A 72,089-nucleotide genomic window follows, 5' to 3' on the forward strand; every position below is an offset into this window, starting at 1 on the left:
CTTACAATTTTCAATGTTTTTAAACAAAATTTAGTTTATCAATTTTTTTAATATTAATTTTTTTTACTATCACAGTTACCCCTTACCCTCAGTACGTAACTTTTTTTTTTATATTTAAAAAAGAGGTTTTCTTATTTAGTTCTATGCTTTCTGCTTTAAAATAAAGAAATTTCATTTACTTGTGAATAATGAACTTTGAAAGTTGTCAATGAAAAATATGTGAATTGAAATCATTCAAAAAAGTTGCAAAAATTTGCATATTTTAGGATGGATTTTTAACGCTGGAAAGACTTTAGTTGTACTTTTTTAAGAAAACCTTAAGATATAATTGTTAATGGGTCATTAAAAACTTAGTTCCTACCTTAAGTGACTATTTTACCTTATCAATGTATTTTTTTTGTTAAAAGCTCATTCTTAAAATATGGTTTAGACCAGGGGTCGGCAGCCTTTTGTTGCTTGCGGGCCAATTTTCCTAAGAAAAATTACTTGCGGGCCGCACTTTTTAAGAAAATATCTTTGAGGGCTGCATTTATTTAGATATGTTTCTCGTAATCAGTAGAAAAATATTATTTTAAAACAAAAATATGATTAATTAAGAATAGTATAAAGTATTTATTAAATTAAAAGCCTAACTGTGAGTTTTTATAACAAAATATTTAATTTTTATTGTTTTAAAAATGTAAATTTTTGGCTTAAAAGGAGCTTGCGGGCCGCAGATTTTGACTTTGAATGCCGCATTTAGCCGCTGGCAGCAGTTTGCTGACCCCTGGTTTAGACTTTAGAGCCTAAATTAAATGAATATGTGTATAATTTCTGTTCGATATTGGTATAGATTCATACTAGTTTATTACCCTCTTATTTTTGGAGGTCAGTTAGAGTATAGATCTGAATAAGAACCTGAATTTTTGCAAATATTCTGCAAATACAAATATATTTGTATATCTATTACTGAAGGCTTTTAAAACCCCTTCTTAATTTGATCTCCATCCATACTATACCTATGTTTATTTTTAAGTAAGAACATTATGTTTGGTAATGTTACTGCACGTGTAGATATGAAATTTTGTATACCTACTTTTTACAGGAATGCCACTCACTCTAGCTACTCAAGATAATTCAGCCTAGTTTCAAGGTTTTAAAAACTTAAGCTAGTATTTATATTTTTTTAAACTCAGGCTAGTTTAGAATTAGTTTTCAAATCTCAAGCTAGTTTTTTTGGCAAGGACTTTTTGTCTTCTAAAAAATTGTGTTTTTTATATGGTCCTTTTGTTGTTATTTTTGTACTTGTAGATGTTAAGCTTTAATTACAATAGAAGTTTTTTTTTTAAGTTATTGGCTCATGTTAATTTTTTTTTTGTAATCATCTTAAGGCTTCTTTGCTGTAACTCAGGCTGTTTTTTTTGTCTCAAAGAGTGGCAACCATGTAATCTCATAATAACTATATTGATTGAAATGTTTTTTTGTTTAATTTATCAGGTCATCAGTAGCACACACACCAATTTTCTTAAGCAAATATCCAATGACTTTAATGGATTTACGGATTTGAAAAATATTTTTGTTTTTCAGTGTGACATTGTAATTGCTTAATGAATTGACTTCAATGTAGTTTCTTATTTACTCAGGTCATCTGTACATATGTAAACACAAATTTTTCATAAACAAAATTGCAGTAACTTTCAAAATGTTTGCAGACTTTTTTGTGTTTTCGCCCTTGAATCAGCAGTGAATACTTAAAATTCTTATAAAATAGATTAACTATAAAAATTATGTAGATTAGTGAACTAACTATTTATTTCTCAGTTCTTTATATATAACTTACATTTTATCTAATTAAATCCCAAAATAGACTTACTATGTTAAAATTAAAAACTTGTGTTAGCACTTAAAAATCATAGTCTTGATAAAACAATTTAATTACAGTCACCTCTCACGTACTTGTTTGGTTGCAGCACTCTTGTTTAGTTATGCACCTTTTGTTGTAGACACAATGTGCTTAGATTTCAGAGTAGCTGTATTAGCAACTTTTTTCCAAGTGTTTAGTTCTAGGTTATATAGGAATTCAAATAACAACAATTAAAATTCTTTGGCCAAAACTCAAAATGTTATATACATTTGAAGTAGTAAAAAAAGTGTATTTAGGTCTAACTAATATCTACAAACACTTTTTTTGTTTTTATAAAAAATATTAATTAAAAAATAATATAAAAAATTACTTGATTAAAAAATTTTTTTTAGACATATCCCCTAAAATATTTAAAAGTGTTAAAATAAAAAAAAATGTTTGTTGGTAATAATTAGATTTATATTTGCTTTTTTTTCAAATATAAAACTTTTTGAGTTGTGGCCCTTAATTTAAAAATGATAAGATTTTGAATTGTTGGAATTTGAATTTTCATATTTAAATAGTCTTTAATCCAAGTTCTTTTATTTATCTCCTAATTTTTACTTTAAAATCATAGAAATGCTAAGTTTTTTTACAAAATTTAAATAAATATATTTTTTTTTCAATTTTCAACCATAACCCTACCGTGGGAGATATAATTAAACTTTAACTAAAATTTAAAAAAGAAACGCTTTTACAAGTTGACAAGAATAAACAATTTTCATTTATTACGAATTGGGGCACACATTGTTCAACAATTTTTAATATTTTATTTGATATTCTATATATATTTATTACTGGTTTCAAATTCTACATTGAGCTATAGACATCAAGAAGGTATTCACTACACATTTTAAGAGGTAGTTCGTTTTAATTGTCTTAATTTTTCTATTCTTAAACTACTTCGTTTTTTATTTTGGATTTGTAAGTTATCTTTAAATGAATTTATTTTAATGTTAATATTTAAAAAATTTAACAAGTAAATTTTTAAAGAAGTTAATATATACATTGTTGTAATAATAATTGATTTAACTCATTTTGTAATTTAATGTGTAGTTTAGGCGGGAGGCATCTCTTAAAGTGAATTACGTTACTAATAAAAAGTGCTTTTACTAATTAAAAGCATGTTGTAGAATTTCGAACCTGGTAGTAAAAATATGTTGAATGAAAGTAGAAAAACTTCCTCTGAGTAATGTTGAATAATGTGTGCCCCAAATTGTGAGTGTAACCCAGTAAACTTCCTGTTGAATACACATCCCTGTTAAAAATACACCATGAACGCACTTCGCAAGCACTTTTATTAGCTTTTAAAGTTTTTTCCTTAAAAGAGAACTACTGGAAGTAAAAAAAAATATATATAGTTTTTCTTAGTTCCAATATTAAACAGTAAAGTTCATTTTATTTTTTGAAATTTAAAAATTTAGGTTAAAAAAATCAAGAAAACTTAAAGTTTGTTTGATGTTTTATGAAAAACTTTAAAATAAACATCACTGGAAAACCTATAGTTTTTTAACATTATTGATATGTAAAACTATAGTATTTAGATTAAATCAGAAATAACTGTAAATAACTATAAAATTTGTATTTATTACTTGGAGTTTTAATTAGATTTAGGCCATAAGGGGATAAGCCATGTTTTTAACAAGTTGATCTTATTTTGTAGATTTTGTTTTAGCTTCAAGATGCTTTTTATTGTTTTAAAAAGTTCAAATTATTTTTTGAAATATGACCAGTCAAAGTCGGGCCGCATAATAGGTTCCCTATGGTAAGAGAAAACTAAAAAATCAAAAAAAGACTGTTTTATTTAAAATCTAACTCCTTCTACATTTTTCAGGCAATCTTCTTCAAACTTTCACAGTCTAATCTTTATACAATAACTAAAAAACGTTACTTTGGACTTTGAAAAAAATTTTGTAAAAGTTTTATTTGTTGAACAAAACAGACTTTTTTTTATAATTTTGTGATAAAATTTTTATTTTTTCAAATTATTAAAATTCATAAGTAATTTTTTTTTTAATATAAGTAACATTTCCTTATTTGAAGAAGATTGCTTGAAAATGAAGGAGGAGATAGATTTTTAATGAGTTTTTTTATTTCGGAGAAAATTGACCCCGAAAAATTGCAATCCATACGTTTATATTGGAAATTTTTTACTAAAAATAAAATATCTCAAAAGTTGAATGATATTTTTGAGTTCTATAAAAACTGCTTGTAGTTTGTATATAAAGCTGTCATATAAAAACCAAAGTAAATTTTTGTAAAAAAAAAGTGTTTAAACCTGGCCATGATAAACATGATCTATACAAGGGGCCGGCAAACTGATTTGAAAAAATTATTTCAAATAAATTTTTATATTTTTATTTTTGATCTATTTATATTTTTTATCTATTAAGACAGTTGTAAACATAAAAAACAGGTTTTTTGAATAATGGTTTATATTTTTTTAATCTAGTGGACATAGAACGTTTTTTCTAGTAACTAGTATAAAACTTAATTTTTGACAACAATTGCTAAAAACTATTTAAATTGTTCACAAATATTTTATAAGCAACCTCTATTTATAAAAGTAGTTAATGATAAAAAACTTAGTTAAAGATAAAAATGAACAGTGTCTTCAGTCATTGATTCTATCATTCTTTAAAATCTGGGCCTATAAAATAAGAAAAGGAACAGTCATGTGCATAACAGTTAATTAGTTAAATACTTTTTCTGTAACAATATTATTTGTAATGTGAAATAAAATGGAAATTAATTGATATAAATTCATATAAAGATATGTTATAAAAAATTCAATGCCTTTAAGTGGGTGAAATTTTTTTTAAATGTTTACCCTGGTTTTTTTAGAAATTCTAATGGAAACTTTAAACAAACTGCAATTAAACGCAAGTAAAGTAATAAAATGGACAGTGTTTAAAATCACTAGTTCTTACTATTAAATAAATGTATTCTGTGTATTACAACTATTTGTGCACACCAGATTTTAAGTAAGTATGTTAATTATTAAAAAAATGTAATTTCAACTATACTAAGAATAATAAAACTTTTAAAGGCAAAGGGAAATAAGGCTTTTTTTATACATGTTGATCCTGTTTTAACTAAGCTAGCAGTTATTTCTAATAGTCCAAGAAGTTTAAATGATCAGAAAATTAAATAAAACTATTTGGATAAAATATAATACTTTACAATACTTAATTTATTACTAATTACAATATCTTATACATTGTCTTCTAAAAAATTACTTCAGCTACTTTCAGCTATGAAATAATAAATGAAATGAATCAATTTGATGAATTATCTGTTAAGGTACATGCCCTATACTGAATTATTTTAGATGTGCCTAAAAAAAATTCGAGCTAGTTTGTCACAATTTTAAAGTTGCTTTGATTAAATTTATCTGGGTTTGATTTTATTTAAAGCAAGTTTGATGTAAACCAACTGTAGTTTTTTAGTTTTATTCTGCAGTGTATAATATTGAAAATAACTAAGTTGGTACTAAATATTTTACTAGTTAATTTGTATGTTTTCTACTAAAAGTTATATAAATATTAATCTTTCTAAAAAAGCAAACAAGTTTAATTTCATTGATAAATATTAAATTTAGCTTATTTTAAGTAGATCTACAAAGAAAGTGGTAGTTCTGATGACAATCTGTCATTAAATCTCTCAGCTTTTGAATTATTAATTTACTTTTACATTTAAATTTCCTTCTTTTTTTTTGTGAAAATATTAATGTAGTACTAAAAAATGAAATTGAAAAATTTACACACATCTCTTAGGAACTTGTTTTAATTTTATTTTAAACAAGTAAAACTTAATTTAATTTATAACTAATAATAAAAACTGTTAACTTATGAAAACACCATCATTATAACGTTTGCATAAGTTAGTGCAGGTGTAGTGCACATTATTGAAAAAAGGTACAAAACTCAACAGCCATATACAAATATAAAAGTATTTTATTTAAAAAATAAGAAAAAAAATGTTCAGAGAGTTTTTTAAGGTTTTTGACATAAGTCATTTATGTTTTTAACGAAAGTTTTTAAAAAAGTTTTTCTTTTATTATTCTAATTTAGGTAGTTTATACTTAATGAAATGGTAAAAGTTGTAGTTATAAACAGGGTGGCTAAAAAACTGGAAAAAACTTGAAAATTTTAACAATTTTTACATGTTAAGTAGTTAAATTTTAATCTGACACAAAAAATCTACTATACAGATAAAAATATTTTGTTTTCATCAAAATTTTTTTTTATCAAAAAACATGTTTTTTGTCTGCTTTTCAGTATCTTTCCAATGTTTTTATACTACTCAGCACAGTTTGTAACCTTAAACTTATCTTTAAACTTAAATTAGACCCAAAAATGTGTACTTTTAAAAACCTGAAAGGAATTCAGAAAACCTGGAGAAATTTCTAAAGAAAATTTGGCAACCCTGTACAAATTATAATCATTTTAATCTCTTTATTCTTAATATTCGAAAACTTTTTAAATTTCAAAAAGAAAAAAAAACCCAGTAGCTTCAAAATGTTAAAAGATGTTTTCTAAAACGAGTTTTTTTTTTTGTTTTTATTCTTAATTGATTTATATTTTCAAAAAATATTTCCTACTACAGTAACCTCTCTTATTTACACACATTGTGTCCACAGAAAAAATGCGTAAAGATACAAGAGATTGTAAAAATAGAAGAGGTACCAAAAATACTTACTATAAAGACAGTTTTTTGATATTGCTTCTAGTTAAAAGCAGACTGGCAACTTTCCTACTTTTAAATATTTGTTTACTTTATTTATGGATATGAAAACAAAAGGTAAAACTATACATACAAATATATTAAAAAAAGGATTTTTATAAAATAATATCACTCTTAGAAAAAAAATACTAATTTTAATAATAGGTAGATTTTTTCTTTATTTTTGTTTATATGTGACTTTTTTGATACTTAACATTTATATTCTATTCTACTTAGCAAATTCAATTTATAATTAAGTATTTGTTTACAATTAAGAAATGGTGTGGTGTCTATATTAAAATATGTTTTTATAGCCTTTTACAGAAATATGCATTTGGTGCTGTAATGGATTTATTCTTTTGAACAAACATATATAAAATATAAGAAAAATGTTTAATAAAATTTAAACCTTTGCCTACATAAGGATAAACTTGTCTTATATAATATTATATTATAAAAGCGTCAAATGAAAGTTAATGATATGTTTACTAAAAAAAACAATTAAGATCTGCGTTTAATTGTAAGCTCTATATTTATTAAGTATCACTGCTACTTTTTGCTAGGAAGTTTTATTAGTTAAGGCCATAGGGGAGTCCAACATTTTTTTACAAAAATAACCTTTGGCTTCTATATGAAAGCCTTAAGTACAAACTACAAGCCAGTTTTTATAGAATTCAAAAATATCATTTAACTTTTGAAATATTTAATCTTTAGTAAAAAATTTCCAATATAAACATATGGATCGCAATTTTTTTGGTGTCAATTTTCTCGGAAATGTTAAAATTCACTAAAAATCTATCTCCTCCTTTATTTTTCAAGCAATCATCTTCAAATTTTCAGGAAACGTTCCTTATAATAAAAGAAAAAAATGTTACTTTAGAATTTTAGTATTTAAAAAAAATAATTTAATCAAAAAAATTTAAAAAAAAGTGTTTTTTTTTTCAAAAAAAAAAATTTTACAAAAGATTTTTTTAATTCCAAAGTAACGTTTTTTTGTTATTGTATAAAGATTAGACTGTGAAAGTTTGAAGAAGATAGCTTGAAAAATGTAAGAGGAGATAGATTTTAAATGAAATAGTCTTTTTTTTGCTGTTTTAGTTTTCTCTTACAATAGGGAACCTATTATGCGGCCCAAATTTGACTAGTCATATCTTAAAAAATAATTTAAATTCTTTAAAACGATAAAAAGCATCTTGAAGCTTAGAAAAAACTCTTTAAAATAACATCAACTTGTAAAAAAACATGTTTTAATTCCCCCCTATGGCCTTAATTGTTTATTGAACAAAAAAAAAGCACTCAAATATTTGTTTTAAGGACCTGATGTACAAAAAAACCTTCCGGTTATCAATTCATACACCAGGATACAGTTTAAAGTCATGTCCAGAACATATTAGATTTCTTTTTAGATGTTTATTCATATATAGGGCAACAGTGCTGTATTATTTGTTTCTGTTTTAAACTCTTATTTTTTCATTATACTTTCATTATTTAACACAGTCATATTTCTTTCACAATTTTAATTTAATCTCTTATTGTTAACAAAATTTCTGATATACTAAGGTATAACTAAATGTTTATCAATAAATTAAGGAACATAAGTTTACTAAGTCTAAAGATATAGAGAGGTTAGTTACCATTTTAAAACATACATAAAATAAAATATATACAACAAACCTAGTTTGTGGAATATTAAAAAAAAATTGTTTTTAAATTTTTTAGAATTCTAAAATGCGTAAATAAACAAGAGTGCGTAATGTCACAAGTGCGTAAAGATGCAAGAGGTTACTGTACTATAGAAAAAATATTTAACTGTTTGAACAAAGTTCAAATGAATGTTTAATAATAAAGACCAGTTTTAAAAACTTATATTTTTCATTAACATTACCAAGATTCATGTGAAAGCATGATAAACCGTTTGTAAATTGACTACTGCAAGTTTTTCGGTTGTAACTGACTGATAAGTCCTAATAAGGACAAAACAGGTCTCAGTCTACCAAAAGCTTGTAATCTGATGATAGAATTGGCATGATCAACCCTTTGTTAAACTTAAGCTTGTCTCTTGACAAACAAAAGTCCAGGCTTCTTCTCTGCAGACTTTTGCCTATGTTTTTCTTGATTTTTTGTTATACTTCGGTACAATATAACTTCTTTTGTTTATTTTATTTATCTTAGTACCTTAAAGAAAACATAAAAATTCTAATAGAACAAAGCCTGGACTTACGCATGCTGTGAGGCAGGCTGAAGTTAACATAATTTGATTGAACCACTTCGATTGTTAGACCACGAGATTGTGGTAGACTGAACCCGGGTTTTGTTCTACTGAAAGCTTGTGGTCTAATGGTCAAACCTTTATGTTAAATCTAGTACCTAAAATAATAAATATTATTGAAGTATGTTTCAGATTGCAAAGCTCCATGTGATATTTTTTAATTAGCTTTGAAGTTTCTATAAATTTGCATCCTTTATTTAAATTGTTATTTTAATTACTATTTACTTGTTTTTATAAGTAAGTTTTTCACGGTTTTGCTTCATTTTCATTTTGTAAACTTAATTTTGTACGTATTTTAGTTAAGTTACTGAATAATTTATAAATATGTACTTATAAACTGTTAATCTACCTCTAATTAATTTTATTAATTGAGTATTTTTTTATAAAACCTTTAACTGTTTACTTACTCAACATTTATTTAAGAATTACTTGCTAGCAAAAATAGTTGATAAAGATTAGCTAAAATATATTTTACTTGTTTGCTCAATAAGAATTTTTATGAATGGATCTTGTCTCAATTTTTTGTTAAAATAAAATTAAATAAAAATGAAAATTCCACTTTACACACTTTGTCCAAATGAAGTTATAAAATATATTTAATTTTTGTAAAACAGAAGTTTTCTAGTTTAATGCACAATAAAGATTAAATAAGGCTATAAGTATATATCTGCATATCCTATGATCTTAGTTATTTTGTTTAAAAGTTCAAGTATCAGTTTTAGTTGTCTGATTTTTATGATTATGCTTGATAAAACTTTAAACTAAATTTTTCTAAATAGATATTAATTTAATTTGTTTTTAAATTATTAGTTTTTTCTCACTGTACATTAGTTAAAGATTTATACTTTGAGTATTGGTGTTATTTCAAACAATTTCTTTTTTAAATAATTTAAAATTCTTCAGATAGATATTTGTAAAAAGTATGAAAAATAGCGAGTACTTGGATGATAAAGTGGAACACAAAGTTATCCATAATAGCTTCAACAGACAGAGATGTTTGTTGCTGAAAGAACGAAGGGAAGAGTTTGACGCTGACAGGTCCATAGTTAATTATTCAAGTTTTTGTTTTTTAACTTGAAAATCAAAAGCTGCAAGTTTTTGTTCATCTCTTTTAATTGCATGTTTTTTGTTTTGAAATATGAGTAACTTAACAGGTATTGTTATTTAGTTTGTGATAGTAAGTTTAAAGTAGAAACCAAGCAGATTTCGAAATACTAAATGAATTAAACTTTACTTTTACTCAAGGTTTTTATTTAGCAACATCAATAATATTATGCTGCAAAGTTATTAAACTATTTTCTAAAGTAGTTTTACTACTTGGAAAAATTACTTTGAGATAAAACCTTGAAAAACGTTGAATTTTGAACAAAAATCACTAAAAAAACCTGGATTTCCAGGAAAAACTTATACATGAAAAATAATAAGTTATAGATAAGATACCACAAATCTATTATATAAAAATTTATTTTTATACTTTATTTGTTTATCATAAAACTTAATTAAAATATAATTATAGCATCTTTTCAAAAAAAAAATCCCATTTAATACGTTTTTAAGTCTTAAATTAAATTAAATTTTTACAATGGACAAAATAAATGTTCTTTCAAAACGTAGTACGTTCTTTTCAAAACCAGGAAAATTAAAAAAAAAACATTTGTCAACCCTGTTTATTTCTTGATATCATTTATTATCAAGTTTTAAATCTTAAGCTAAAAGAGGGGCCTACTTCGACTTTTTCAGGTTGGTCTTAACTTGTATAGTTTTTTCTTGACTGTCAGACACTTTTTAAAGCTTAACTAAAACCTAATTAAGGGCATGGGGAATAAAAAACTTTTTCACATTTTGATCTTATTTTATACAGTTTTAACTAAGCTCCAAGGTGCTTTTTACAGTATTTTAAATTCAAAATAATTTTTGAGATATAGCAGGTCAAAGTCAGAGGCAACAATAGATTCATTATGGGAGGGCAAAACTAAAATAGCAAAATTAAGACTATTTCATTAAGAATCTACTCCCCCTACATTGTTTGAGATAAATACTTTAAACTTTTAGGAAATGTTTCTTGCAATATTTAGAAAATCCTTTACTAGATACACCATCACTAGAAATTTTTTAAATTATTTAAAGAGTGTTTATTGAAAATTCGAGGTTTAAAACTTTAAAAAAAATTTTTACTAATCATAAATATCTAAAAATAAATATAGAAAGAAAAAAACTATGGTCATTACGTAATTAATGGAAACTTACTGTACTTCAAAAAATAATTTAAATTATTATGTTCTGTTTAAAAATACTTATAATCACACTTTAAGCTTTCATATAAGAGCCAATATTAATTTTAAAGAAAGATGGTTTTGTCTTACCCATTACCTTTATATTGTTGTACTTGAAAGAAAGCTCAAGGTAAATGAGTTTCATAAGTTAGATTAAATCATTCTAATATTATAATAAAGTTCTAAGAATCTTCAGAAAAAAATGTTTTAGTCAGTTTTGATTTAAAGCAAACTCTTTACAAATCAACTTGGTTTTGAAAATATATTACCCAGTAAACTCCAAATTCAACAAGTGTAGCTATTAAAGTAATATTTTTATGTTCAAACAGAGCCACCATCCTCAACAAGCAGTATGTGGTGCTGGATTTCTCGTACAACACAAACAAAACGTTCGTGTCGCTAAAGATGGTCGACGAGGAGCAGCAGAGCGGAGATGAAGTTGAAGATCTTTCCGACGACTCGGAAGACAATGAAGACGAAGAAAGTTGGTTGTTTTGCTTATAGTTTTGTACTTGGTAGATGTTAACATAGTTTAAAAAAATAATCTTTTGGTATCTTAGCCGCTATTTAGCAATATGAAGATTATACTAAATAATAAAATGTGGTTACTCAGTATTTAAGCCAAAAATGTTTTTTAGATCTTTCCAGCCCTTCTTCCAGTGGCTCTAGAACTCCATCTCCTTCGGAAGATTCAGATAACACGGATCAAAGTGTAAATCAGTCAGATGCTTCTCCACTTACAACAGGTAAAATTTACAAATAGTACATTTTGAGTTTTTAATATTTAATGTTTCACTTTTGGACAACAATATTTTGTTTTAAAAGATCTCAATTCGAAAGTGAATTATCATTTTTTCTAGCCGTTGTTAAATATCTAAACTAGAGTTTTGATCATTTGAAAAACAATCAGATGATGTAAAGTGCGACTCTTCAGAAAAAGTGGCAGAAGTGGTAAAGTTGCACGGTTACAACACACTTCAGCGCCGGTTAGACGTGGAAATTTCACCGCGCGTCAAGCCCCTTGATTCTTATGAAAGTTCACCAGGTAGTTTACAAATCACTGTTTTTTGGCAGTCTCATTTTTCTTGTAATTAAAACTTGCTTAGTTTTTCACTTGCAAAATACACTAGTAAACTATCTTCATATTTTATATGTGTTGCTGAAGATAAACCGGTAATTTTTTTTCAAACTTAGTGTTAGATTTATAAATATTTATTTTAGTGTTTGAAAAAGTTAAACTTGCTACTAACAAACTTTTTTTTTTGTTCATTTGGCAAAAGGAGTTTTCAACAATAAAAAATTTAAATGAACTTAATAAAGTTTTAACTAAAACAACTTAATCGTTCTATCAATAATGTTTTACAAGCTTCAGCTCGACTAAATTATCTATTTTTATACCTATTTTTCACTCTGCCTTTTTTATACGTCATCCAACGCAAGTCAATCATTACAGTCAACGTCATGTGCATCATATTCCCAAGGAACAAGAACCTGTCGAGGCAGCAGTGTCAAATTGACCCGTGGGGCTCGTTCGACTTCCACAACCAGACGATAACTTTGACGTACAACCGCAAGTTGAGGGCGTCGTTTCGGAAAGCGCTGAAGCACTTCATCAAAAACAAGAAGAGGGTCACGCTGCGGAGGCACAAGTTTTCCGCAAATTACAAGTAAGTTGTGATACCTCTTGCAAGTTGATAAGGTTTGCTTTAGAAAAAAAAACTTTATTTTTTGAACTTGAGAAGTTATGATTAAACTTAACAGCTGCATTATTCATTAAAAAAAAGCTTTCGAGTATAAGATATATTGTAATAAGTTTTAATTTACCTTTATAATTTTTTTTTTTCAAATATCAGATAATTTATAAAAAACGTTATACGTTATGTACACATTTAACCTTAAAAAAACATTTTTTCAGCCGTCTGTTCAGATCCATCAACAAAATTAGACCGGGAAAGATAACTTCTAAAATTGAAGCTTTATTTGGACTGATACCTCCAAAAATTTTGCAACCTTTCAAAGACATAGGTTCGAGTTTTTTGTCTAAGTATGCTTAGATGTTGTAATAATAAGAAATTCGTAATTAAAATATCTCTCAAATTTTAACAAAATTAAGCTGATCTAAATTAAGGCAAAATGGGTCTACCTAACTCTTTACATGGTACATTTTTATTTTAACATTATTGTTCAAATTTCCGTGCAAAAAAAAATTCTGCTTAAAAGCTGCAAATAAATGCCTCAACATGTTTAATTTGATTAAAGTTAATTTTAAACAAATTATTACTTTATTAAAGTATGTTATCTGATTTTTTCAATATGTTTTTTTTGTGTAATTTTTGATTTTTTTGATTCTTGGGTCCAGCGTAGAACAAGTAATAAAATTCATCTCTGTTTAACTTTACAGAAATGGAGTTCATGAACAAGAACTTGAACGACGACCAGCGCGACACGGTGAAGTTCTGCGTGGAGCAGCCGTACCTGGCCGCCATCCACGGTCCGCCCGGGTGCGGCAAGACCACTACTTTGGTCGAGACCATCCTGCAGTTGTGCATAAGGGGGCGGAAGGTTCTGTGCGCGGCCCCGTCCAACGCGGCCGTGGACAACATCGCCACCTCGCTGCTGAGCTCCAAGTTCATCCCTCAAGTTTATTTGAACAAAAGTAAGTTTTTTGATGGGTGAAAGTTTTAACTGTTTTGTTGAAAATTAGCAGATTGTTATTGTCAAAAAGTAATAAGCTGATTTAATTTTGAAGTGAAGTAAACTATTGATGGTTGCTAGTCACTCAGGGCTAGCTTGTATTTTGTAAAAACTCAGGCGTGTTTGAAAATTTTTCAGTTAATTGAAAAATTCAGGCTTTTTTTATTTTTGTTGCATAATTTATGTTAGTTAAGACTTTTTTCCCCTAAATATCAGGCTAGTTTTTAAAGCTTTCAGTCTAATTTTTTTTTAATAATTTGTTTATGACAAGATATTATCAATTGTTCTGATTTTTACTTCAAAAAGTAGAATTTAAGAAACTGACCACTTTAACTTACATTAATTTTTGTTAGTATGTTTAGGTAAGTTTTTATTCGTGTTAACAGAGGAGAGAAAGCGAAACAAGGCGAAGAAAACTCCAGACGTAGTTAGACTTGTGGCTCCTCAAAGAGAGATAAGTGAAATTATCAAGACAATCACTCTAAATGCGAAAATCAGACAGAATGAAAATTATGACAACCTTGCTCGAATTGAACTGGAAGTTAAAGACTATGAAGTAATTTGAAACTTAAATTAACTTTTTATGAAATATTCATACATTTTTATTACTCTATAAACATGTTATACGCTTTTTATGTTGTTTTCAAACAGTATTGATACAGTTTTTCATAAAATTTTAACAGCTAAGCTGAAATGTCTATAAAAGTTTTTAAAGAAGTATTCAATACGGTTAAATTTTTCTCATTTATTTGAACACTGAAAATTCAACTATAATGCTTTGTATATTTTCTGATCTCACAAGTTTTTTTGTAAATTACGCTATGTCAGTCTAACAGCCGTATACGAACCCTAATAGCTACAAAATTGCTATGCTGCAAAAGTTGGTCATAATATTTTTTTACACGTCTCAAAAGTTTATACAACAGTTTTAACATGATTTTTCTTCGACTTCTAACAGCTGTAAGTCTAACTGCCGTATACGAACCCTAATAGCTACAAAACAGCAAAACAAATAACAATTTAATTCAGCATTCAAATAATAATAATAAAAAATTAAGATTACAACTGCACAAAAATTGCTAGTTAACCGTGAAAATCACCTTTGAAACAATAAGCAACTTTGAAATGACTTCAGATGCGGTTGCGGGAGGAGCACGCGAGGATCGGTGGGTTCGAGGGTGACAAGGAGTCGAAGACGGAGGCGATGCACAGGAGCTGCAGGACGAGGTTGATGCAGGAATGCAACAGGTTGAGGAAGCTGGTGCTGGAGCAAGCCGACGTCGTCGTCACCACGTTAGCTGGTAAGTTTGGTTTTATATCATCCGTAGTTTTGTTATTATCTGAAAGTAGAAAGAAAGAAATGAAACTGTTACTTGTTATGATTTATGATTTGAATGTGTTGTCAGTGCTTTTGAACTTTGTTTGAAAGTATCAGGAAATAAAGTAGTTTGTTAAGTGATATGCATTCATTTATATTTGAACTTTTTTTTTCATCTAGTTTTTATTTTTAAGTGTTAGAAAAAAATATGTTACCACTCTTTAAGTTTTTGAATTTCTTTAAATTTTTGTTTGAAAGTTTTAGGAAATATATAAAACTATTATTTGTTACATGATGACATTTAAATATGTTGTTGGTAAAACTTAACTTTTGAATGATGCTGTTTAATTATAACTGGCTTAAGTCAGTTTGTTAGTAGTATTTCGCCAAGCTTGCAAAATTCGTTTTTCAATTCAAGTGTTATTTTAACTAAATATATAAAAACTGTTTATTTTTACATGGTATGATTTAAATATATCGTGGATAAAACTGAACTTTTGAATGGTGAAATCTAAATGTATTGACTAATGTCAGTTTGTTGGTTGTACCAGGGTTGCCTCGAAAGCTGGAATCCTGGAAAAACCTGGAGTTTAAAAAAAATAACTAATAAACCTGGAAATTTAAACAATTTTTACATGTTAAGTAGTAAAACTTTGATTTGACACGAAAAATTTATCATATAGATTAAAAAAAAATTCATCATCAAAAATTTGTTTTCATTAAAAATTGTTTTTAAAGTAGCTTTACAGTATCTTTTCAATGTTGTTATACTATTGTGTTATACTATAACACAGTTTTAGGCTTAAACTTAACTTTATACTAAAAAGAGACCAAAAACGTGTACTTTCAAAAACCTGGAAGAAATTTCTCAAAAACAACGGGGCAACCCTGTAGTAATTTGTTAGTATGTATAATTTATTTTACAAATGAAAAGGATATTTTTAATGTATTAAAGTCTTACTATTAATACTATCTTTAGCTTTTTTTTGATATGTAAGCTTGTTTGATTATCAAGTTCAACAGCGAAACTTTACATACTAATGTTCAAAATAGTTTTCAAATAAAACATGATTTTAAAATATTCATTTTTTTATTTTTTTTATAATAAAAAAATGTGGATCTAATCAAACTAACAGGAGCGCACGACGAAGGGATGCTGCAGTATGTGGACAAGGACCACTTCGACGTGGTTGTCATCGACGAGGCGTCGCAGGCGACCGAGCCCCAATCCTGGTTGGGAATCCACAACGCCAGGAAGGTCATTCTTGCCGGAGACCACAAGCAGCTCCCGCCGTTTGTCAACTCCATGCTGTGAGTTTCGTGCAAGACTGCTAAAATATGATTGGTCTGAATGCTGTTTTTTGTTCCAAAATAAATAAATACTATGCTACCTTGGTGTTTGTTTTATTTTATTCACTTCAGGATGTTGTACAAAAAGTTAGAAAACTTTTAAGAACTTTATTTAAATAGTTGAGAAATATATTTAAAATATTAACATAAGTAACTTCAAAAGGTTAAGTTTATTGAAAACAGACTAAAGTTTAAGCTTGTTAAGTTTGAATACGTCAACTTTTTTTACTTAACTAAATATCATCTAAGTTTTGTGCTTATAATTTTTACCAAATTTGAACCGCCAATTGTCAACGTATCAAAAACCTCTGAGACAACATCTAAGAAATTGTGCGCATAAACTTGAACGAACTTTCATTAGAGCGGTGAGCGGCGGCTTGGAGGAGTCGATTTTGGAGCGCGTGTCGAAGATGGTGAACGGTGGGTACGTGAAACTGCTGAGCCAGCAGTACAGGATGAACACGAAGATCATGGAGTGGCCGTCCACGATGTTCTACCAGGCCAAGCTGCACTGCGACGACGAGGTGGGTGGATTTCATGAAGAAAAGCTCTTGTGAATATTTTATTATTAAATCTGATAAAAAAACATAAACACACATAGGGTGCACGACTATTCAAATTCGGACAAATCAAATTCAGACACTTCAAATTCTTAAAAAAAAATTCAAACAGCCACAAATAAAAAAGAAAAGTATATTTGTGAAATATAAAAAATACATATGTAGGTCATATTAATATCTTAAAGCCATTTTTTTCTTTTTGTAAAACATCAAGTATTTATTTGAGATATGGCTTAAATAAAGTAAAAAACATAATTATTAAAGTAATTGTTGTAGACATTGATAAGGTCTACATACCTATTTATTTAAATTTATATCACTTATTTAGGTATAGTCTTTTAAATATTCTATAAAGAATTTGAGTTGTCCAAATTTGAATTGTCATGTAACCACACACATATTTAATATAAACATTTTTTGATAATAAAATGAGCAACTGTTCCACAGGTGGGAAGCAGGGTGCTGAACGACTTGGTGGATAATGAAGACTGCATATTCTCATCCAACCCATTGTTTCTAGTCGATCACGCTGGAATGGATTACGAGGAAGAAACTTCTGTTAGTTCATCAGACGTGTTATCAGCATCGAATAATTATGTGCGAAACTGTATAACATGAAAGTTAATATTCTTTAATTAAAATATGTTTATTGGACCTAATCACAAGATTTAATACATATTTGAAAAATATAAATAAAACACTTCGAATTATTAATGTATTTTTTAGTTCATCAGATAGCTTACACCAGTGTCGAATGTTAGGCTGTTAATATTTTGTAACCGTTGTCCTTAAAACTAAAACAAAAGTTGTAATATTTTTTTTTTCTTAATATCATACATAAAATATGCAGCTTTGTTTTTATGTTATTTAGTAAATATAACTATTGTAAATTAAAATTAAATTAAAATACAATGTACGCTTTTTCTAGAATTCTGTACCAATGAAAGGCAAAGAGGCAAAAGATCAGATGTGTTTGGAAAGCCGTTATGAGGTAAACAAGTGTTTTTTCAACTAATTTTAATTCAAAACAGTATTTGATTTTAGTTTCTACAAAATTTAACTTCATAAAAAGACGTTGTGGGTAATAAAGTGTTTTACTATTTTTTTACTGAAAGGTCGTAAATATTTTTGTACAAAGTACTATGGTTTTGTTTTGTTGCTCAACTACAAGCTAAAGTTATTTGAAAGTATTTTTTGTAACTTAAGCTTAATATTTCTTAAAATTTTGTTTTGATCTTTATATTAGTTAAATTTTGTTTTAAGTGTTAATAACTTTTTTAAATATGAGATTAGTTTTACACGTTTTGTTTACCTGTTTAGTTTAAGAATTCATTAGTTTAGTTTATATTTTTTCAATCATCAACTATATATTTAAAAGTATGAAAAATAATAATAATAAATAATGCTGCAGATAACATATATACTTGCATTGAAATTAGCTATCGTAAAACAATTAGTTTAAGGGCATAGGGGGGTCCGACATTTTTTTTTTCACTAAAAATAACATATGATCTTATATGAAAGCGTGAAGTACAATCTACAAGCCAGTTTTTTTAGAACTGAAAAATATTATTAAACTTTTGAAATTTTGTAATTTTTATAAAAATTTTCCGATACAAACGTATGGACCGCAAATTTTTCAGGGTCAATTTTCTCGGAAATTTAAAAAATCACTAAAAATCTATCTTCTCCTTAATTTTTTGTGCTAGAGACCTCAAACTTTCAGGAAACGTTCCTTTTATTGTTTAAAAGACTTTGAATTTTGGAATTTTTAAAATATTAAAAAATAAAAATTTTAGCTAGAAAAACAAAAGAAAAATAGATGGTTTTTTTTAAACAAAAATTTTATTTTTCAAAACTAAAAAAATTCTTGCTTTCAATCTTTTTAAAATTTAATAATACACTTTCTGTGAAAATTTGAAAAGATTGGTTTAAAAATGAAGGAGGGGATAGATTTTTAGTGAAATGGTCTTTTTTGCGTTTTTAGTTTGCGCCTTCCATAAGGAACCTATTGAGGTCACCAACTTTGATCGCTCATATCTCGAAATTTTTTTTTGAATTTTTTCAAGCGGTTAAAAATTTCTGATAGCTCAGATAAAACTCTATAAAATAAGACCAATTTGTAAAAATCAAGGTTACCCCCCCTATGCCCTTAATTCGTTTAAATTTCTAAATTGTTTGTCAAATTAATGTAATTGGAAACAAAATAATATCGCAGTAAAACCTATAGCTTTGTCTGCTGTCAGTTTAGTGTTAGACGCCAAAATAAATATTAAACTGTTTACTTCAAAAATATTTTTATTTAATTTTTAATGTTTTAGCTGATTCAGACAATCGTTTTTTTATTACCCATATAATACTGTAGAGAGTTATTAATGACGCATAGACCAATTATCTTAACCGCCGTTTAAACGGAAAGCTCCAAACTATTTAACTTGCGCTGTAATATACTCTGCTAAAATAAACTAAGGTTCTGGTTGTAAAATTATAAGTAATTAAAGTAAATATAGTGCAAAATATTGTAAGTTTAGTATTTTTAAATGCAGTATAAAGTTTATAAGTTGTGTAAAAGGAAAATCATGCGATTAGTTAACAAGTTTTTATATCTCTTTACAGTTGTAAACTAGAGCACACAGCTTAACATTAATAAGTTTAATGCTAATATTTACAATAGCAATTATGTTAGTGGCTTTTGCGTTTAGTCACGCAGTTTTCAAAAAGCCTCATTTTGTTCCTGCCACATTCGATCTTTTCTTACTTTTGTTAATCTACACAAAAAGAACTCGCGTGGGCAGTAACTAAAGTCATTGTTTTTTTAACTTTGATTATAAGACACGGTTTGCCAAATACTTTTGAAATTTAAAACGGTTATTTAATTTAGTTATATATATAATTAAAGAAAAATAAATTATTAACATTTTTTTGACAAAATATTATTTTCTCAACCTATAGTATATGCGCACATTTTTTACATTTTCTAAAGTAATTCATAAAGCACTTGGTAACAACAATTTACATATTGTGATTAACAATGTAATTATTCTAATTATAAGTGAAAATTAACAAAAAGTCTTTATGTAAGAATCTTGTAGCTTAAAAAGTTGCTTTAATTCGTTAAACATAAAATATTTTTTTCTATAATTTCTCGAATACTAAATAGACCACACTGTTTTTCTTGTAGAGTTCACAATAATGAGAAAAAACTATATTATACACAGGGTTGCCACTTTACCTGGAATCCTGGAAAAACCTGGAATTTGACAATTTAGGCAAAAAAAACTGGAAAAACCTGAAACTGTAAACAAAAATCACTAAAAAAAACCTGGAATTTCGCTAATTTTCACATGTTCAGTAGTAAAATTTCGATTTGACACAAAAATTCTATCATATAAATAAAAAAAAATTGTCATCATTAATTTTTTTTTATTAAAAAACATATTTAAAGTAGCTTTACAGTATCTTTTCATTTTTTTAATATTATTCAACACAATTTTTTACCTTAAACTTAACTTTAAACTAAAAATAGACCCAAAAATGTGTACTTTTAAAAACCTGGAAGAAATTTGAAAAAACGAGTGGCAACCCTGTATACAGTATTAAGTTCAGTGCTTAATGTTTATGGTCATTACAATATCCTCCATTCATTAAACAAGACAACATAGTTTCGCAAATATACTTGGATTATGCACTGCTTTTATTTTATTTATTAAAATACAAGTAATGTTTTTGGTATATTTAATTTATATAGCTTTTAGCTTTTCAACAACTAAAAATCGTTAATGAAAAATTACAATTTTTCAAACCATCATTGAAAATAACATTTTAGCTTGTCAAAGGTACACTGATACAAAATTCACTGTACTTTGATACAGCACTAATTTAAGATTTTAATCGTAAAGTTATTGTTGTGTTTCGTACAAAAATAACTCCCTTCAATCTATCTATCTTAAACAATAAGTTACCTTAGAGATTTGGAGTGCATTTATTCAATGCATAACTATTTACGTTACTTTACCCTTTTTTTTTAAATTAATTAATCTACATTTTTTTAGAAGTTATATGAAAATAAGTTGGTTGTTAGTTTAATTATCAAATTACAATAAAAAATTCTCTCCTGTAAAATTAAGTAATGTTTATCTTGATTTTTTTAACATCAGATAGCTGGAGACTAAGTCATAGCAAATAGTCTACACAGTTTTATATCTGAACAAAATTTGAATTTTTGTTATTTTTCGTTTAGTTACCAGTGCAAGCTTAGATGAGTAACAATTATGTAACAAAGAATAAAAACATTTTATGAAACTTTATTCATAATGCTTAGTTGTAGTAATTAGTTTTAATTTTATCATAGTTATTTATCACTTATCGTGTATACAACAGTTTATATCTTACTTCACTTTCCTTAATAAGATTTTTATACCTACAAAATTTTGTTGTTCGTAAAGCAAAAAGTAATATTTAAGTGTGTTTATTTTAATTTTACAAGTAGTATGTTTTTGCATTTTATTTGTGATATCGGTAACTAATATATCCTGTTCTGAGTACATTTGAAATTTTAAACCTCGTTTTGCTTAATAACAAAAAAATATAAAAAAACAGATAACAGTTTTTATTAGCTTCATAATTATTAAATCAAAATAAGTGACTTTTAATTACCTGATCTATTAGTTTTTTATCTACTCTTGAGTATTATCTTTTTATTATGAACTCATAAATAACGGCTTTAACAAAAGACGAATTAAGGCCATAGGGGGGTCCGAAGTTTTTTTTTACAAAAATTAACTATGACTTTTATATGAAAGCTTTGTATACAAACTACAAACCTGTTTTTATAGAATTCAAAAATATCATTTAACTTTTGAGATATTTTATTTTTTGTAAAAAGTTTCCAATACAAACATAGACCGCAAATTTTCAGGGTCAATTTTCTCGGAAATTAAAAAAATCACTAAAAATCTATCTCCTCCTTCATTTATTTAGCAATCTTCTTCAAATTTTCCGTAATGTTTCTTATATTAAAAGGAAAAAACGTTACTTTAGAATTTTAATAATGTAAAAAAATAAAAAAATTGAATTTAAATAAAATAAAAATAAAAGTGTTTATTTTTCAAAAAAAAAGTTTTTACTGATTTTTTTTTTAATTCACAAGTAACGTTTTTTTGTTATTGTTATAAAGATTAGACTGTGAAAGTTTGAAGAAGATTGCTTGAAAAATGTAGGAGGAGATAGATTTTAAATAAAATAGTCTTTTTTCGCTGTTTTAGTTTTCCCTTTCCATAGGGAACCTATTATGCGGCCCGACTATGACTAGTCATATCTCAAAAAATAATTTGATTAAAACAATAAAAAGCATCTACAAACTTAGAAAAAACTCTTTAAAATAAGATCAACTTGTAAAAAACATGCTTACCCCCCTCCCCCCCCATGGCCTTAAACTGACAAAGTAAACGGTTGTGATTTTAATTTGAACTAAAAATTGTTCAACAAAAAGCTTACTTGAGAAAACTCTTCGATTTCCCAATGTAACAGGGTTGCCACAAAACCTGAAAAATCCTGGATTTTCAGAAATAAATAAAAACCTGTAATTTTATTTTCAAAAACCCTAAGGCAACCCTGGTTTAACTTTGAACTATTCAAAGATCTTTTAAAAACATTTGAGCAACTATTTCAATTCAAGTAGTAAATCATACAAATAACAGGTTTACAGTTTAGTTATTGCAGACAACTATAACATATTTTTACAACAGACGAAAGGCGACTGCTCGTCGATATTCAACAAGCACGAGGCCTACCTGGTGAGCGAGTACTGCTGCATGCTGGTGAAGGAGTTGGGCTACGATGAGGACAGCATTGCCATCATATCCCCGTACGCCGCCCAGGTCAAGCACATAGATCAGATGCTGTACAGCAGGGAAATATACGGGGTGGAGGTCCGAACCGTCGACAGCTTCCAAGTTTGTTTTGCCATTGATAGTAAGGAAATTAGTTGGTATACATTTTTATTGTTGTATGAATGTGCTTTTTTTATACGACTTGTCTGCTTATAAATTTTCAGCTTAATTTGTAAGATTATTTTTTTATTAAGCTGATGCATTGGTAATATGAGAAAGTTATTAGTTTTTGAGTGTTGTTGAAGTATGCATTTTATTTATAAGATATGAATGCTTATAAAACCTGTGAAGGTTTGATTAGAAATGTTATTTTTTGCTAAGATTTAGTGAGTTGGGTACAGGGTTGCCACTCAGGGAATTTTCAAGTTATAGAAAATCTCAGGGAAACTCAGGGCAGTTTTGATTTTTTATAAAAATTTCAGGGAAATTTTAAGATTTTTTATTAAATCTCAGGGATTTTTTTTCTAGATCTAGAATGAGATTTAGTTAATCCAGTTTCAAACTTTGTTCAAAACAGTTAATATTTTTTAAAGTGCCTATTTAGAAATGTTTAAGCCTTGCGGCTAGTTCTTCAATACTTTTAGAATAAACATTGTAATTTTTTAATAAATAATAAAAATTTTTAGGATTTGAAAAAACTCAAGGAAACTTAGGGAATTTTAAGGTTACTCAGGGAATATTTTTTGACCCAAAGAGTGGCAACCCTGTGGGTAATAATCTCTGTTATTTATTTAAAAAAAGTTATATGATTTAAGTGTTAAACATTTTAATTGGAACCAAATGTTTTTAGATGGCAACTGTTTTCAATTTAGTTTCACGCCCTTATGTTTATTTAACCCTCAAGTTGTTTAACGTGATAGCTACTCCCAATTTAAAAACAACATTTAAACTTGTTAAACGCATTTTCGCTTCATTGAGTTGCGAACTTTACTTTCTACCAATTATGTTTTTGGAAAACTTTGGTATGGAAAAAATTTGAATGCAAATAAAATTCCTCTAGCTTAAAGCTTTTATTTTGAGCTAATTTAGAAATTTACTTTAAATACTACAATTACTTTAAATCATTTACAAAATATTGTTTTATCAAAAAATAAAACGAAGCGACTATACAAAAAATGTTGTTCATTTTAAAATATCACCTTTTTTGAAAAATTATAACAATTAATTTCATAATATTTTACTTTTTTATTAAGAGTTGAAGATTTTATTAGCGATAACAATTTTAGTTGTGGCAACCCTGTATTGTTTTTAAATGGGGAGTAGCTATCATGTTAAACAATTTGAGGGCTAAATAAACAAAAAGACGTGAAACTAAATTGAAAACAGTTGTTATCTAAAAAATCTAGTTCCTAAATAAGCACCCTAATATACAAGTACATGGGTGCTCGCTGTGAAGACCAATGACCTAGTTTACGTTTCAAGCATTTTCCGAAATATCTAGTTTAAGTTTTAAAACTTGCCTCAAGTATGCTTAAGACCTTTTATTGATTTTTATCAGAAGCTTCGGATTGACTAGTGTAAGTTTCAAAATGAGTTTCGTCAACACTAGAATATTCTTTTTGGTTTTTTGTTTGTAATAGAATATATTATTCTAAAATATTACGGTGTTTGTAATCAGAACAAATCTAGTTCTAAACTTGTGAATAAGTTAAACGAAATAGTGTACAAGACTTGTTTTTTTTTAGAATTCAAATTAATACCAAGTTATATTAAAATGGCTCATAAATTTTAAAAATTCAAGTTTAAATATAAATTGAATTTTTAACTTTAACAAAAGTTTTTTTTATGTTAATAAATTTTATAGTACTTTTTAATTTTACTACTTTTAATTTTGTTTCATAATATATTTATGAAGTAGTGAATGAAAAAATAATAATATAGACATAAAAAGTAATAACATTAAATGTTTTGAACTTATTAGCAAATGAGTTTATTATTTTTATTTTTGTTATTTTTTAGATATGAATTTTTTCAAGTGATGCAATTTATTCAGAATAGTTTTATTTCTCTAATTTAAAAGTAATTTACTAGGTAAATTATTTCCTAATTATTATTTTTTCTATTTATATAATGCCCATTACAACATGTTGTATTAGTTTTACTTGTTTGTTTTAAGCTGTTGAGTGTCTTAAAATTAGATTTAGCATTCTAAGGCCTATGAAAATTTTACGTAGTTTCTTGATACTTTATTAGAAACCCTGTTTTTATCTATTTTCAGCTTAGTTAAGCAGATGTAGTTAAAAAAAATATGAAAAGTTTGATCTAATTTGATTTAGTTTTAAAACTATCAAAAATTAGTGCATTGTTAACTATGTTACTTATATAAAAAAATCTTTACTGAGATTTTAACTAGCGTAAGTTTTTTTTTTTATGGTGTACTGTACTAAAAGTTTGTCTTATTATTTTTTACTTGTAAATACTCTTGGTACATTTTCATTAAAGAAGTTTTTGTACATGAAGTTAGTACATATTCCTTTTATAATGTTTAGGATTAATTATTTTAGAAATAAGAAACTTTAACTTCTCTAAACTCCTGTGTTGAATTGCTAAAGAGTGTTTGAATATTTTTTATAACTACTAGCGTTCTGGCATATGTCCCTCATAACGAATATTTTGAATAGCAATATAAAGAACAAAAAGATAAACATAAAGTAAGCAAGGATATAAAAGTTTAAACAATAAAACTGATACTTTTTGTTTTTTTTATCTTATTATCGTCGCCCCTTAATTCTACCAATGCATGAAGTTAAAACATGTGCAAGTTTGTATAGCAAATGAATTTTTTCGTTTACGCAGTTTTAATAAAATTGTTTTTAGTACCGAGAATTAACCAATTAGGCTAGTTTCAATAGTTTCTTTTTTACAAAAGTAGCCATTATAAGTTAAGCTCTTTTTTTTTTTTGTTCAACGAAATACTAAATTTCTTTCTTTCTGATATTCATTGTCTTATTACTATGTACAGAATTATTTAGTAAGTTATGGTTAGTGCTCTCAGTTAGCACTTATGTATTTGTAATTAAAAAATTTGTATTCTTGGTTAAAATCTTTGTGTTTTTGATATTAAATTAATTTATAGAATGATAAATAGTGTGAGTATGTTCAAGTTAAAGTATCTAAATTTATTAAGAAGCTTCTTGTTAACTTGTTTTCAAACTACTCATGTTTGCTTCAAAGCATACCAAGCTTCTAGAATAACAATCGAACGTGTTCGCAGGGCCGCGAGAAGGAAACCGTTCTGTTTTCGATGACCAGGTCCAACCAGAACGGCAACATCGGCTTCTTGTCCGATTCGAGGAGGTTGAATGTGGCGGTAACAAGAGCGAGGAGGCACGTTGCCGTCTTCTGCGACACTAAAACCGTCTGCACCGACAAAATTGTCAGGTTTGAGTTGTTTCCGTGCTTTACAAACAAAATTTAATAAATTGTAGTTTTATGTAGATTTTGAGTTGATTTAAAAAAGATTTAATATGCAATTTGCTTTAAATTTTATAAAAAAACTTTTTTTGCCTTCTTTCAAAGACGTAAATATTTATTGTAAATAACAGATCTTTAGTGACACAATTATGTATTACCATTTCAGGTGGTTTAAAAAAGCTTGAGTTTAATGTGCAATGTTGCTTTGAAATTTCTAAAAAAAAACAATTTAAGTTTATTTTTAAAGACTTATATTTTTTTATTATAATTAACAGGTCTCTGGTGACGCAGTGTATAAATAGAGGTCATGTTATAAAAGTAGACCATTGCAACCGATACGAAATGCAGAGCAACATTTCCTATTTCAGCAGTGGACTGCAAGTAGGAATGGACCAGGATCTAAATAACGAAATTGTTAGTTTATTTTTTTTACAAATCTGTTCTCAAAAATAATGATGCTTAATTTTTAATGCTTATAAAATTTATATGAAAGTATGCTTATAAAAGTTTTATTCATAGTCTAAAAAACTGAAAAAAAATTATAGTACGTTAAGACCATATGGGGGTAAGATAGCTTTTGCAACTTGGTTTTAGTTGTCAGATTTTTAAACAAGCTACTAGTTACGCTTTACTGCTGTTTAAAATTTAAGGATTTTTTAGATATATAGGATCAAAGTTTGTACCTTATGGAATGAGAAAACTAAAACAGTGAAAAGAGACTATTTTATTAAATATTTATCTTCTACAGCTTTTAAGAAACTATATTCAAGTTATACAAGCCTAGTCTTTGTAAGATATGAACCATCGTTTTGTAGGAGGTTTTGATTTAAAAAAAAAGTTATATTCATATAATTATCGATTATGATATACGGTTTTTTGTAACCATTCAAGAAAGATCTCCTAAAGCTTATAGGTTGTTAGCATAAAAAATAAGAAATAAACAAATTTTTAATGACTCTTTTAATTTCCAAGAAAGTTGGCATTACATAAGGTAACCTTCTTGCACTTTACTGATTATTTTTAGAAAACTGAAAATATCTTAGAAGTTAATTTAATTCTTTGTTAATGTAAAAAGTATTATATGCTAAACTTTAAGGCTTAAACTAAGGACTTTAAAATTTAATTAACTAAGTTGATTTTAATAAAAATATTTAATTTCCTGTGACCTTAATTGGTAAAAGTAGTATAAAGCAAATTTTTCTATGGTTAGATTTTTTTGAAGGGAATTCCCTAATCTAAGCTAGATGTTTTTTTTAGAAACTAGTTCTAATCTTAGTTATGTTTAATTAGATATAAAAAAGTTATAAGCAAAATATTAAACTTTTTGTGAAAATTGTAGTAAAAATCACACATCTTAACAGTTTTAAACTTGGTTTAAAAATAAGTATATTCAGCATATTTATTATGTTTACAGTTTTTAAAACATTCATTAAGAAATTAAATTTAAGAACTTTACTCTTACACATGTGAAAAGATAAAAATAAACAGAATTTTTGCTTAACTAATTTAGGCTAACGTAATTGCTGTTATTTAGTGACACTACGGTGTTTTAGTTGTAAAACGTTTTTTACGTTAACATTACTGTCGCACAATTTTTTTGTAACTAAGGTTTGCAATAAATAAACGGATAGTCTTATTCCTAAATGTTGCCTACAAGAAAAAATGCAAATTTGTTAACTCCCTTAACGGTTGAAATTTAAGCTACTTGTATTTAAATGAGAGAAATATTACAAGAAATTTATTTTATATAGGTTGGTTAAAACATTACTTTTTTTCAAAAAATCAGTTTAAAAACTTGTAAAAAAAATTATCAGTTCATTGCAGTAATGTTGATGGTAATATTTCAACTAATACGCCACGCAAGCAATTTGTTGATGTGCATTTTTTACTAATTTTTTTTTTACCGATTTACATTAATTACTAATACTGGTTACATCTGTATTATCTGAGATTAGAACTAACAAAGCCTAAAAACTTATTTACTGAATATTTTTATGTCGTAACGGCTGTACTGTACCAACTTGATTGCATTTGTTTTCAATCCCTTCTAAAGTTCTTTTCAGGAAATTCTTCTGATTTGTTGCCACACAACTCTTTTACATTTAAGTACATTTATTTCACTGAATTTTTAAGAGAAGTTCAATTCTTTTTAGGATGGAAGTCAAAATTTAATTAATAATAAAAGTCAAAACTTTTAGTTAAAAAGTTTTGTTTTGTATGATTGCGTATACAAGTTTCATATTAGACTTCAAAAAAATCCTCTTAATATTCAACCATTCAAATGTTATATTTAAGTTTTTTGAATGACTTCAATTTCCGCTGCACGTTTTCAAAGCGTTTTCAAACAAGCATACAACATTACAGTTTTATATTAAAATTATTTATTTACTTAAATTAAACTCAATAAAATACTTTCAAACAACCACAGAACGAAATATCAACGAAGAAGTCGCTCCGCTTCGACGTGGCCGTCGACGAACTGTTGAGAAAATTTTCCAGGAGGATCGAACTCACCGCCACCCACCTCAAGTACCACGTGTCGGGCGACAAGCTGACCTTCTCCTCCGAGTACAGCCGCCAGTTCCGCCACATCGTCCACTACTTCGCCGAAAAGTTCAACTTGAGGCACAAGAGCCGGGACCTGCCCGACTGCTACCGGGAAATTGTGGTCAGCAGGAAGAAGCGACGTTCCTCCCCCGACGGCGGGAAGCGAGACAAAACAGGTAGGAGCAAAAAAAGACGCTAGCGGAGTTCCCTTGTTCTTTTTTTCATTCATTTTTGTGTGTTTGAGTTTTAATGATTTTATTTCTGATCTAGAGTTAAAACGAAATACGTTAGAAATATTTGATAGTTCTGTTTTTTTTTACTTGCACATCACCGTAAAGATTATTTGGTGTTGTTGGATTATATATGTATTTGCTGCCTTAATGTTTTTCCAATGCAATAGCTTTGAAACGAGTTTATTAAATTGATGTTCAAAAAGGATTAAATTTTACACGGTTTAGGGTTTAGTGCTTAAATTTATCAAAAGAATTATAATATAACTCTATTTCTACAGTTTTATGAAAATTTTTTGTAACTCTGATACATCTCAGGTATTGATAATTGAATTCTAGAAAAAAAATTATTTGTAAACCAGAATCAAATTTTATATAGTTGTTAATCAAAAATATTTTATTAAATACTTTTGTAACCTTTAATGGTTTTTATTTTAATAAAGTTTAATAATAAGCATTTTATTTAAGCGAAGTTTACTAAGTTCGTTATATACTAGTGTCTTACAAATGTTTTATAAATAATTTCATGGCACTTATTTTATCTTTTCAATCTAAGTTTTTATTTCTTACAATTTTTTTCCTGACAAAGTTTTCAATCCTTTATTGTTGAACCTCTTACGATTTAGTTCCATTGAAATATTAAAAAGCGACCTTAACAAAAATCTACAAACTATAAGTGTTTGTCTGTGTTTTTATAAATTGTTTAAGTTTTTTCTTTAATTGATTAGCCAAATGTTGCTTCATATGTTTTAACAAGTTTGGTGTTCATTTTTTTAACTAAAAAACTGCTTGAAACCAAATTAATTACACAGACAAAGAATTGAATTAAATTATTTGTTTACGTTCTAACACCTGTATTTTTTTTTAATTTTTCTTCGTGAATTCTTTGTTGTTTTTCGCTACATTTGTGTGTTTTATTATTAATAAAGAGCCTTATTAGCAGATGAAGGTGTTATTGCGGCTGAGTGTGAAAAGCCAAATGAAAAAAGCGCAATTAGTGACAACACAAACTCACTACTAAAAAATAAATGTGAGTACAATGTTAATTTGGTGGAACAATTTGTCTCCATAACCTAAACTTTGTTTGTTAGATTTTAGCCTGCAGAAAAAAAATTCCAAACTTTTACTTTTTTAACATACCAGCTTGTAAATTAATTTGAGTTGATTATTAGTTTAAAACGTAGAGTATCTTTTGTTTCACAAAGCCATTTAAGGTAGATAAAACCGTTTTTTAAGGGTTGTATTTATAGGGTCGTCGAAAAACTATAGTTGAACTCAAACGGTTTAATATGTTATTTGAACATATCAAAGTTTTAGTTTTCAAAACTAGAACTAAACAGCCACTTAAATGTTCTTGAAACTCAATTATTTTAGTTAGAAGTAGTGATTTATTAAAGTTTATTAAAGTTGTTGAGAGTAGTTTGATGTTTTTATTGTTCTAAAACTCAAATTGAGATACGCTAAGTTTGCTTAATGGGAATTGCTCGATAAAGTGGTGAAAAATGACTTAAATATAAATAAAAAATGATGAATGTTCGTCGCTGTGAAACAAAAGAAGTAAATTTTAGTTAAGTTTTTCATTTTATTATGACATTAAATTTTTTACATATACTTTTGACATAAATTTTAAATTAAATAAAAAGTAAATTGCAACCAAACCACACCAATTTAAACAGTTATGGTAAAAAACAAGTTCCGTGCAGTTATAAATGTGTGTTTAACATTGCAGCACAACACGAGAGTGAAGTTTCGCCCACTGATGATTCAACGAGGGCAAACAACTTGCAAGCGCCTGAAGCCAGCAAACAATGTTTGTTTGCATTTTATCATTATGCTTTAACACTTTAGTTTCCGCTTAATGGAACTTTTACTCTCAAGGTTAACTTAAGTTTTTTTGTCAGTTTTAAATACTTATGCAAATATTATTTTTTTTTGTACTACGAACTTGACTATTAAAGTATGTTGATAAATAGAAGCGTGTTATAATTTCAAATAAACTTAAGTATGGGTAAAAATCGTGAATTAATGTAAATAGTTGTTTTAAAATTTATCATGTTTTAAAACAATTTAAAATAATAATAATGAGTTACGACAGTAAATGTTTAAACTTGTATATACTGCGATTGTTCTTTGTTGTATTTAAAAGTATATAGGTTTCGATAACTGTTTTTCTTCAAAACTATGTAAGTTAAAAACGTTAGACAATATGTATATATAAATATGTAACTCAAACTTTTTTATTACGTTCTTTAAAATTGTATGGACCTTAATATTGTTGTAACCACGCCAAATTAGTAAATATATTTAAATTTATAGTTCTGGACGTTAAGTTAGAAGAAACAGTTGAAAAAACGGATACTTTAAGCTCAAAAGTCGAAAATTTTAGTCTTTCTTGCAGTGAAACAAATTCAAATGAAAAAAATGAAAGCAGTACCTTTGGAACAATGCTTAATCCTTTTGCCATGTTTCAAAACAAAGAAGGTTCTTTGAAAATACTTTAATGTCATGAAATGTGTTTAACTTATTTAATGTGGGTACACACAATTTGAGTAAAAATTGAACATTTATTTTTTAAAGTTTAGCTTTATAATATCAAATTTAAAGTTGAATTAATAAAAAAAAACAATTAATTATTTTGAATATTAGCAGGTTTTATTATGCTATATTTTAATGTATTTTTTTTATTAAGCAGTAACTTGTTATTACTATAAATGCATTTATTAGTAATTTTAAAACCAATTAATACCTTTGGTTGTGGTTTTTACACTGTAATTACTCATGAAATGCTAATTAATTTTACTGCGTTCTTAATAAGTTTCTAAGAACTTGTTTATAAATGCATTTTTATAGAAATTAATGTTTAGTTTTTATTCATAATTTTTAATCTTGTACTTAAGAGCCGAAAGTCGAAACAGAAGAAATTAACAGCAAAAACAAAAAGAAGCGAAAAAAGAAGAAGAAAAACAAGAATTTGACAGAAATGAAAGTTACATCACCTAATACTGAGGTAAATTTTAATATTTTTTTGTAAATCTGTAAACCGATTTGCATTTGAAACATATTGACACTAATTAAATGTCTTGTTTTTTGTTGTTGTATTCGTGATTTAATTGTACAAATTATATTAAAACCTTAATTATTTATATTATTTAAGTTTTTGTTTTCTGTTCAAAGTTTAGTTACCTAAAACGTTTTAATTTTTACCAAATATTTTTTATAACAAAAAAAAATGTTTTTTTTTAATATTCAAATGAGTAGTTTATAGTATCTGAAGCATATTTTTTCAAATTTAATATCTTTTGTTATTATTATATATATATTATACATACCTCAATATTGATATAAACAGAAAAATGACGATGAACTACTCGAGCAGGCTGCAAAGGACCAATCAAAATGTCCGGTTGGCAAATGTTCAGTTTCCGTCGCCACGATTGGTCAATGTTGTGAGCTGTGCAACATGAAGTTTTGCTTCAAACATTTGCTGCCTGAGGTTTGTTTAAAGTTTTTTTCATCAGAAAAATAGGCTATAATCTGCATGTGAGATGTATAATTATTTTATCATTATAGAGGTAAATTTGATTTTTTTTCATTTAGATTTATTATTTTTTCTTCAAGCTAATGTCTCCTTGAATTTACACATTTTTTCGATGACTTAATAATAAATAAAAGAAGTTGTATACTATCGAAAGCTCTTAGATTCATAAAGTTTGTAAAATTTTTGCTAGTTAACACGTGAGGGTTGTGTACGTGAAGTAGTAAAAATATTTCAAAGCTTGTTTAATTATCATATTTAATTCAGTAACAAGTGCTTAAAGCTCTTAGATATTTTCAAATTAAACGTAAATGTATAATTTACTTGAGATTTGTTATTTTTATTCGATATTTTTTTTATCCCATAATGATTGTAAGCTTGATTGAATAAGAAAGTTTAACTAAGCTGTACAGTTGAACATTAAATATTGCGGCTAACAGCAAAACTGAAGCAAAACTTGCTTTTTTTTAGTTTAAACCAATAAAAAGAGTTGTTTTCATTCACTGTAATAACTATATTCCAAGGTTTTTCTTAACTCTATTTTTATATCATAGTTAAAATATGGGCTTGATGGTTCTATTTTTAATTACAATTGTTTAAATGTCCAACAGTTTAACTCAATTGTTTTAAAAGATATTTTTAGCAAATAAATCATTATATGACTGACGCATCCTTCCTAACCTATTGGTCATAACTTCAAAAAAAATAATTAATTTGAAACTGCAAACTTAATTTTGTCAATGATTAAGTAGGAAGGCTGTGTTTGTTTTTAGTTTCTTACTAAACTATTTCAGATTACGAACTGATGTTTATTGTAATTTTTTTTTATGTTTTGTCAGTGCCAATGTTTTTCAGGTTCACAAAAGTAAGTTTAATACGAAAAACAGTTTGAATATTTTATTTGAAATACTTTATTTGTCAAGCACATTTTGTATTTGGATAAAAATCGCAGTTTGACAGTCCGTACAGCAGTAAAACTTAGTAACTGTCTGAATTTGCAGTATATATTTTTCTAGTTTTTTTTTCACAACCTAGATAATAGTTAAACATTATTTTTGTGCTGTTTTTTTATATGATAACTTAAATTAAATGAAAATATTAGAAGTACTACTTTACCATGAACTGGCACCAAAAAGTGCAAGTAAAGTTCTCTAAAAATAAAACCATTTTTTGTTCACATGCCGGTGATTCTAAGGTAAAACATTTCCTATTTTACTTTAGTTTTACTCATTTAATTGCAATTCACAGGTGCACGGTTGTGGGGAATTGGCGCGATTCAAGTCGAGGGGGAATCACCTAAACAAGCACGTTGCGTCCACATCAAGCGCCAACTCACAATCGAGGAGCGCGGAAAACAGGAGGGGAGTGTTGCGCCATCAGCTGGATAAAAAAATCGACATGAAAAAAGTCGATCGCAAAAAGAGGAAAAACAAGAAATAATCCCTCGCGATATTTAAATTTTTGTGTATTAGAATTTTCAAAATACCAGATTGCAGCTATTCTTTAGGTCTTAGGTCTTTATATTTGAGTGCGTGCCGTAGTTATTTATTTCGATTTTTAGGTTGATCTGTACGTATTATACTGAGCTTTATTTGTAAGAGCTTTAAATTATTGATACTCTACTACTTAAGTTTATGTGTAGAATATTTATATAGTTTTAGTTTAAGATATAATTGCTTTTTATTTAACCGTTTTACATCAAGTTTAGCCTATAATGTAGGAAATTTAATAATTCTTGTTGTAAATAGTTTAGAACTTAACTTAGTTATACACAATGCATGATTCAAAAACATGTTTCTATAATAATTAGTACTTCAGTTCAGGTATAGCGTCCTTTATTGTTTTTGTAATGACTGTTAGTTAAAAGTTTTTAATATATTACATTTTATAAACCGTCAAACATAAATAAAACAAAACTTAAAGATCTTATGAATAACTTGCTTACAAAAGCTGAAATGTTCATATTGTCTATTAATACAATTTTTATCCAGCTATTTTGGAAAATGATCCATACAAAAACTATTATGTTAATTTATCTCATTTTTTCGAAAAAGGATACTTTGTAATTATATGGATAAGAAACTATATTGAGGTAGCACAAAGCAATTTAGAAAATTTTAGATGTGTTATGTCTAAATAAATATGCAAATAAATTTCATCAAAAACACCAGATGCATTGTAAAATTTACAAGGTCTTAAAAACTAAGTAAACAAACATTTCCGGAATCCCTAACATAATTAGTACTTTTAATATACAATACTAAATAACGAGTAATAGTTATGAAAACTTACGAACTTTTTATTCATTGATTACTACCTGTGTTTAACAAAGATATTGACACATAAAGTTACGACAAAACAAAAACCAACACAAAAAGTTGTCAAAGACAATTGAAAGTGCAACTAGTGCCCTTTTGATCCTTTTACAAAACTTCTTAGTTTTGGTTTGCAATTGTTGCTAGCATGATGCTGTTCGTGGCATTTTCTAAATTTGGAAGTGATAATTATTAATATTACAAGACATAGAAAAACTAAACCACTAAAAGGTATGTAGTTAAATATAAATCACAATTAACGTTATTTAGTAAAAAATACAGTATTACAGAAAGCAAATATCTGAAATGCCCCTTTTAAAGGGAATGGGACGAATTGCACAAAGACTATTTAATTAATTTTAAAAAAAGTTACTAACAGAGGGTGAGGGGTAACAGTGATAGTAAAAATAACTAATAATGAATTAATTGAAAAAAAAAGCTACCGACTGAGGGTTTGGGGTAACAGTGATAGTAAAAAAACTTAATTTTTTAAAAAATTCAACCCGTGCAAATTTGACAGCTACCCCTTTAGAAATGTCTAAAATTATATGCAGTATGTTAATTTTAAATTAATGTAAAATTATTTGACTGACAATTTCTTATCTCCAATTTTAAAAATATATACCATTTTTATGATAAAATTATCAACCATACAAGTAATTTGAAATTAAAAACACAACCAAGACTTGTTTATTTTGTCTAAAAAATATAATCCAATAAACTTAGTTTTGAGCTAACTGTATTAGTTATCTTGCGTTTGATTAAAATAAAAACCTAGAAAGGATAAAAAAACACCGGTAATAAAAATTTGTTTTAGTTGTCATTTAACTTATAAGTAATTGAATTTTATAGTACACTGCTTACATTTTAAGTAACATTTTCATGGATACGGTTGTTAGTATTGTGGCTTAAATTTTGTACACTTCAGACATTACTTACATATACTACCGGTTCAACCCTATTACGTTTTATTGAAGAAAACTATTTACTATTAATTAACTGTAGATATTCCTTTTCTAGTTTACTGTCTTAAATGATATATGAAACTATTAATTTTCAACTTAATCTAATTTAAAGACTTTTTTTATCGACAACTAAAATTAAAGATTTTTATTGAGTTGCTTATAATATAAAAGCTTTAATTTTATAAAATGAAATCAGTAGTAATTTAAGTTTATGAACAAAAGCATGCACACAGCTACAACATAAGAAACAAACAAAAACTATCTTACTGAACTAAAATTCATATTTTGAAACGGCAACTTTTCTAATCAAGAAATCACTCTACAATGAACTTACTTTTCCCTTAAATGAAGTTTGAGCTTTGTGTAAAATCATAGACATAAACGGATGATCAACAACAAACTGAGTTTGCTCATGTCTAACTTGGCTGATAAGTCGCACCCACGATACCGTCGCTGCTACCAGTTCATTCGTTTCAAGGAAAGCTTTGTGGAATCCTTTAGAAATATAAAGTCTACGGTCTGTTTGCAAATCATTTCTAGACATTGAGCTGAATTTCGACATCTTTTTATCAAAGCATCTACTACTTACAACAAACGCAGGCTATCTTCCGAGTTTGCTTCGATTTCTATTTTAAATTTAGGCAATTTACTCGTATTTGAAAGTTATATTCAATTTTAAGGTCTTCAAAATTTTTCGCGTCCAGTCTTTCAATAACGTCATTTAAGTCGAATGTTTAAACAGGCAAGACTATAGTTATACTAAAATCACATTTCTCATAATGAACTTTCACACACTTGAATTTTTTTTTGTCGACAGAATAATACTTGTAGACACATTCCTGACTTATCATTTTAATAGTAGAAGGTTTATTTTCTTCTCTACAACAAAACTCAGCATCTCTGATGTCTTATAGGATGAACTAAAAAGATACAACTGACGAGGACAAACGCAATGTCAGGATTTAGTTCAGTAAATAAGTTTTTAACTTTTCCATTTGTGCTATCTGGAACCCATTTATTAATTTTTATTGTTGACTCTTCTGCATCTTTCTCATAGTTTAAATTTTGCATTTGGCATTGAAGTGCAGTTTCCACCTCGTTTTCGTGCTTGGCGATCATCATAACATTTTTTAAGTTTAATTTTCATTTATTTAGTTAGAAAATATTTCAACTTAGGGTTAATGAATTAAACAAAGTATTTAAAGTAGTGCATTTTTTTGTCGGTACCTTAAACGAAGTATAATTTATTTATATGACTTTACATTAAGGTACTTATATGATTTGTATAGCAGAACAGTTGTTTTTTCATGAGTCTAATTCAAAATAATTGGCTTTAAATTTTAACTAACTTATGTAGAACAGGTGTAAAACACTTAAAAACGGATTATAAAGATTATTTTTTACAGAATTCTAAACCAGTAATATTAATACTCAATGTATATGTTTTTAAGTAACAACACAGTGATATATAAAATAAATTTGTTGCTAGTGTAAAGAGTTTAATTAATTTAAGTCATTTATACAAAGTAATTATAATTAATCAATCTACAAGAACAATAGAATGTCTGTTGCAACCTTAATATTTAAAATAAAGAAAATTTTAGTTCATTTTAAAAAGACCACAATTATATTTTTAAAGTACTTTCTGTTATTTTTTAATTTTACAGATATTACTTTAGTACTCAATTTTTTTTTTGCTAACACTACAATACTTTTTAGTTACTAAAAATGTACATTTAAAAAATTTTACAACAGTTTTAAAACGAATTAAAATCTTCATATTTTTAAAATAATAGCAGTTTTTCAAAACCAGTATGTTGGAAAACATATCTAATGTGTAAAAATTGAGTAAAAAAATGTTTTTCTGGGTAAATTCTGTCAATATTGCTAGTAGTTCGCTTTAGAAAACCAACATTTTCAACATACCTTGGTTTTCTATAGAGCTTTTCAAAATAAAATAACAAAAAAGTTATAGAAATTCTTATTTTTGATTAAAAAATTAAAATTTTGCTACTGTTTATTTTGTTTAAATCATATTTTGTTTGTATGACCAAATTTTGAAATAAACTTGTAATGATTTTTATTTTATTTTAATTGTTAATATACAGGAATACATTTTTAACTAGTTGTTATATAAGTATAGTCTTTACTGAGTATATTTATTACGTTCTAGTGACACTGTTTATCATTTCTATTAACTGTTGTCATATTTTAGACTGTTAGTAAAAATTCAATTTGATAGTTAACATTTCTCTTGTGTACGAACTTTATCCTTAATATAATTATTTCACAAAATACTATTAAATTACGGTGTGTAGCTTAATAACCGAAGAAAGGTCTTTTTGTACACGAGGTTCTTTGACCGAAATATCTAAGCGTTTACTTTTTATCGTGGTCAGTAAAAGGTATATAAGTTAATAGTGTACTTTCTACATTTTATATATTTTTTCTTCATATATAAAAAATACATATTATACTGTTGAAGTCTTGTTTATCTATTAACGCTGTTCTACTCGTACTAATTAAAGTTATATTTACAGTAATAAAACTGTATTAGGTAAAAAGAATGAACTTACTTTTTAAAAGATTTACAAATTTATTTTTAACGACTTTATGTATGTTTAAAAACAATTTATCACGAATTAATACGCTTGAGTTTATCACCTAGGCCAACATTTTTTCTAACATTTGAATATCAACTATTTTTCATTTTAAGTTAGTTTCAGTTAAATTACAAATTTTGTTTCATAATTTAGTCATATGTTTTTTTAACTGAGTTTCTATATGAAAAAATATATACAGCTTGAAATAATTTAAGTAATAATAGCTTGACGATCAAAAAGTTTCCGTACTCTCTATCTTTATTCCTTTAATTGCATTCAATAAACGAAAAAGTAAATAACTAAAACTTAAATAACGAAGAACTTCATTTGAATAGATTAATATTACGAATAATCAACTAACATTCTATTAATTTGATTTTTCTAAATCACTGCTCGAAAATTGAGCTGATGGTTCTTGGTAATTAACAGAACAGTAATTTAGAATTGTCTTACTTTAAGAATAATATTTACTTTATTGAAAGAGAAAACATTTAGAAAAAAAATAAAAAAATTAAATTTTAGAAATTAATCTGTGCAGATAGTTAGTTTTAAAATTTAGAAAGTATGGTTGCTGTATGTGATATATTTGAAAAGTAAAACAGTAAAACTATGCAAAATAACTTTTTAATTAATTCGTTGTAATTAAGTAAAACTATGTATTAGATATTGTATATTTTAATCGTGTTTAACATAAAGTGGTATTTGTTTAAATTTCTAAAACACCGACCTTATTGCTGTTTACAGACTTTGGAATACAGAGTGATTTTTTTAAGACTCTATTTTTTAGAATTGTTTTTAATCCCTTTTCAATTTAAACTAAATTCTAAAAATTTACATACTTTAATAGTACTGGGTGTTTTTTATAACTGAATCAAAGTAACAGACTAGCTTTGAACATTTGAAAGCAATAAAATAAACAAAAGCAAGCTTAAGTAGCTTTTATCATCTAAAATATCATTATTTATTTTTATATGTAATTTTATAAATAAGTTATATTCTAGTCTGAAAAGCTATACTTCAACAAAAAATTGTAGTTGCAATAAAGTTTAGAAAAATTGTTATTTGAAATGCGAACACAATATTTTTGTCTTCGATTAACAGCAAAATTTTTAAAAGACACAAATGTTTGTTGTTATTTTCATTGTGTCTAGTATGTATAGTCTACTAAACGACAAAACAAAAGATGCTCAAAATATTTGGTCATAGGACCTGATGGAAAAAAAACCTTACAGCTATCGAGTCGCACACCACGGTTACCTTTTAATGTTTTTTCTAGGTCAAGTAAAATAAAACATACAACTTTAAAGTTTTAAAATATTAAATATTATGAAATTTAGTATGTTTTTTTTAGCAAAAACTATTTAAACTATTTTCTTAAAGAGTTAACGTTTAAGTAAATCTTACATAATAAACCAAAAAGCTAAATAATACTGCCTTTAAAATTATGCTATAATATAATTATACAGTATCCTTCTTTTATTACACTGACATATGTTTCTGTGTGTTAAACGAGTCAACAGTCAGTTGAAGTGTGTTGACTCGTTTAACACACAGACACATATGTCAGTGTAACAAAAGAAGGATACGAGTGTGAAGTTAGCTTGGTAACGTTTTTCAAGAATTGAAAAAAAAAATCTCCAAACTTTATATCCAATTATTTTCCTTATCTTAATAGCTAAATAGTTTTTCTGTTAATTTTAGAGAGCGGTCCTTTGTCTTTAATATATAAAAAAAATCCATTCGATTGGGGCTTGACTTTTAGTGTGAGGCCCCTTAGAAAAAAGAGTTTTTTTTATCAATTTTTACTTAGCTCGAATTAAAAAAAAATAAAAATAAAAGTTAATTTTTTTCTTTTAATATTCATATTTATTAGCAAATAAATTTTATACAACACTTTTTTTTTCAACTGTTAATATTTTGTACTACTTAGCCTTATTCTAGACTTCCTAATTCCGAAATAAGGCCAAATAAAACAAAATATTAACAACTGAAAAAAAAAATTGTTTAACATTATTCACATACAAATATAACAAAAAAAAGAGTTTAATTACACTTGTTTTTTTTTGTTTTTAATTCGAGCTAAGTAAAAATCGATAAAAAAACTCATTTTTCGTACCGTTTGGCCTTATTCCGGAATTAGGAATTCTAGAAAAAGGCTAAACAGTACAAAATATTAACAGTTAGAAAAAAAAAGTGTAATATAAAATTTATTTGCTAATAAAATGAATATTAAGTTTTTTTTTTTTTTAATTTGAGCTAAGTAAAAATTGATAAAAAAAAACTCTTTTTTCTAAGGGGCCCCACACTAAAAGTCAAGCCCTAATCGAATGGATTTTTTTTCATATATTAAAGACAAAGGACCGCTCTCTAAAATAAAAATAAATAAATTATTTAGCTACTAAGATAAGGAAAATAATTGGATCTAAAATTTGGACACTTAGAAATAAAATATTCAAGCTTATTCACACTCGTAAGAAGGATACTGTATAATTTGTTATTATTATATATTCCAGTAAACTTGTTTCGCTAGGATCTTTTGTTAACAAACGCTTAAATTTATATTTTAAATAGTTATAATGTAATAATAATATTAGTAAATTTACGCCGATATTTTCTTTGATCTGTTAGAAGACTTCAATAAAAACTTGCAAAAATAATATTTCAAAGTTTATAATAAACCTTACAAAAAAGCTTTAGTAATCTTAAACCGGATAAAAACAAAAAGTTTACAACTAAACTTATTTTTATATAACAAGTATTTAAACCTAACTTTTGAACATAAACTTAGTTATATAGTTTTACTTTTTGATTTATGGGTAGTAGGGCATAACGAAAAAGAATACAGAAAAAAAAATTATTTTGTTTTAATTGTAAAAACTTTCTTTTAACTACTTTTGCACATGGTTTGTTGCGGCGATAAACATATAGCCAAAAATCACTGGAGCTTAGAATTTTACTTTTAAACAAAGTAATTTTTATTTAGTATTCGGATTTATTTTTTGCTATGACAAACTTTAGCTTTACTAAAATTCTTTTTTTTTTAATTAGTTGAAAAGTAGTTAAAAGTTGTTAAATTAGGTTTACAATAGGTTGAAAAAAAAATTATCTAATAACTTGAAAAATTTAATACAAAGTTTTTATAAGCTTTTATTTGAAAATTAATGTTTTTTAAAAGTTTGAAAACACCTATTGCAAAAAGAATAAGTTAAATAGGTATTTCTTGGAGTAAGCAGTAAGCACCTATGATTTCCACGGCACGGAGGTTAGACTTAGAACAAAATATTTTTTACTTTGCTGAGTAATCTTAGTAACGAATGGGTTTTTTCTTAGTACGTTAATTTTCAGTCATCATGAGTTATTTATGTAATAATTAGCAAGTTTTAACACGTTAAATTGTACTAACAAAGCAATTCAAAACAGTTTTAAAGATTTAAAGAAACAAAAAAAAAAGATTTTTTGGTTCATTAATTGATATAATGTAAGCTTTTCTCGTGCACCAGGTCTTAGGATCAAATATTTTGAGCGCTTATTTTTTTCGTTCAATAAACAACAAAAATAACATTCTTTTGTTATATTTAGAATAAATAAATGGTTAATAAATGATCAATGAAAATCTACCTAAATATGTATATATGTATATATACATATGAAAGTAGAAAATTTGATGATTATAGTAACTTTAAAGCAACAAATAACAAAAGCCAAAATGTTCTCAAAGCATGGTGTTTGTATTAAAATTTCAAAAAACATAATACTATGACCAGATGTTTCTAAGTTATAAATTATAACTTAGAGTTCTAGAAATAAAGAATTTTCAACAATAAATAAGCATTTACTTGTTTTAAAATTAAATTACATACTAGAGTGATTGTGTGGCTATTTTCGTATTGAACTCTTGAAACCATGGTTAAAATTAATCAAATTCCAACACTTGTACATTATCAACTTATGCTTTTTATTGCATTTTTCAGAGTTGCTCAATTAAAGAGTGCAACAAGAAAAATGTGATACATGATCATAGAATTCGAAATCTTTGGAGGAGACGTGTGGTGCCAATGGTAGACTATGGTTTTCAAAGTTAATATTGGCAGTAATGGATTTTAAAGAGAGTGCATACCTTTTTTTTTTAGAATTAACTTCTATATTTATTTTAAGTAGAAAAAACAAAGTTCATTTATATTGATCTTAAAGTTAAATTTTATTTAAGTTCAAATTAAAACTTATCAAAGTTACTACAAAATATATGGTGTGAGGCTGATGACCAAAACATGTTTCTCCACACCAATCCATTGACCATAGTTGTGAGTAGTAGCAGTTCACATTTTTTGTTCTTTCTTTCTTACTATTTCTAACTTAATCAAAGTATTTACAGTTTAAATACTAAATAATATTTAGTATAAAATGGTTAAACTACTTCCTTATTGTGTGTAATTAATCAGCGTAATATTTTAGTTTTGGTATATATTGATAAAAGTTATTATTGCAACGATATCACTTAAATATTTTTTTTTACTGTTGATTTTACTGAAAAAATTTTACGTTACTAAATAACACTTTCATATAATAAATAAATTAATACTTAAAAATTAAACTATGCTAGAAAGTTAGTAGTTAAGGTTTGGAAATTTAAATTTGGTCAAAAATTTTGGTTCAATAGCATAACATTGAGGCCATAGGGGGGTAGTTTTTTACAAATTGATCTTATTTTATAGAACTTTTTCTAAGCTTAAAGATGCTTTTCATCATTTTAAAAATTTTGAATTATTTATAGAGATATGACCGGTCAAAGTTGGGCTGCATAATAGGTCCCTTATGGGGAGGGAAAACTAAAAAAGCAAAAAAAGACTATTTTATTTAGAATCTATCTCCTACATTTTTTAAGCAATCTTCTTCAAACTTTCACAGTCTAATTTTTATACAATAACAAAAAAAAAACATTACTTTAAACACTAAAAAATTTTTAGTATTATTTTTAATTATTGAAATTCATTAGTTACGCTTTTTTCTTATAATATAAGGAACATTTCCTAAAAATTTGAAGAAGATTGCTTGAAAAATGAAGGAGAAGATAAATTTTTAGTGATTTTTTAAATTTCCCAGAAAATTGACCCCAAAAAATTTGCTATCCATAAGTTTGTATCGGAAATTTTTTACAAAAAATACAATATCTCAAAAATTAAATGACATTTTTGAATTCTATAAAAACTGGCTTGTAGTTTGTACCTAAAGCCTCTATATAAAAGCCAAAGTTAATTTTTGTAAAAAAAAGTGTTTTATACCCCCCCCCCCCTTATGGACTTAAACTTATTTGAAACTTGCCTAACTGTTAACTGTAGCTTTAATATACTTGTCTTTAAAGTACAGCCTTTTTATAACTTCTATAACTAAAACTGTTAACTAAACAACTGCAATACTTATAGGCGCTTAAACTAATTTTATAACTATTTATAAATGACCACTTCTGAAAATAACTATGAATGAAAAGCTCTATTGATAAGAAAAGACCTCCAATAAAATTTTTATGGTTTAAAAAACTAAAAATCCCTCTAAAAAACAAAAGAAGAAAATGAAATTAATTTAAGAAAAAGTATAAAACTTCATTCAGAAAACAGTGTTTTAAATTCAACAAAGGATCTTTCCCGTAATCAAAAAAAAACTCCAATAAAACTTACACTTACAAGGATTAAAAAAGTGAACTTCCCTCTTAGATTCAAGAGAAGAAAAAGAATGTAAATTTAAGAACTGGTTTAAGAAAAGATAAAAATCATCATTCAGAAAACACAGCTATAAATTCAACAAAGGATCTTGCCAGTAAACAGAAGAAAATAAAGAAAACTATTGGTAGGTTTTCAAATAAATTTTTCTATTAACTATTGCACAAATTTGAGTGTTTGTATTTATTAGTATGAAGTAGTAATTTCTTAAAAATTATATGTTTATTTGAGGCTTAGTTAATAAATACTATGATCAATTGAATAAAAAAAAAGTTATTTAAAAAAATTGAGTTAAAACAGTATAAAAAAATAAGATAATTTTAATGTATGGAGCTAATTTTAGTTCATCTTGAAGAATACATTTAAGTATTTTTTAATAATTTTTCTATAATGTATGCATAAAACTAAAAATATTGATAGATGGATTTAAACTTGATAAGCTTGATGACCCAAATGACAGTTTTGAACATTTACCTAGATATAGAATGAAGCCAAACCACCAATTGCCTTCATATATGCTGTTTCAAATAATCCATTTATTGTAAGTATAATCATTTAAAATTTATTTTTAGTATTGATAACTCAGTTGTTGTTTAACATAAAACTAAGAATTTCAGCTGTATTGAGTTAAAATAAGAATTTTGCTTTATTATCTGTGTTTGTAACTAAATGAAAATTAAAGACTTAAAATTTTCTAACATATGTAGGGCTTTAGTTCAATCAAATTAAATTAAGAACTTAATGAGTAAACAACTAGTATTGTGCTCCATAATTTCAAGACTGTAGCTTTGTATTATTTTAAGTTAAACTATTAATATGGTTATTTAGAAAATATTTGTTTCAAAGAATCCTGTTATAAAACAATGCTTCACTCTATATCTATATATAATAACTAAGATCTTAAGTTATAATAAACAAAATTGTCACACATTTTTTTATTTAACATAATTGCCTATGCATGTTTAATCAAAGTTTCTGAAGTCATTTATTACTTAAAAGTTTGTTAAAAAATTATTAATTTCATTTGCTACTGTTTAATAAAACATAAAGTAATAACATAAGGTTAGTTTAATATTCGAATAAGTAAGATATCTTATAGTTTATACAACCAGATTTTTTGGTACTACAGTTTTTTTTTTTTTTGACTTTTGAATGATATATTATATATCAACATAGTTTAAATAAATTAAAATTTTTAAAAAGAGGGTTTGTTTTTTATCAAAACATTAAAGTTTGTTAAAGCCTTAAAACTATTGCAAATGTTGTATGACTGTGAATACAAAGTTGTTAAATATATTTAATCAGATATTTTTTATGTAAAGTAGCCTATACGCCTTTTAAATGCAAAACAGTTGAAAATTTATTGAAGATCATTGAATTTTTGACTGTATGAAAACAATGTGTTTCTTTTTTAACTAAATAATTTAATATAACTCTGAAAAAAACAATTTTTTTATTGCTGTTATTATATATATATATATATACATATATATTTATCTAATTATATAAAAACTATAATTTATACAGCTGTTTCATACATGAAATATAAAGTTTATTATAATAGCTACAGTTTATTATAATAGTAAACAGAAATTTAGATTTTGAAAATTTGTATAATAATTGTGACGCAGTAATGATACAGTTTATTGTACAGTTAGCTGGATTTGAAAATAATACGCTGAAGTTGTTAATTTATGCATTTTAGGAAAGTTTAGAAAGGTTATTTTAGAAAATTGTTTTAAGCTATTAGAAAAAACTTTTTGGACTGTTGGAAAAATGTTATAAAATATTCGTGTTTGCTGCTTAAATTTTGTTTTGTTTTAATATTTAGTTGATTCTAATTTTGTTAAAAAAGTATTTTTGATAATGGATACATATGTTTTGTCTTTCGCTTTTCTTGTTTAGTGTTACGTTGTTATCTAATTTTTCGATTTCTATTTTTTCTAAGTTACAAAGTTTGCAGCCGAATTTAATATTGAATTTTGATTTTGTCCTGTTTAATATTTCCCATTTAATTTTGTAGTCTGTATCGTTATTTTTTAAATTCCATATGTAGTTTGCTAGTTCTGTTGTGTGTCTTTTGTTAATATTGTTGAATGATGATTTGTGATTTCTGTATCTTTGTTTAAATGTATTTCCTGTGGATCCTATATACTGCTTTGTTGTTTTATTTGATGTTATTGTTGCTTTATATATTATATTTGACATTAGGCATTCGTTATTTAAAGGGCAAGGTTCTTTACGGCAATTACAAAGTTTATCTTTTATGGTGCTTTTATCGTCTATATTGTTTTTGTTTAATATTTTATTGTTGTGAGCTATTGTTTTACTTCTAAAATTATTTGTACAACTGTAAGATATTTTAATTGTGTTTCGGTTGAATATTTTATGGAATGGGTGGTTTTTGTCAAATGATGTGGTAATCAGGTTTACAACTTTGTAATTGCCGTAAAGAACCTTGCCCTTTAAATAACGAGTGCCTAATGTCATTTTTGTACTTTACATTAATACACTAATACATTATTGTACTTTTTTAACAAAATTAGAATCAACTAAATATTAAAACAAAACAAAATTTAAGCGGCAAACACGAATATTTTATAACATTTTTCCAACAGTCCAAAAAGTTTTTTCTAATAGCTTAAAACAATTTTCTAAAATAACCTTTCTAAACTTTCCTAAAATGCATAAATTAACAACTTCAGCGTATTATTTTCAAATCCAGCTAACTGTACAATAAACTGTATCATTACTACGTCACAATTATTATAAAAATTTTCAAAATCTAAATTTCTGTTTACTATTATAATAAACTGTAGCTTACTGAGGAGTACATGAAATTTTATATTTCATGTATGAAACAGCTGTATAAATTATAGTTTTTATATAACTTATATAAGAATGGTATAACTTTAAGAAATTTCTATTTTAAAAAACATTGTTTGCTCTACGATTAAAGTTATTGTGTATGATCAACAGAGAAACAGCATTGTCATCACATGTTGATTACTTACTGCTAATACTGCATAATAAACTACATGCACTCGCAATTGATTCATATTTTAAAAATATTAAATAACAAATTTTGTCAATACTGTTACATGAGGTTGAAAGTTTATCTTTTAAGTGATTTTAAAATATGTTCAGTTTTATTAAAAACTTTTTTAAATGACTTGAAGCTTTTCAATAGAATTTTTAAATTATTGACCTTTTTTATAGTAAAAAGTGAATTATGATAAGGTTAAGGTATATTAAATCAAGAATATAATTTCAAACCTAACTTAAGTGATCCATAATATTATTTTGCATAACATTAAAAAGCACCTTTTAGTAAACTTTTTTATTTTTAGATATTAACGTTTTTTTTCAGGGTTGCCATACTTTTAGGCTACTCATTTTACTTACAAAAATTTGACACTTTTGTCAAACTCTAGCAAAATCGAGCTAGTCAGAGTTTTTTTGATAAACTCAGCCTTTAAGAAAAATTTGCCAGTCTTGGGCTATTTAGATTTATTTTCATAACTCTCAAGCAATTTTTTTTACTTGAAATCCTTTTTTATTAAAAATTATGTTTTTATTGTGTCATTTTGTCAATATTTTGTTGTTTTTAGGTTTTTAAGCTTTGTTAACACAGGGTTTGCGACACCTTTAAATTACTAAGGATAAGTCAGGCTAGTTAGAACTTTTTTTTAAACTTAGGCCAACTCATATTACTTTGAACAATTTGAAAAAAACTCCTGCTAGTTTTTATATTTTTTTACAATCTCAGACTACTTTTTATTGCTTTGTTTTTTTTCAACATAATGTTTTTAAGTAATTTTGTTATTTTTAGTAACTATAGGTTTTTAAGCTAGATTAATAGTACATTTTATATAACTTTAGCTCATATTAATTTTTATTTCAATAATCTTATGAACTCAGGCTAGCTTTTTTGCCTCAAAGAATGGCAATCCTGTTAACAGTAATTTTTACTGCTTTTAGATTATATTAATTAGATTTTTCAATTTTTCCATAAACTCAGACTGGCTTTTTTGACTCAAAGAGTTGGAACTCATTTCTTTCTTACTGTTTTCAAACTTAACATGGATATGCTTTTCATTTTAGGAGCAGCATTACGCATATAACTCTGTTTTATTACTATTTAGTATTACAACAGTTTTAAGCCATGTGTTCAGCATTGGAGAGTAAAAATGCATTTTGAAAAGCTTTGACTTTTTGCAATTTAATTAACCAACCGACTTTAAAAAAGGCTTCTGTATAAAAGGTGTCACATTTTGATTTAAGTTTAATGCTGGTTATTTTTTGTAATATTTTACTAAAAGAATTTAATTTATCTACTATCAACAATAAATTATTTTACTAAATGATTTTATTATAATGTACTTAATACTCATAGTTGAGTAAAATATTTAGACATTTTAAACTTTAAATCTATGTAAATTTATTTTTGTTTAAAGCTAAATTTGGGTTTATTTTTGATTACTTTTCCATATTAATGTTATAAAGAGTACAGTGGTGTTTTTTAAATCTTAAATTTACCAGTAAGTATTATAGTCTTCATTTTTATCTTGTAAATCCTAAGTATGTTTTGAGTAGTTTAAGATTGTATTTGCTGTTATTAAAGAATATTTATGCCGTTTGTATCTACTTATAAACAATAGAATTGATGACTCTGCATATTGCTTAATATTTTCCAGTGGTTCCACTATATCTTAACAATTTTTCATTTAATAGTTAATTTGTACTGGAAAATTTTTTTAAGTACAGTGCTTCCTCGCTAATCCGGTCCTCGCTAATCCGGTTCCTCGCTAATCCGGTTCCTTGCTAATCCGGCCGGTTTTAGTCGAGAAGTCGACTTATTTACTTTAGCGTTTTTAGCGTTTAATTTCATTTTACTTCGAAAAAGTATTCAATTTACGTTTTATAAGTATGCAAGCAATTTATTGTTACGTCATAATAAAGTATCATTTGTATAATCTTAAGTTTTTTTTCATACTTTTCCGCTCAGTTGTAACAAACTTGTTTATTATTCATTTGCAATTTTTCTGTCTTTGCTAAGCAAGTTACACTTTAATATACTACAATCAACATATCTGGTTAAAAAATGGATTAGACAGCAAAGAAACGAAAATGCGTTCAACTAACAATTGAAAACAAGTTAAAAGTTTGCGAAATGGCAAACAATAATGTGCCTAAAGCTGTTATAATGAGCCAGTTTAACATTGGTAAGTCATCAGCTCTTCATTGAAAGCCATAGACCCTTCAGAAAAAACTCAAGACAACGAGTTTGTATAGCAATTTGCGAGATTAAATATCACATTTACAGAAGATAATATTCAAAGATGTATGAGTTGCGATGGTCCTGGATATGAGCATATGGACGAGCAAGGAATTGTTGAACTGGTTACTGGGGATAACAAAAAAGAGGCTGTTGAAGTTGTTGAAGATGAAATTGGTGTTTCCCAGCCTTCTAAGTGTCCATTTTCTCATGCTGAAGCCATGCAGAAAATGGACGATTACTTAGCTTACTATCGTTGCCAACCAGAAGCCACACCTGAAGATGTGTCAAAACTCATCCAATTTCGTGAGTTTTCTGCTAAGAAACGAGAAAGCACTGTAAAACAATCTTCCGTTCTTTCTTTTTTCAAAAAAAAATCTTAATTTAGTTAAAGTGTTAACAGTGTTGTTTTTTTGAACTTATAAAATTTTGTTTCGTTTAGTTTTGTCTGTTTTAATTCTTTTTTCTTTGAATAAAGTAGTGTAAATTAAATTAACAGTAATTTTATAGTACGTTTTGTTATATACATTCATAATATAACTAAAGTAGATAATTTGTAAAAAAAGCGATATTTTGTTCTTATCCGGCCAAAGGCAAATCCGGCCGTATTTTCAAAAAAATCTTGCCCAACTTGGCCGGATTAGCGAGGAAGCACTGTACTTTCAATCATAAGGTAAAATTTTCTACTTTCAGCTTTGTTGTAAACATAACAATTAATTATAAATAATAATAATAAGCAAAAACGTTTATTTTCTATGACAAGCTGTACTTAACCACTGAGTTTTATTTTAACTCTACTTCAGTTGATATTGTACATTCTATTTGACAGCTAAATCTAAATTTAACCAAAAAAATAGTTCCTCCAACTAACTTTTCAAGTTACAGCTTCGTGCGTAAGTTTTTAGAATGCTTCAAAAACTATTTATTAACAAAAAATAGTAATACAAAGCATAAAATAAAATTTATTGAAACTCATATCTAAGAAAACTAAGAATAAATTAGAACTAATTATTTTCTATATCACTTTCTTTCCTTTTGACTGGAAGTGTAATTCTTTCTCTGAAATTATTAACCATGACACACAGTATCTTTTGAGTTTAATATCTCATTCTTTCAAAAAAGGTGTTTTTGTTCAACACTTGGAAGAACAACAGAAGATTTCTTTGCTTTTAACATAAACCATTAAATTTATACCAGACAATGTGGGAGGCCACACATATTCACAGCTATAATGTTGGTTTTACCACGTTTGAGTTTTATTGAGGTTTTGAATGGTTCTTAATCTTGCCAAAAGGTTAAAAACTAGTCTTTGAATTTGAGATTGTCTCGTTACAGATATGTTATTAAGGGGGTAATAGGGATTAGTTAAGTAGATTAGTACAACAATCAAAACAACAGTTATATTTTATTTACATAAACTAAACAACACAAAGATACAATTACATCACTCTATACGAGAACTAAAGTTAAACACACAAGAAAACATTAGTTCTTAAATCTAACGTGTTTAAAATGCATTTTAACTTAAAGCACACTTGCCGAAACTGCTACTGCACTGTAATTGCAAGTCAAATTCCGTTTTATAAGCACTAAAACAAATGTAACTCCTTTAAGTAAACAATATTGTTTATTGTTTTAGAAAATTGTTTTAAGAGTTATAAAAATTGTTTTGCAAAAGCTTGTTTTGAGAATAATGAAAATTGTTTTTATTATTACAAAAAATTCCATATTTATTCACGAGCTTTAAAATATTAAAATGAGATGCTAATATCATTACATTGTTTCTTTTTAAATTTTCAATTTTAACGTTTAAAGCCTGGTAAAATTAATTAATTAAAAAATAATTAAAATCCTTAAAATTCTACTTAACTTTAAACTTTTTAGACAGTATCAAAAGTCCGGTTTAAAAAAAGTAAGAAAAAGAAATTGTATCTCTTATTATCTTAAAAATTACATAATTTACAAAATCTTAGATAAAACACAACATAAAGACAAAGTAAGTAACAATGATAGTCATTTAGTTGTCCTCCAGCTTCTTATCCTTGGGGTTCTTGTCCTTGTGCCTGTTGTCCTCGGGCTCGTCGTCGGGCTGTTATCCTCAGGTTGTTAATAGAGGCTTATGAACCATCAATTGGATCATTGACAACGTCTTGTTTCTTTTAGGAAACATTTGACTTTCTGTCTTCTAGCTGGTTTCTGAATCAGAAAAACATCACATCGATTGGCTTCGGAAACAATGACAGCAGGAATTTTGATCGTGACGTCATAGAATAAACACAAAATCTTCATTCAATCTTTTGTTTATTGTCGTACTTATAAACAACAAAACTTTTAAAGTTTCATGCAGTAGCAAGGTGTCAGGTGTGCTTAAAACTGTGGTTATCAAACGACAATTTGCTTCAAACAACGTTAAAAAGATACAAACGCAACAATTTATTTAACAAGCGACGACTGCTAAATTCAAGGGGAGTTTATTTTTGATTTCTTTCAAAGGGAAAATTTTAACACAACTTTATACTTGAACTTGAAACGAGTAATAAAATGTGGCAAGAAACTTGCCATTTTACGACTAAGAAAGATGAAAACTCATTCAAACATATTTTTAAACTTCAGAAACATTCTAATTTAAAACAAATACAATCTATACTTTAATACAATCAATCAGCAGATCAAAACAATAAACTAGTAGTAGTAAACACATAGGAAAATTAGTTTTATCAGCTAAAACTCAGACGTTATTAATAAGAACAATTCTGCTGTTGTAATTCTAAATTTTAATGCGGTTCTTACTTCACATTTCTATGCTAAGAAAAATATAATAACTGCGCTCTTTTGGCAACTTATAAAATGCAATTTTGCACTAAAATACTGCGTCCCCTGACGACTTATGCAAATTGCAACATCTTCAAAAAACATTGTGCACTAGAGTAAAAAGACAGTGCTTTTTATATCGAAATACTGCGCCCCCATGCGACTTATGTTAGTTGCAACTTGTATTATACCCTCAGCTAAAAAGATTAAGCTTTTTAGGATCGAAATACTGCGCACCCATGCGACTTATGTTAGTTGCAACATATATTGTGCACTAAGAAGAAGAAATATTATGCTTGTAAGCAAATAAACTGTGCATTTAAGCACTAAAAAAGCATATATAAAACTATACATAGAAATAACCGCAAAAATTATACAGTACTTCTAGCAAAAAATCCTTGACATCAAGCTTTTCTTTTAACAAAACTAAATAAACCACTACCACACTTTTGTATTATAATTGTAGACTTGCTGTTTCAAAGTAGGAAGTTATTCACACAATTTTTCTTACTATTATCATAGTCAAATGTCGCAAAGTAAAGTATTATTGCAAATTATACTGTCAAAATTTTAAACTCGTTAAAAAGTTGTTTAGTAATAAACTAAAGTTTTTTTTTCGCTGCGTTTTTTAATTGATAAGGCACCTAGTTCCTAAATATCAGAAGATTCCTAAAATACAGGCCACACATGGTTTCCAATGTCTCGATACAGACATTTTATTAAGGGGTAATAGGATTATTATAGTATATTAATACAACAATCAAAACAACAGTTATATTTTATTTACATAAACTAAACAACACAAAGATACAATTACATCACTCTATACGAGAACTAAAGTTAAACACACAAGAAAACATTAGTTCTTAAATCTAACGTGTTTAAAATGCATTTTAACTTAAAGCACACTTGCCGAAACTGCTACTGCACTGTAATTGCAAGTCAAATTCCGTTTTATAAGCACTAAAACAAATGTAACTCCTTTAAGTAAACAATATTGTTTATTGTTTTAGAAAATTGTTTTAAGAGTTATAAAAATTGTTTTGCAAAAGCTTGTTTTGAGAATAATGAAAATTGTTTTTATTATTACAAAAAATTCCATATTTATTCACGAGCTTTAAAATATTAAAATGAGATGCTAATATCATTACAAGATTAATCTCTAAAAAAGCTAAAACCAAAACAGTATTTGTGTAGAGATATGAGTTTAATTTCGGATTTTAACTTGTTTAAAACAGAGAGACATATGTTTGTTCTAAAAATAAAAAGTACTGTGCAAATTGATTTTATTATGTATTCCAAATAAATTGCTTTGTCAGGATCTGTATTAACAAACTTTTAGCTTTAAGTTTTGAATATTTGTAGAAATATGTGTTGTTTCTTACTTCCTGTTGACCGAAAATCAGAGAGATTTGGACCAGAGTGAAAATGAATTTTGTCAGCAGCTGTCTCTCATCAATGACTTTACATAACTCTGTCATTCTAACTGTAAGCAGAAGCTCACGCTAGTAAGGCTTTTTTACAAAAATCTATCTTTCTCATCATGCCATTCTTAAGATATTTAGAATTAATTATCTTTGCTCTAGTAGTCTAGAAAGTCTCTTGTATTTTTTTCACCTTTTGAAGCTTACCTCTTTCTCATCTTGTAGGCAAGCGGATTGACAGAATTTTTGATGGTTATTCTCATTGAGGTAACACTTAACTTTTATCTATTTGCCTTAAAGATTTCTCTAAATTCTTTTTTACTTTTTCTTGAACATTTTTTCATCATCTTATTTGATCAAGGAGTGTATGATCTTCAAGTCCTAGGATGGTCTTCAACTGTACTAATCTCCTTAAACATTTTCGCAAGACAGAAAACTTGAAATTTGGCTACGTTTTACAGCTTTATAATCTCTGAACTTGCTCTTCCCACATTAAACTATGACCTCTCTTTTATTCTATTGAATTTATTTTTTGAAGATAATAAATCAAAAACTAAATGCTAATTTAGTTTTTGAGATTAAAGAGGAAAAAAAAAAGTTAACTTAATTTGAATTTTTATAAAGTCGAGACCTTATGATTTACCCTTTAAAAGAAATATACTTAAATTTTTAATTACATTTTTATTTAATATTTTTTTCAACCTAAAATATATTTTAAAAACTTAATGTACTGCACTCAAATCTGTCAAATGTACAGAGATTTATTTTGTTTTATTTAATTTAGTATATTATCAAAATTTGACTTCAGCATTAAGACTTAATCTGCCTAAACAGAAGATAAGCTCAAAAAAAAACAAAATTTAAAGTTTTGAAAAATTTATAAATGCAATCAAAAAATAACAATACTTTAGTACAACACAGTTATTAAAGTGAAAATATATTTTTTTAATAACAATATTGTTTTAGATAAAAAATTAAACAAATGGCATAATATAAACGCTTTTATGAACAAAAAATGAACAAAAGCTTTTATCAGAAATTGCTGGTAAAATTACTCATAAAACCTGTCATAAGCACATTGAAAGCAAAAAAGTATTAAAAATATACATCTAAAAGAGGTTTAGCAGCCATAGAACCAGCGTATTTTCCTGTGAAAAAATTGTTTGCAGGTTAGAGTTATTTTAAACAATTTAAGCAATGAGTAAAGATATACTTCTTTAAATCAAAAATTTAATAAAAATAGCTATAATAAACACAAATAGCTACAAATATTCAGTTTAATTATATGTTTTTCAAACATTTTATTTAACATTTTTATAAAACTTTTGTTAGCTGTAAAGTACATTGCGGGCTGCAGTTTGCCAACCCCTGGTATAGAATAATAATGATATAATGTCAGAATTCCAAAAAGATTTGTTTGTTATGATTTTTTAGTTCATGAAAACATTTTTGCAATTTAAAACTTCAGTTCAAAAAGAAGTTGAAAATTTGAAAAAGTAAAAAACATTAATAAATTGTTGCATAATGTACTGGTATCAAAACAACCTTAACTATTTTTTAACTTAACTTACTATAAATCAAAGATGTATTAACTGATGTAATATTTCAGACAAAAATGCAAAGACCCATCAGTGTAACGTGTGCAATAAGTTTCACACTTCCAAGTTCAAGCTGAACTAACACATGCTGGTGCACGACCCAGGCAGGGCACAACAGTGCGAAACTTGCGGTGAAGTATTTCTTTGGAGCGTGACCTGGTCAGACACATTCGCACCTACACATGGAAAAACCTTTCAAATGCTCTGTTTGTAAAATGTTTTAATTGCTTTTTTAGCTTTTGTTTTAAGTAATTATAAGTACTGATTTTTTTTTAAATAAAAGTTTTAATTGTTTTTGGTGTACTTTGTAAAATTTTCAGTAACTTTTTACATTTACAAGGTTGCCACAAAGTCAGGAAAAAAAAGACAGAAGTCAGGAAATTAGATGTAAACATGCTTATAAATAACAATGTTTATCATCACTAAAAGTTGTATTTTGCTAAAATTAATTTCTAATAAGTTTTTATTTTGCAATTCATCTTTTTTCAGGGCCTAATTGAACATTTGGAATAAATAAAAATACACTATTGTCTTTATTTATTTTTTAGTCTTTGTTTAATTATTGTTGAATAGGTTTAAATTAAGAATTTTGATTTAGAAAAGTCAGGAATATTTTTTCAGCTCGATATGTGGCAACCCTTTATTTAGCTCTATGTTCACATTTTATTCATAGTAAAATTAACTGTTATTTATTCAAAAATAAATCACAATCACAAGCTGTGGTTTTCTGTCCAGGAAATCTTTAAATTCAAACTAAACCTTTTTATCCAGGTATGTAATAAGGGTTATGCGTTGAAGAAAAACTGCAACAAACAGGAGCACACTCATCTGAAGAATAGAAATTTTCAATGTACTGAATGCGGTAAATAAACTGTGAGTGCATGCTCTTCTTGTTCATAAGCCAAAAAAGTAAGTGATTGTTGTAACAGGTATGTATTTATATACATAGTTTGTTTTTAATTGTACTTTAATGTGAAGTTTTTTTTTGAATAAAAATATTTAAAATTATATTTAGAGCAAAAAATTTTGTTTTAGTTATATTTATAAAAAGTCTATATTAAAACATGTAAAATCAATCGCTTTTTGAAGAGTATCAAACTGCCTGTTTTTCACTTGTTTAAACAAAAAAAAAAATTTAAATTAAACTTGAGATATTAATTTCTTTTCAAATTAGCTAGAGTATTTGAGTAGAATATTAAATATACTAAAAAAAATCTTTTTTTTTTTTTTGGACACTACTTATGTTTTAGTTAACTGTATGCTTGAAAAACTTTTTTCGTTTTGTTTTTTTAATATTTCTTTCCAAGAGTTAACTTTGTTTTTTGTAATGAAAGTTCGAATTAGTTTAAAAAAATCATAAAACTAAGTTTTTTTTTAACTTGTGGTAACTAAACTTTTTAACAAATAATAATTTTTTAGATTGATAATCTAATGAATGTTGAAAATTATTCATTTATATATCAACAATTATCGTTTTAAAAGTATTCATTTTATAAATCAACGAAAGATTTATTTAAATTTTTAATTTTTTATGCCTGATTAACCTATTTTAATTCATTAGGCTTGATAAATACAATAAAAACCTTAGTCAGTATATAAGAAAAAAAAAATTTAATTAAGTTAGTTTTATAAGAGTTTGTTTTTAACTAATTGAAGAATTTCAGACCTGGATACGTTCATTGATTGTCTTTTTTTTTTAATAATGTTTACAATCTTCAATTAACTCAGTCTAGTTTTGAAATTCAAAGCTTTTTAGACCATCTTAGGCTTGGTTAACTTTTTTTACCTCAGCTAGTTTTTATTTAATCAATAAAGTTAATATATTTTTATTAAATAAAGTTTTTTAATAAACTTGTCTAGATTAAAAATTAAACTAAAACATAAAACAGTTTAAGTTAGTATTTGAAAAATGTTTTGGTTGTAGTTTATGTACTATAACAGCTCCTTGGTAAAATATTATTTTACATACTTTAACCATTTAAAATTTCCCTCAAAAAATAACTTTAAATTATCACTTAATTTCCATATTGTCAAAAAGTTACCTAACTTTTTGATCAAAATAATTTGGTTATTTTTTTTATAAAATAAGTAAATCATATAATAATCATCAAAATAAGTAATTTGACTGTTTTTTTTTTCAATATTATTATTTTAATTCAGCATTTGTAATTAAGTTATAAAAAAGTTTCATTATTTGAAATCTTTAAAAACAATAAACATTCAGTTTAAACTTAAATTATTTTTCTAATCATATCAATTCATTTATATTCTATTAGTATTAAAGTTATAATTTCTTACTGATCTGTGAACAATGAATATTCTCTCAATCTATATGTAAATACTACATATGAGCAATGATCAATAATGTTTAAATAGTTTTGATTTCATAATCTTACAAACTCTAAACAAAATTGGTTTAACTGAAAAATATTCTTACGGTATATTTAAGCTTTAATTTGTATGTTTAAGTTTTTACTTAACTACATAATATTTTTTATTTACTTTTGTGTTTTTAAATTTTTTATTCAGTGTAACCGTTATTTAGAAATATATGTTCTGTATTTTTAGACCCTTAATTTGTGCAATGCTATTTTATCATATAAAACTAGTAACTAAAGTTGTTCATTCATGTAAAGTCAAAGTGATAAATAAATCGAAACAACTGAAGTTATTCAAGTAATTTAATAATTGATAAAATGTTTTGTTAAATAAATGTATGTTATGGTAAAAATTCATTTTTTTATTTTGATGTAAATCACTAACAAATAAATTAACATCTAATCTAGATATAATATTTTTCAGTCATAAGTGTAGACATTGTGGCAAAGGGTTTTCATTGCCATATAGATTGAAGCATGAAAAAACACACGAAAATTAAACTTAAAGAAGTAGCTTGGAAACAGTTTTTAGAAAAAAACAATTCTAGCTAAATTTTTTTATATAATAACAGTCATATCTTATTTTTTATGTTTGAAATTTATTTTGCTGCCTTATCACTTGACTGCGTAAAACCTCAAAAGTAGGTTTTTTAAGGAAAACTATCAGTTTTATAAGTTTTTTTTTTTCTGAATAAAGTATATCATATTCTATAAAGTAGTTTTTTTTTAATTATTTGCTACTATATTTAGTTCTGCTACCTTTGAAATTTTTAACATCACTTTTAACAATGTTTTTAAATTTAAAAATAGGCTGTACTACTTTCATATAGGTTGCTTCAATTTGTATATTTTGTTGGTATTAAGTTTAGAATATTTTCAATACTTTTAGTAGCTGTTATTTGGTTTTTATCAATTTTATAATGTTGCGCTAAAAGCCAAAAATAATATTATTTTTTTCAATTATAAAAAAAAAAAATTATTCAAACGTTTTTTCAAATTAAGGTTCGGGCTAAAAAGGATTTAGTTAATTAAAAGTTGGAAAATAATTATTGTAAGTTTAGATTTTAAACTAAATTTTTTAATCTTTTATCACCTATTATAGGGGTAGAAAGTTTTTTTAGTAAATAGACCAAATATACTTAAACAGCCTTTTTAGGGCCAGACACATTAGATATTAAGTCTCAGCGGGAGGCGTATGTTTTAAAAATTGCTTAATAACTTTTTTTAATCTTTAAATGAATGTTTGTATTTAGTACTTATTTTTAAGTACTGCTGTATAAGTAAAACAATAGCACATTTGTTGTACAAAAACTCATTTTTATTTTCGAAGTTAAAGTTACGTATTACGCCAGAAATCTCTGCTTGGCAGACAAGATCTAGCTTGCAAGTCTTACGTTGCCCGTCTCTAACCTGTGATTTTGTTCAAGCTAATAACTAAGTTATCTAAACGATTTCTAGAAAATTAAACTATTTTTGTTCAATCACCTTTTCTTTAGTTAGGGGTAGATTACATAAGGTTTGCAGGTAGAATCCAGCCGGTGACTAATTAATGATAATATCTCATTGTAGTGAACAAAAAGATATTCGAATAGAAATTTAGAAGGTTGACATAAATTAAGCTGAGGTGCTAGATTGGCTTAAAGTGTTTCTTGCACCAGACAATATTCATGAATGACTAGCTAAAATATTTTTACTAAACAAATTTCCACGGGCATGCCGACTTTCTGCAATTAATAAACATTATTCACTTTTTATATTCATCTTGTGTTTTTTGCTGCTATTATTAGAGCTCTCTTCTTAGACATAACCAACTTTCTTAAATTATACAAGCAGAATGTCCCGCAGAAATCTTTGTCAAAAATATTTTGTTATGTAAAAAATGCTGCAGGTTTGGTCCACCCAAGCAAAAAGGTTGAAAAAAAGTATACATTGATAAATTTGTTTGGAATTTAAAAACATTGAAAGCTGAATAAATAAAAAAAGTTCGGTGTGCCTTGAATTAAAAAAGTAAAACTACTATAAATCCAGCATTCAAGATCCTTTTTTATTAATTTTATTAAAATTTCTGTTACTTATGTAGCAACGAGAAAATGATTATAAATTTTTAGAAGCCTATAATATACCAGTTTTTTTAAAGGGCCTTTAATGTGGATTTACTTAAGCTCGATGATTTACTTGTGTCTTTTCAAGGAGGAACTCTTGTTGCAAATTTAGCTTAGTTGTTTATAAAATATTAGTATTTTGTTAAACATAAAAAATAACTATTTTTTTAAATGAAGATTCGGATTCATTTTAAAAATCAAGATCTGGCCGGACTTGCATATTATCAAAATGGGCAGTATTCTAGACCCGGTAGTTTATTAAATTATCTACTTTTATCAGTATTGTTAAATGTTTTATATCATTACTTTGCACAAGCTTTATAAATTCATGATTGGCTTAAGAAAGTTTCTTGCATTAGTTGTCTAGAGCTGTGACAATTTAAGTATGTTGTATACACGGCTATAAACTAAACGACAAAAGTAATGGTAGCATATTAACAACATATTAATTTTAATAGTTTTTTATTTAAGTATTGTTTCAAAAAAAAATTATTTCTAATAAACAGATTGAACAAAACAACTAAAAGCTTGAAAACAACACTAATAACAAGTCTAAAACTTGAGCCTTAGTACGGACCCATAACTTGTTTTAAAAAAATAAATCTATTGTATCCAAGGATTTTTATTTTAAGAAAATAGCTGATGTATAGCTACTGTCAATCCGAATTGTACCTAGATATAATATCATTAAGTATTTTTTTGCAACACATCTTTTTTTTATTTGTCTACATCTTATTGTGAAGTACAAGCTTTTCAACTATGACAATAAACTTATTAACTCTCGAAAAAATAGTTTAACACTTTATACCAATCAATTAATAATAATTAAAAAGCAAGTTTATGCTTTAGTGATTTTAGAAGCAAATTTTATGTTCAGGGTCAATTTAGATTATAAATTGAAAAACTTTTTCGAATGCTTATTTGTAAATAATTATTTTTTAAATGGATTTATATAAGTTAATTAGTATATCTTTAACTTCTTTAAGTTAAAACGTGTTTGGATTTTCTAATAATTATAGAAAACTAGCTTTAGAATGTTATTTTAGATAAGACTGTCTTAACGACGGTTATTATCATTTCTTACTTTTATTATTTCTAACTTGCGTTCATTTCAAGCTTTTTCTAGTTTTAGATTTAATATTAAGTAGAAATTTTCTGATTTGATTCTAACCTCATATTTCGAAAATAAATTAGAAACGTTTGAAGTTTAACGTTAGTTAGACGTTTAACGTTAGTTAGAAATAGCTTATTTATAAAGAAATTGAGGTAAAAAAAATTAATTTGGAAACAAATCGAGTTAGAACTGTAAAATACAGACAAGTAAAAGTTTGAAACGATCGTCGGTTAGAAATAAAAAAGTTAGAAACGATCGGCTACCCTTAAAAACAGCTGTCAATTTTTGATCAGCAGAAATTGTTACTATGTGTCATAAACATTTTGTAAATTTATCCTGAAGTTATACAGTAAAAACCTCTAATAACCTCTGTTAAACGAAGCCTTTACAATATCTAATTAAGCAGTTAAATACTATTTAACTTTGTTTTTAATGAAATGGTTTATTTACTTTTAATTATTTAAATACAAAGCCATTTAGAAATAAGCTGACCTATAAAAACAAAAATCGCGATTTTAAAATTACATATTTCCTTTAATAGGGTTTGGCAACTTTTCTAATCAGTAAGTTAGAATTACCGGAAAAGGTAATTCTTTGACGGACTATAAAAAAACTCTTATTAGGCCGTTCAACTTTTTTAAATGGTCTTGTAAAAATAAAAAAATAATGAAACGCAATATTTAATAAAATAATTGTCTATCAAACACTACTGTGTACTACAAGTGAAATGATGTGCATAACACACTTCAAAACATTTTTGTCTTATTTATTTAAATTGCACAAGATACTTTAAACAAAAAAAATGTTGCGAATTATTTTGTGGCAAGCTGCCCGTTGCCCATCCTACAACGTATTAGCTTTCTCTACTGAGCATTAGTGGCTCGAAAGATGTTTAGTTAATCAACTTTTACTTGAGATTAATATGTTTTCCTACTAATTATTTATTACAGTTTTGATAAACAACTGATAACTAAGCTTCTCTAAATTTAATAAAGTATATAAAAAGCGCTTGTTGTTTATACTTGGTCCTTAAAGAACATAACAAATTTAAGCAAAGTTATTTAGAATAGATAAAGTGCTTCCAACATATAGTTATGAGTTAGTTAGCTAGTTAAGTGATACTTAATATTAACCTAAACATATGATTAAATAACGTTTAAAATTACTAATATCAACATATAGCTAATATAAGAGAGAAAATTTAATACAAAAACTTTTTATAACTTTTGTTAAAATTTTATTTTACGCTAAAAATTAGATCTAAATAATATAAATCTAAACTAAAGTTAAATAATATAAAAGGTTCAACAATATGTTAAAGTTTAATACTTTTTTTTTAACTTCTTTCTTATTTCAAAAAAAAAACATGTAACTTTTATTTACAGTCTACACTACAATTAGTTTTTCAACCTTTGTTTTTCAATGCATTCACTAGTAAACCAGGATACATATGAAAAACGTTAAATAATCGAAATGAAATACTTTACAAACAAAAAATACGTATGAATTTTTATTAGTAGTTAAAAAACACTTTTCGTATAAAATAGTTTTTATTAAAAAATAATTTTTCAACTATTGTTATATTACTAGTTCTTATAGATTTTTTATTTTATTTAAGTATTAGCTTTCATCTGCGTTACTTAGTGTTTAAGTTTTTTAAAGTTAATAACTTTAAATGTGTTTATTTTTTAATAAATTGACGACAACTAAGCTCTGTTTTAACTAAGAAAATACATGATTTTTTATTTAAATATCATGATATTCTCTTATTTATGATTGATTTTAAATCAAAGATCTTAACAACTTAACTTGTTCACTGATTTTCCTAATTTTACTTGGATTATACTTTATTGATTCTTTAACATATTTTATTAGTATAATATTTTTTAATATCAACTTTGTCTAAAACCAGTATTTTTATCTTCTTTTTTTTTTGACAAAATCTACACACTTAATACAGTAAATTTGTTAAACTGTTTCTAAAAATGCTTTTATTATTGAAGCATTTAAGAATAATTAAAAACTTAAATACTTCTTATTCTTTTTTATTTTTGAAACACTACTAAGACTATTTAGCTTTATCTAGACTTTTATTTTTAGTATAAAGTTTAGAGGTTGGTTTTTGTCATAAGTTATTACTAAAAAATAGTGTCATAGTATTCAATCTCTATTCATAACACTTATAACTGTACCAGCCTAACCAAGTGGTTGTGATCTCTCTACCTACACCGTAAATCAGTGGTGCACGAAGGTTTTTTTGTGGTGCACGAAAATTTTAGGGTTCAGAAAATTCATTTTTAAACGTACACTAGATATTATGGAGCTCGTGGTGAAGAGAAAAAAAAAACGGTCTTACGGGAAACTCGAAACTGATAACAGATACTCTCGGGTTTGAAATAAGTAAAAAGAATGACAGTTTTAAGCTTGGGGTGTACAGACATTTTTTTTTAGTTTAGTGCCACAGATTTCAATTACCGTAAAGACCAATGCCCTAAACCACTGAAATAAAGTTGTTGACTACCAGTACTTCATTTTATTACTAAAAGTGCTATCTAACAAAAAACTATTTAAACTATGAAAATATTTTATAATATAATTATTTTACTACTATTTAAACTTTTCCATTAATAATAAAAAAATTTTTGTGATCAGAGAAAAACTTTTCTGCATATATGCGCATTTATGCCAGTGGACAAAAAAAGTTCTTGAAGTGTTAAAAAAGTTACAAATAAAGAATAAAACTTCTTAAAATTTTGCTTAATTGTGTAAACAATGTTTTTTGCTCATAAGTTATCATTAAACTTCAATTTTACTTAACTTTATTACCACTAAACTGTTTCTTTTTTCCATGATCATTTGGTTTTAAAAAATAGTATAAGAAGATGGCCTTTAAAAAACATGTTCCTTATTTATTTAATTAAACATTATTTGACACTAAAATAAATTCTTTCAAACAATATAAATAACACTCAATTTTTCAGAACAAAATATATTTCATGCTTCTTTCGTCAGTTGTATACGAAAAGCGCATATATGCAGAAAAGTTTTTTCTGATCACATAAAATTTTATTAGTAATGAAAAAATTTACATAGTATACAACTGACGAAAGAAGCATGAAATATATTTTGTTCAGAAAAATTAAGTCTTATTTATATTGTTTGAAAGAATTCCTTATTTATACTAGAATTCTTTGTATAATGCACATGTTATCCATTAGAAGTAATTTTTATGTAGAATAATAATACTAACGCATGTACTTATATTTTTATTTTATTTAGAAGAAATCTTTAAATAACATAGCTAAAAATAGGGTCGGCTGCTTTTAATGTCATTTGCATAATGTTTTCATTCATAGCGTTATGCAAATGAAGTAAAGTGATAATACAGCAGAAAATTGAAAATATTTCCACCCTTATCCCTAACCCACTTTACCCAAAGTTTTTTAACTACACCCTTATCCCTAACCACCTTATCCAAATATATAAAAACAAACCAAAAATGTTTTATTACTTGAAAACTTAAAAAAAGTAAAACATTAGCCTATCAGAAGCGACATTAGAACTGCAGCCGACGCAAAATAATTCCTTTGAAATTATTTTTTTACACAAAAGTACTTTAAGTCTTTAAGTTTGACCTATAAATCTTTAAAACCTGTTTTATTTGCTTTAAACTATAAAATAAAGTTCTAATATATACGAAAACTAAAACGGATAAGTTATTTTAGTAACTTTGTAAAAATATTAAACTATGTTTTTTATAATTTATATATGACAAGGAAAAAATTTAATTAACTAAATGAAAATTAGCTTTTAAATGAATAAACAAACAGAGCAATCATTTTAAGTTTTATTTGTTTAAACAAGACTAAAAGGTCTTCTTTCAAAGTCATGTCAATATAATGATATTATTGTTGTTTATTAAACGACAAAAAGGCTCTCAAAATATTTGGTCCTGGTTTACGTAAAAACCTTTTGGTTATCAAGTCGTACACCTCTTGGATACAGTTTAACATAATTGTCCAGGACTTATTTAATTAAAGTTTTACAGCCAATTATATTTTGTAAACATAGTCTTTATTTTATTGATAAAGTTGTTCTAAATATAGTGGCTGTAAAACATATATTTATATTTCGCATTTATTCCGTGAAAACATTTTATTTACAAATAAATTTATGGAAATTATGAGTAGGCTTAACTATCACTTATGTCTATGTTTTTTTGTGTGTTTTTATTTTTAGATTTTAGTTTAGTTTCTATGAAAAAAAAATCTCACTGTACAATTTTATCAAAAAAAGTTTTTAAAAGTTATATAATTGATGTTATGTCAGATTTTAGTATACAAGTAATAACATACTTACGAAAAAGTAAAATTAAAACAAATTTTATGTACTTCACATAAAAAAAAGCAAGTATTTTGATTTAATGGAAAAACATCTTGGCTTTTATTTTTAATGTTTCTACGTGATATATTGAACAAATTAAAAAAAAAAGTATGTAACTTTTCATTCTTTTGGAACTTTTGAAACAAATGTAAGAATTGTCTTGAAATAATGTATTTTTCAAGTATGTTAGCTCTAAGTTTGTTGTTGTTTGAATACCGAATAATCTTCAAACTTATAAATGGCTAGTGATAACCAAGATGTCTCTTTCAACAGAAATGACAAAGAGTGAAAACTCCCCTAACCAGCAAGGTAAGTCTTCAAATTTATCATTTTAATTTCTAGAATGAACTTTATTTTAATTTTCAAAAAATCGAAAGAAATTACCACACTATTACCAAAATAATTTGGTTTACTAACTTTTTGTAAATAATATTAACTTTATGTTAGTTAATTGTTATATGACTTTAAAAACTATACCCTTGTAAATATACTTCAATTCAAAAGTTTCTTTTATCAATAAATTCATCAAATTAAGTGCTCTTTAGTGTTTGTTTGAGTTATCAGTTAGCAAGTTTTTAGGTATTTAGTGGATAATTCTTGAGCTGTACAGTGCTCAAGTAAATTGCAGTTTTTAAGAATTATTTCATATTTTTATTTGGGATTAATTAAAAATTCCTCATTATGGTACTAACATTTGGTATAAACACCATTTTAACTGCTGTTGTTTGTGCTTAAATTAAAACATCAAGCCTCTCAAATTACATATTGCATAAGTAGAATCTTATGTTTAGAATTACTTAATTTTTATTATTTTTAATTGATTAAAATTAATTAGTTAAGCTAATATACAATTTAAATAGAGATGTTTTAGCTGTTGTTGTTTGTACTTGAACATAAAAATCAAGCCTAAAACTTCATGTTTTTTAGACTAAATTAAAATAAGTTCTCCTCTCAAAGTTTATCAGCAGTAAAATTTAATTAATAAAGGTATAAAATTACCTAACAGAAAAACAGTATTAATTATTTGTTATTCATAATTAATATCAGTGTTGTAGTTTTGTATACTTAGTTATTAAGTTAAATAATATTATAAATTATTTTCTATCTGATTCCTATTTTGAAAGTTGATTAAAAATTTTAATCAAAAATATGTAGTTAAAAATTTGTTTTTATTTTGAGAATTTTAAAAAATTTATTCTTAAAATAACTTTTCTAATCAAGATCTAATAAAAAAATTAAAAACTACTTTTGTTAAGTTACTAATAAGCTAAAAAAATTTGTGTTTGTATACGTGGCTGTTTTTTCTGTGCTTAGTTAAATAATAAAATAACTGAGTCTAAATAATGATTAAGATTAAAAGATAAAAATTGTAAGTATAAAGTTGCAAATATAACCTTAATCATAACAGTTTTAACCTAATTTTAACTGTTTTATGTTGTAGTAAAAAGCTAATTAGTTAATTAGTAGTTTGTTAAACTAGATAACTTGGGTAAAAATTAGGTTATTTTTAAACGTTAACTTGTGCTTCAAAGAATTTAGTATAAGTAATTTTTTTGACCATTTGGCAATACAGTCCAATTTTAAGAAAATCATATTTTGTAACTGTTTTCTCATATTAACTTAATGACTTCACAAAAGGGGCCTGCTTAGTTTGAAACTACCACTTAGTTTTTTAATGATTGTAATTAAAAAACAATCCAGGATTAATATAAAATTTTTATTAGCATTATTATGTGTACTGTTGCTTAACCCCATCTTAAATTATTTACTGAAGATATATAAAAAAACTAACATACTTTTAAAATTAATAATATCAATTTAACTTATAGTAGGCTTCTAAAACCTGTGAACAATTGGTTCTTAATTTTTTTGCGGCCAAACAACAAGTATAGTTTCATATTTTAAAATCTATCATTGCTAATAAAATTTTTTTTAATGGAATTTTCAAAATCTACATTACTAATTTAAAACTTACCTACCTTAAATTAATTACATTTTGTTTTGAGTGCAGAGCAAATAAATAACTCACACACAGTAGTTTACACATGCGTGCATTTTAACAAATATTGAACAATTAAACATTGTTTTGGCCTTTAATAATTGTTATCTACAAATCTGTGTGTTTTTGATATTAGTTTTATAAATTAATTTATACATGATGTTTTTCAACAAAATAATTATTCTTAATTCATAAAAGTATATTAACATGTATTTACTTAAGTGACAAAAAGTTTAATTGTGTTGTCAAATCTTTTCAAAGTTGCTTGCTTTTTTAAATTTCGGACCTGTAGTTTTTTGAAATCAAATACTTAATAGAACTTAATTGATATAGTTCCCCATATTATAGTATAGTTGTCCTTAAGTATATAAATTGTATCTAAAAATATTTCATCATTAAGATATTTCCTAAAGTTAATTAAAATATGTTAAAATTAAAGTTTTTTTTACAAAGGTATTTAAAGTAATATAATAACTAGGTGTTTAAGTTCTAATAAACGTAATTATAAACAATAATTTCTTATAATTCAAATAAGGATATAAGCTTTCATTGAAGTTTATATTATTAGTATAGTGTTTTAACATAGTTTGTTTATAGTACTTCATTATTAATACTTTTATTAAACTGTCTTGCAATTTTATGTGCATATAAGCCTCTTCCAACGTATAATTTATTTTTATAACAAGTACAAGTTTTGTTAATACAAGGTAAAGATAGGTTGTAACATGGATTTAATAACAATACAACTTTTACTGACTAAGAAGTTTATATTGTAGTTTTAAAATGACCTTAGTTTAGTTTTAAAGAAAATGGTTTTAAAAGTTTCTAGAGTTTAAAAAAAAGATTGTAAAAGTTTATATGTTGTCTTTAAGTGTAAATTAAAAATTACAGATCCCATTATGTACTCAAACAGTTTAACTTAAAAGTAGAACAAAAAAAAACAAATATTTGTGTTACTTACAAAAAGCATTAGTTAGCAGTTTAGAACTAACTAACCATCGTAAAATATTTTGTATGGTTTTAAGATATAAGATTATATTTTGTTAAACTTTATATGAAATATACTATGTTAAACTTTATATGAAATATTCTATGTTAAGCTTTACAATTTAAAACTATTTTATTTAGCAATTAACTAATTTATTTTAACTAATTATAGTCAAGTTAATTTCAGAAATATAATTTTAACAAGCTTGTACAAGCTTTGTTTTTTAAATATTACTTTTTAAAATTATCATTAGATAATGTCACAAATTTAAATTTTCATGTTGTTTTTTTACTGAAGTTCAAAGTCTAAGCTACTATGAAAAACACAATAAAAAAAATCTACTTGACTATTGTTATGAGTTTTTTCTATAATATATTTTAGATCCTTAGTATTGTAAATATTTATTTCAATAGTTATTTTTTCTACTTTTAAAAAGCATTAAAATGCGAGTTTAAGGTATACTAATTATCAACTAATGTAAAAATAAGTGTTATATAAGCATATTTTCAAATAATATGGCATGTAAAAATTTCGTTAGCTTATATCTGAACAAAAATTATCACATTTGAAAATTTAGTGTTTGAAAAGATTGAAATTTACATTTCAACTATGGGGTTAAGTATAAAAACCAATACCAATCTAATTGTTGTTTTAGTCATCTTTAAACTCTTAATATTTTTAGCCTATTGAGTAAAACACTTTATTTGTAGTACATTAAATTTAAAACATAACAATTTCTTAATATCTGTAACCTAGGTTTAGCCACAATGGAAAGTATATAAAGAGTACATACAAAGTTTATTTTGAATACTTGTTTACCAGGATTATAGTTTGAAATTTTCTTTTAGATTTACACAATCTTCCATTCAATTTATTAATTTGTCCTTTCTTAATTAAAAAAAAAACCCAATTAAAATCATGTTTTATTTCGTATCATTGAAGAAAACTTTGCAATAAGTTTGATACAATACCAACCACACCATCAAAATTTATTAATCTATTAATCTAACATTGCAAAGTTTTGATTTTTTTTTGTTTTAATGTTAAGTAGATTAAAATAAGTTGCAAATATTACTTAGTTTATGATATAGTGATGCTTTTCTGTGTAATAATTGCAAAAACTTTTAGGTTTACCTTTATTTAATTCATGAATGTTATGTCATTAAAAATTTTATTAAAAAGAAATATCTGTAAAATAAGTTATTTGTTATTATTTAAAAACGAATATCGGAAATTGATTTAAAACATTTTTAATTTTTTAAATTTAATATTTTTATATATTACATATTAATTTACTGTTTTAAAATTTGCATAAATTTTTCAAATAATTTTTTTATGAATTTGAGCTTATGAATTTAGTTTGTAAAAAAAAATCAGTTCAAACAATGATTAACTAATTGAACTGTAACTATATACTTAGATTGTAAAGACGTAGCAATTTTCTGTTGGTTCACAAATTAAACATGTATTTATAATTTAAAAAAATTCAAATTATAAAAATTGTTTGTTTTTTTATGTTTATCATTAGTAGAAGCTATAAGAAACTGCAAAACTATATATATTTTCAGTAAAATAGGAATTTAGAGGAGTAATTTATAGTAAGTACATGACACAGACTACCACAGAGAGATGTTAGAAGAAATTTTCTGGTCATGAATACCAACAACTTATATCTACCCAATATTTTGCTGTTAGTTTATACTTTATATAATGTTTAAGGTCAACATGTAACTTTGTAAAACAAATTTTAAATTGTTTTAAAATAAAGTATTTTTTGCTAGTCTATGTTTGGGCTTTCTTAATATTGATAAAAGTGATGTACATTTTTCAATTGTAATATTAAAGTCTTAGTATTTCTATTTTTATGAATATGATTAATATTTTTATATTAACAACTTGCTACATCTCTAAAATTATCTACATAAGGTCATAGAATAAGAAAATACCAATAGCATAAAAATGTTAATATAAACGTTTGCTCATACCACTTATACTTGTTATTCTAAAATTATTGTTTTATAAATACAGTTTGATTTATTAGTTAGTCAAATGAGATTTTTAATTATAACAAATAGTTTATAAAAATCCAAAAATTTTAGACTAGTTTGTTATTTTGATTTAAGATAACTTTTAATTTCTTAAAAAAATTGAAAGTTTTTTTAGAAATTTAACTGGTTTAATTTTTAAAGTTTGACATTATTAAAACGAGAAAATGATTGTTTTTTAAGTACTTCAAAATTAGTTTACTCGAAAATAGGACCACATAAATTAATAAATGCTGCCATAAATTTAATAAATACCTTCATAGCGCAGTGAACTCAAGTGGTTATTAAGTCCTGTTTTGCATTCAACCCCTCACTCAAACACACGTGTTTGCCATATAAAATAACACATCAATTACTCAGTCATTGTTAAGTTATTCAAAACAAGCCATGTCATTATTTTATACCTAGTCTACAGTTCTTTATGAATATTCATTTGAGCAGATGAAATATTTAAATGAAATTTTTATGTGTCATTTAATTGAATTAAGTTATATTTTTCACTTAAAATTAACTACTTTTGCAACAATTTAAGTTTTTAATAATCTTTTTTTAACAGAACAGTGACACACCAGATTAGAATTCACGATATATGTTTTTGACTCTCGTAAGAAGATATTTGTAAGTCACAAACAAAGCATGTATAATATTATTATAAAACAAATATTTTTGATAGCAGCTTACAAATGGATTAAAAAAGAATTCATTATTTTGAAACAAATGTTTAAGATAATTAAATACATATAACAAATCATTGGTTATAATAATTTTCAGATTTTTTAACAAAGTATTAAGCTGAAAAGCAATTATATCTTTAGCCACCTCGAAATGGTTTTATCATAAAAAATTGGGTAAACAAATCATACTACTAAGTTTAAAGTATTATAATAAAAAACTCCTCCACAAATTATTTTACTGAAAAAAAGTTAAATTAAAAATTGTAATTGAAACTAGAAAACTAAAAATTTCCATCTTTTCTAAAATAATTTTTGCAGAACAATACTTGTTAGTTAAACAGCTTGAACACTACATTATCTTAATGTAAGAAATTATATAATATTTTTTATCTGTTGCTGTTTTTATTTTAAAGGATAACTGTGATTGGTCAAATCACGGTTTTTTTTATTGTTTTTCAAAAGTACCTCCTTTAAAAATTTTTGTATAAATTTTTATTCAGTTTGTATTTGCATACAAGAACAATCAAACTTTTACTATTTATAAAATAGTGATAAATTGCTGCAAAAATACATTAATGCTAGATTCTTGACAAGCTTGAGAAAGGTTTCTGATGCCCTCAAGCGGTAAGTAATAAACCGTGTACTTTTAATTTATAGTTTTTTATGAAGTTGTTCTCTATACAAAATAATCGTTTAATAACCTAATTTAGTTAATAAAATAGTTAGAGTAGTTGGTTTATCATAATGTTGAAGAAACTTGTTAAAAGTTTTTTTAAAAAAATATATGTCATTTTTTTTAATTTTGTGCCAAATTCAAAAACATATGTGTACCAATATTAATATACAACTATCAAATAAGTTATTAAAATTAATTAGTTAGTTCAAGTACTTTTAGATTAACTTACTTAAATTGCATCTGAACTATAACTAAAATAATTCAAAAAGTTATCTGAAGTTGGTAATGTTAGTAATGAGTATAAGTTAAACAACTTTCAAAGTTCATTAATACA

The 72,089-nt window shown here is 25.9% G+C and overlaps 1 protein-coding gene across 3 annotated transcripts; it reads left to right on the forward strand.

Moving 5' to 3' along the window:
* Positions 1-9,783: 9,783 nt before the first annotated feature.
* Positions 9,784-34,577, forward strand: LOC145849909 (DNA-binding protein SMUBP-2-like). 3 transcript variants are annotated; one of them, XM_082955012.1, is made up of 23 exons: positions 9,784-9,914; positions 11,479-11,633; positions 11,788-11,895; positions 12,060-12,194; positions 12,603-12,816; positions 13,065-13,174; positions 13,551-13,805; positions 14,230-14,399; positions 14,979-15,144; positions 16,298-16,472; positions 16,873-17,035; positions 17,519-17,629; positions 18,000-18,062; positions 22,819-23,025; positions 26,177-26,343; positions 26,652-26,790; positions 28,805-29,099; positions 30,094-30,183; positions 30,883-30,963; positions 31,470-31,634; positions 32,051-32,160; positions 32,503-32,646; positions 33,937-34,577. In XM_082955012.1, the coding sequence occupies exons 1-23, from the start codon at positions 9,799-9,801 to the stop codon at positions 34,126-34,128; spliced, it is 3,531 nt and encodes a 1,176-aa protein (XP_082811138.1). In that variant the 5' UTR covers positions 9,784-9,798; the 3' UTR covers positions 34,129-34,577. The 3 variants fall into 3 exon arrangements, with proteins under 3 accessions (XP_082811138.1, XP_082811139.1, XP_082811140.1); XM_082955013.1 differs by having other exon boundaries at positions 30,097-30,183; XM_082955014.1 differs by lacking the exon at positions 30,094-30,183.
* Positions 34,578-72,089: the final 37,512 nt, after the last annotated feature.

The sequence above is a fragment of the Thalia democratica genome, chromosome 2 (assembly GCF_965202585.1).
Source record: "Thalia democratica chromosome 2, ktThaDemo2.hap1.1, whole genome shotgun sequence".
Lineage (NCBI taxonomy): Eukaryota > Metazoa > Chordata > Thaliacea > Salpida > Salpidae > Thalia > Thalia democratica.

Bases quoted from the DNA above. Each gene is read 5' to 3' on its own strand.
- LOC145849909 (XM_082955012.1), top strand. From the start codon at position 9,799: ATGAAAAATAGCGAGTACTTGGATGATAAAGTGGAACACAAAGTTATC. The intron at 13,175-13,550 runs GTTCGAGTTTTT...TTAACTTTACAG, and splicing joins GCAACCTTTCAAAGACATAG to AAATGGAGTTCATGAACAAG. The intron at 30,964-31,469 runs GTTTGTTTGCAT...TTAAATTTATAG, and splicing joins GCCTGAAGCCAGCAAACAAT to TTCTGGACGTTAAGTTAGAA.